This window comes from Scyliorhinus torazame, chromosome 5 (genome assembly GCF_047496885.1).
Source record: "Scyliorhinus torazame isolate Kashiwa2021f chromosome 5, sScyTor2.1, whole genome shotgun sequence".
Lineage (NCBI taxonomy): Eukaryota > Metazoa > Chordata > Chondrichthyes > Carcharhiniformes > Scyliorhinidae > Scyliorhinus > Scyliorhinus torazame.
In genome coordinates, this window is record NC_092711.1 from 165,011,806 (window position 1) to 165,075,948 (window position 64,143).

Genomic DNA, 64,143 nt, shown 5'->3' on the forward strand with positions numbered 1-64,143 from the left:
CTTTGGAAGAGTCGGTGCCGACTCGATGGGCTGAATGGCATCCTTCTGCACTCAAGGGATTCTATATCTATTTCTACAACACCTTTCATGACCACACAATCTTCTAAAGCTTTTTACAGCCTTTGAAGTAGTTTTGAAGTTTAGTCACTGTTGTAATGTCGGAAATTCTGGGTATGCCTCATTAATAATATTTTGTTTAAAAGATCAATCACTCGTCCAACTTCACTGTTATAAGTAACAAGGTTAAGGAAGCCATGTTAAATTCTGAAACTGGACCTTTATTTTAAAAATTCATTCTGTATAAACCAAACTGTTTCTAGAAACTGCTGAATGAGGCGAAACTGTTTAAAGTAACATTGTTCCAAAATTTTGTAAAGCTACAGGGTATCATCCTGCCAAAGTCTGGCTCAAGTCTAAGACTCATTGTTCAATCCAATCAAAGTTAGTAAGAAAGAAAGTGATTGTCTTCCATAAAAGTCTTTTTCAACCAGTGGATATTGTATTAACCAAATGTATTAATTAAAGATCACTGTATTAATTAGCTACCAGTCAGTAACAGATGACTGATTCAGTAATGAGCCTTAATTGAGTTACAATAAAATAATCAATAATGAATCAGTAGTTACAGTAAGAGATTGAGTTTTATTTGCTGTAAAAATGTAAAAGCTTAATTGCTGTGCATGTGAAGAATGTGCAATGAGGATAAATGTACTGGAAAGAGAGACCTTCAACCTCTGATTAGCCTCAACATTTGAAACTGTATGAATAAGGGATTGTATAGAATCAGATAAAGGGATATTATGAAACCGTTCTATTGTATTCCTGTCTGAGATAATGAGAGACGGTGGTGTCAGTAATTAGGATCCAATTAAATTAATCTAGTGACCAAATTGACCAATTGTCATGTTACAACAGGCCCAACTCTGACGTGAGGTAATGGTCACTTGGGGACAAAAGTAGAGGTTCTGAAGGTCTTCCTTACTGGCCAAGTACTGAAGACTCCCGAGGCCGAGTTCCAAGGAAATTACTGTCAAAGAAGGAGCCAGACTCCCGAGGCTGAATCCCACAAGAATTACTGTCAAAGAAGGAGCCAGAGTGGGTTACGCTTCTACAGACTGATCACCCACATGAAGTTGGAAAAGTCAATGTCTTAAAGTTGTTCAGTAAACCTTTTTCATTTAATAAACTTATTTTTAAATTTACTGTCCAGAGAATACTGCCTTTGTCTTAATTGGTTAAAGTCTTGTCTGAACCAAAGTGAATTTATTAAATGGTAAGTTGGGGGGTGGCTGAAATCAATAAAGTTCCGGATAACAACATCAGATAACAGAAACCTTCAATTTAAAAACTTGCATTTCTATAGCACCTTTCACACCCACGATGTCCCAAAGTGCTTTACAGCCAATGAAGTACTTTTGACGTGTAGTCACTGTTGTAATGTAGGAAACACAGCAGCTAATTTACATGCAGAAAAATCCCACACACAGCAATATGATAAGGAGCAGATGATCTGTTTTTAGTGATGTTGATTGAGGGATAAATATTGACCTGGACACCGGGGATAACTCCCCTGCTCTTCTTCAAAATAGTGGCTGTGGGAACATCCACCTGAGAGGGGCAGACAGGGCCTCAGTTTAACATCTTACTTGAAAGAAGGCTGTCCTGACAATGCAGCATTCCCTCAGTGCTGCGACGACGAATGTTGGAACTGGTTTTTGTCCACAGGTCCCTGACTGGGATTGTGATCCCACAACCTTCTGACTCAGAGGTGAGAGAGCTGCCCACTGAGCCATGGCTCACGCTATAGACAATACAGAGTTAGAAAGGGAAAGTTACCCTTTAAAACCCCTACCCTTTGCCTCCAGTGCCTAAATCTAATCATAAAAACCCCCAGTATAAATAACATATTTCACTGACAAATGTTGAAGTGTTGATTTAGAGTCACAAGTTTTAACTTCCCATTTGAGCCTCGGGCAATTGTCTGTGTATTGCTCATGTCAATGACAGGCAGGAGACGGAATTGTGGGCTGAATTGGATTGGATTGGATTTGTTTATTGTCACGTGTACCGAGGTACAGTGAAAAATATTTTTCTGCAAGCAGCTCAACAGATCATTAAGTACATGGGAAGAAAAGGGAAGAAAAGAAAATACATAATAGGGCAACACAAGGTATACAATGTAACTACATAAGCAGCGGCATCGGATGAAGCATACAGGGTGTAGTGTTAATAACTGGGGCTGATTAGCACAGGGCTAAATCGCTGGCTTTGAAAGCAGACCAAGGCAAGCCAGCAGCACGATCCGATTCCCGTATCATCCTCCCCGAACAGGAGCTGGAATGTGGCGACTAGGGGCTTTTCGCAGTAACTTCATTTGAAGCCTACTTGTGACAATAAGCGATTTTCATTTCATGAGGTTAGTCCATAAGAGGGTCAATTAGGAGTCTGGTAACAGCGGGAAAAAGCTGTTTTTGAGTCTGTTCGTGCGTGTTCTCAGACTTCTGTATCTCCTGCCCGATTTAGCTGAGAATAACGGGGCCTGTGCCCCAGTTGGGAAACTGCCATGGGCGTCGCACTAATAGAGAGACAGGAAGGTGCTGGAGGACTGACTGGGAAATGGGCCTCCAACCAATTGTTATAGTGGTCACTCAGAGCTAAAGATAAACTTGTCTCTTTAAATACATATACAAGGAAGAGGCTGCAATGAAATCTGTCCCTTTTAACCTGCACAAAAACAGGAGACTCAGATTCACAGGCTGCAGGAGGAGTCCAATCAGCCCATTGTGCCCCTGCTATCTCTTTGAAAGGTCTCTTCTGATTCATCCAACTGCTCTGCCCTTTCCCCACAGCCCTGCAAATTCTTCCCTTTCAAGTATTTACTCTTTGGAAAGATACCATTGAATCTGCTTTCAGGCCGATCAGAACAACTCGCTGTGTCAAAAAATAAAATAAAATCTCATTCCTCCCTCTGGCTCCTTTGCCAATTACCTCAGAGGGACTCGCTTTCTGTTAAAGAGCCTGTCAACCCCTCTCACCCACTTTCCCTAAAGTGCATCAATCTAATCATGAAAAGTCCAGAAAAATAAAATATTTTTCTTGATACAAGTTTATTAATGAAACCGAACATGGTTTAAAAAAGCAAAAATGACTTGAGGATCAAAGACAACCAGAGTAAAAGGATTTTCACAATGTTCTGGACCTAAATGGTTTCTCTTTGGCTCCTCTGTACCCTGTTCCTGTGACTCCCCACTTTGGGCACCGGGGCGCATTCAGCCTCTTTGAGGATCGATGAGTATGAAAGCTCTATGTGTTTAGGTTTGGTGATGTCAGTACATTGTAGTCACTAAAAAGAGCGGTGATTCCATGGAGAATAGCTGGAGTCAGCCATCAGGATCAGTTAGACATCACCTCATTAACACGTTTGTGTAATTTATAAATTATCCTGTACGTAAGCTCGGTGATGAAATGTCTTCAGTGGTTGTCTCTTTAAGTGTCAAATACTGTACTGTAGCTTTAAGAATAAAAAAAACTGGTGTTAAGGTCAGGAAGGGGTCAGAGTACCAGCTATTCCAGAACGCCCTGTTTGACACAAGTTTTAGTTCATCGTTAGAAGAGGCTCCAAGCTGATTGGCTCAATTTGTTGTGGGGAAGCTGGTAACACTTTTCTCATTGGTCAAGAGTCAGAAATATTTGGTGCATAGATTCGGGTTCAATGTCACAAAGTTACCTTCAACAAGGTCCATTCAGTAACTGGAGTCCATGCTGACTCTGTAGAACAATCCAGTCAGTCTCATTCCCCCTCGATGTCCCTGTTCCCCTGCAAGTTTACTTCCTTCCAGTGCCCATCAATTTCATTTTGAAATTGGTCGTTATCTCCAATTCCTCCACCCTCGTGGGCAGTGAGTTCCAGGTCATTACCACTTGCTGTGTAAAAATATTCTCCCTCACATCCCCCTGAAACACTTATCCAAAACCTGAAATCTGTGTCCCCCTCATCCTTGTCCCATCAGCTAATGGGAACAGCTTTTCTTTATCCACCTTACCTAACTCTATCATAACCTTGTCCGCCTCTATCAAATCTCCCCACAACCTCCTTTGCTCCAAGGTGAACAAACCCAGCCTGACATCGACAATAAAGGATAAACAAACAGAATATGTTAATACCTGGGATCAGATGGGAACGTTTGATTGTCCTGGACAGAAAGGAATTAGAATAACTCACCTTGGATGTAGTTAACTGGAATGTATCAATCTGGTGTCCACCTATATTCCAGTGAGATTCAGGAACGTGTAGATGAGATGAATAAGTTGCCTTTCTGTTGACAATATTTTGATCAATTACCTCTGAACCTTAAAAGGAAAACCATGGGTGGGATTCTCCGTCCCGCTGCACCAGTTGTATATGCGCCACCCCCTCCGGCAGCGGGATTCTCCGTCCTGCCAGCCGGCCAATGGGATTTCCCATTGTGGGCAGCTCCACGCCATTGGAAAATTCCCGGGTGTCAGTGCACTGCCGGTGCAACGGAAAATCCTGACAGTGGAGAATCCAGCTCTATGCTTAAAATCCGAGATGCTGTCTGACATATCATGTTCATAAAGAGAGACATAAGCTAAGCTTTTGGGACAACAGTCCTGTGAAGTTTTGATAAGATTGTGTGACATGTTGAGGGACAACGATCTCAACCAGTGGAGAGACATGGTCACTGAACAAAGACACAAATATGACTGAATCTATGTCTGTTTAAGAGTGATGCCCTCGGACAAAAGGAGCGATCTGGTAGTAGATAGAAAACCTGCACCTCGTTATCACTGAAGATCCACCGAAGACGCATTGTGGGCCATACAGACAAAATTCAAAGAGAGCTGTACAAAAGCCATCTGCATTTCACATCCCAGGCTGTCCAACAGGAGTCTGCTTGTCTGCTAAGACAAAGAGCCCCACAGCCTTCCTTTCAATTCTTAATGGCTGAGACATTCAACAATCTCAGGGATACCCGATGAGGGATACAGGTCCTTTGTCAAACGCAGTGTGGAGAGATGTGGGTGATGTGACATGGCCTCTGGTTTGTGAAACCAGTAATATTGCCTTGCTGTACTACACAGTCTCAGTCTGCCGTTTTAACATTGATCCAGCAGCATCACATACAAGGGGCTCTGGCCCAGATTGGACATCTGGCTCCATCTACACTGCCTCTGCTGGACATTCTGTACCATCGGCAACAAGACTGATTCATCTCCTATCTCATTGTGTGAATTCAACACCACTCTGCTGCCACCTCTGCTGAGTCTCCTTGAATTTGGTCTCCCTTCTGCCAGATAGCTCCTTTTGTTCAAGTTCAAAGTGATTAATGTGGGTTGTGGGGGACAGAGATTCGTAGTTGGAGAGGGAGAAGGATGTTGTCTGATGGCTATGCATCCAACCTGACCCAGACAGGGAGGGGCAACACTTGAGGGACTCTCGATTCTCCCCATTCCATAACTTCCTGATGGATCATGGAGATCCCACGATTTGCAGCATAGAATCACAGAATGCTCACAGCACAGGAGACCATTCGGCCCATTGTGTCTGTCACCTCTCAGTAAGAGCGGCTCAGCTAGTGCCACTCCCTTGCCTTTCCCCCATAACCCTGCAAATTCTTTCCCTTTATAGCATTTACCCAATTCCCTCTTGAAAACGGCGATTGAATCTGCCTCCACCACACTCTCACCAGAACCTTCCACATCCTCACCCATCGCTCTGTAAAAAAAGGTTTCCCCTCATGTCGCCTTTGGTTCCTTTATCAATTTGAGTGTCAATGTGTGCGTGACTTTAAGGAGAAGCTGGATACGTCCATGAAAGAGAAAGGAACAGAGGGATTTGCAGATAGAAAAAAAGACTTGTATTTATATAACACCTTTCAGGGCCACTGGAATTCTCGATGCATTTTGCTGCCAATGATGTACTTTCTGAGGTGTAGTCACTGTTGTGATGTAGGAAACATGGCAGCAAATTTAGGCACAACCGGATAGGGACATATGAACAGGAGTAGGCCATTCAGCCGTTCGAGCCTGCTGCCCCATTCTATAAGATCATGGCTCATCTGCTTGTAATCTCAACTCCACTTTCCTGTTTCACCCCCATAACCCTTGTCGCCTCTGTTAATAATATGTCCAACGCTGCCCTGAATATATTCAATGACCCAGCCCCATTGCTCTCTGGGGAAGAGAATTCCACAGACTGAAGACCCACTGAGAGAAAAACATTCTCCTCAATTTCCGTCTGAATGGTGGACCTCATATTGATAAACTGTGTCCCCTGGTTCTAGTCTCTCCCAAAATTGGAAACAGCCTCCTGATTTTTACCCTATCAAATCCCCTCAGGATTGTAAATGTTTCATTAAGATCAGCTCTCCTTCATCTAAACTCCAGTGGGTACGGACCCAACATGTTCAACCTTTCTTCATAAGAGAAGCCCCTCATCCCAGGAATGTGTCGAGTGAACTTTCTCTGAACTACAGCTAACACAATTATATCTTTGTTTTTCAAACAAGGTGAAGATGCAGTGTACAATATTCCAGATGTGGTCTAACTAAGGCCCTGCATAGCTGTAGCTTCCATTTCCCCTTGTGAGAAATGCTAATATTCCAGTTGCTTTCCTAATCACTTGCTGTACCTGCACACTAACTTTTTGTGATTCCTATACCAGGACACCCAGATCCCTCTGTAACACTGAGTATTGTAATCTCTCTCCATTTAATTAGGATACTGCTTCTCTATTCCTCCTGCCTTATACTCCACCTGCAAATTTTTCACACTCATTGTCTGTACCTATTTGTAGACTCCCTACAAACTATCGACAATTAACAAAACCCCAGAAAGAGCAGTGTGATAATGAGCAGAAGATCTGTTTTTGTGCTGTTGTTCGTGATTGAGGGATAAATATTGACCAGGACACCGGGACAACTCCCCTGCCCGTCTCAAACATAACAACTTTTAAATCTAACGAAGCAGGTAAACTGGGCCTCACTAACATCTCATCTGAAGGATGGTAACACCAACACAGCAGCACTACCTCAGTATTGCACTGCAGTGTCAGCCCTGAGTGTAGTCCTCCAGTCCTGAATGGGGGCATGAGCCCAGAACCTTGGAACTCAGAGGTAGGAGTGTAACCCACTGAGCCCTGACTGACAGTGAAGGTGAATAAGACTGGGAGGAACCATGTGTGAAGCATCAAAGCCATAACAAAGCCATCTTTAGGGCAGCACGGTAGCATTGTGGATAGCACAATTGCTTCACAGCTCCAGGGTCCCAGGTTCGATTCCGGCTTGGGTCACTGTCTGTGCGGAGTCTGCACATCCTCCCCGTGTGTGTGTGGGTTTCCACTGGGTGCTCCGGTTTCCTCCCACAGTCCAAAGATGTGCAGGTTAGGTGGATTGGCCATGATAAATTGCCCTTAGTGTCCAAAATTGCCCTTAGTGTTGGGTGAGGTTACTGGGTTATGGGGATAGGGTGGAGGTGTTGACCTTGGGTAGGGTGCTCTTTCCAAGAGCCGGTGCAGACTCGATGGGCCGAATGGCCGCCTTCTGCACTGTACATTCTAATTCTAAATAGACCAGGTGGCCTGAATGGCATGTTTCTTCAATATCTATTCTATGTCATTTCAATCAATGAAACATTTCAGACTTGGAATTGTCAAATCCACACCTGAGATTTGTTTGGGTGCGATGCTGAACGCGAACTGTTTTGTAAAATAATTTCAGCTGAGAATCCCTGAATGAATGAGGAGAGATCACAAACAGCAGTTCTTAAAGATACACTGATAACCCAGTAAATCAGAGTTCCAACTGATCCCACATCAAGGAGATGATACAGGGAGTTCAATGCAAATATGGTTCATTGTACTTAAACCCAGAGCATTAAACTACAGCCCAGTTACAGTGGTCTCTAACATCAGCAAAAAATGAGCCCCAACTTTTCAAATGAATAAGGTTTGGTCCTGAACAGCAGCAACAACAGCAGAAACCTTCTCCCTCTTAACCAATACATCTCTGTCACCCACACACTTCCTATTGATTGTGACACGAATTCATCCCACTATGTTATCTTGCTTTTCCCCAATTCTTCTCCCCTAAAGGTGCTGACTCTCGGGTTCAGTTTCACATTTACCGATCGCCCTTCCCAATATGTAATCTAGCTATCTAAATCTTTACACCTGAAGTTAAGAAACTGTTTTGCTAAGGGGGGCGTCACAATCAAATCCAGTGACCACCCATATGTACATTGTGTCAGAGTGACGCTTTTCATTCCAATCCCAGGAGACTGGGCTACGGGTGAGCAATGGCGGCCGGGCCTCCCACAATGCCCCACGCTGCGTAAACCTCTCTATCCGCCGCACGGGCGGGCAGCCCGGTACTGAACGTCCAAGGGAGAGGGGCAGCTGCGCATGTGCAGGATACTGCTAATCCTTTTGGCCAAATTGTCTGCGTTCCATGAGACAAAAGTTTTTCCAGTGCCACGTGACATTATTGCCCATTGTTTTCAGGCAGCCGGCAACCAATGGAAAATATTGGAGGCCGGAAGCACTCTGGTCCCCCAGCCAATTAGAGCGCGGGCTTTGTTTGAACGAAGTTTGACCTTCACACAGACTGAAACCTCCTTCTGTCTCCAACATCTGTGAGTCAAAGACTTTATTTTCTCCCCTTTCCATTCATTTTCTTATTCTGACCTTCAATTGGTGATTTGCAGCAATTGAAGGGAAAGAAAGGGAATCAAGTCTGTATGTTAAACACACTTTTAGGAGCAGAACACATTTTTTTAGGGGCAGCCTGATAGCATAGTGGTTAGCACAGTTGCTTCACCGCTCCATGGTCCCAGGTTCGATTCCCAGCTTGGGTTGCTGTCTGTGCGGAGTCTGCAGTTCTTCCCGTGTCTGCGTGGGTTTCCTCTGGGTGCTCCGGTTTCCTCCCACAGTCCAAAGATGTAGAATCATAGAATTTACAGTGCAGCGCAGAAGTAGGCTATTCGGCCCATCGAGCCTCCACCGGCCCTTAGAAAGGGCACCCTACCTAAGCCCACTCCTCCACCCTATCCCCGTAACCGCATCAACCCTTTTTGGACACTAAGGACAATTTATCATGGCCAATCCACCTAACCTGCATATCTTTGGACTGTGGGAGGAAACCGGAGCACCCGGAGGAAGCCCACACAGACACGGGGGGAACATGCAGACTCTGCACAGACAGTGACCTAAGCCGGGAATCGAACCTGGGACTCTGGAGCGGTGAAGCAATTGTGCTAACAACTGTGGTACCGTGCTGCCGTGTGGGTTAGGTGGATTGGCCATGCCAGATTGCCCTTAGTGTCCAAAAAGATTAAGTGGGGGTTACTGGGTGACAGTTACGGGGATAGGGTAGAGACGTAGGCTTGAGTAGGGTGCTCTCCGTAAGGGCCGGTGCAGACTCGATGGGCCGAATGGCCTCCTTCTGCACAGTAGATTCTATGATTTTTAGTCCAGTAATATAGACATATCTGTCTGGCAGCCTGCATTTAAATTTTCATGTTTCTGTGTCCAGGACAGGAAGCAGTGAGCATGGATCTGTCAATCAGCCTGAATCAGCACCTTCAGGAGAATTGGGAGGGTGAATATTAGATACAGCAGAGTGAGAATGGAGGGAGAGTGTGGGGGAGGGAGATTTACGGCTTTTGGGGAATGAGAGGGGAAAGAATGTTCCAGAGAAAATAGAATTGTTTGTTCTGAACAGATGGAGGAGGACTTTAAGAGATGGGACATGGTGTCCTTGTCACTGGCAGGGAGGGTGCAGGCGGTTAAAATGGTGGTCCTCCCGAGATTCCTTTTTGTGTTTCAGTGCCTCCCGGTGGTGGTCACGAAGGCTTTTTTCAAAAGAATTGAGAAGAGTATTATGAGTTTTGTGTGGGCCGGGTAGACCCCGAGAGTGAGGAGGGGATTTTTGCGGCGTAGTAGGGACGGGGGGGGGGGGGGGGGGGGGGGGTGGTGGCACTACCGAGCCTAAGTGAGTACTACTGGGCCGCCAATATTTCAATGGTGTGTAAGTGGATGGGAGAAGAGGAGGGAGCGGCATGGAAGAGATTGGAGAGGGCGTCCTGCAGTGGGACTAGCCTACAAGCTTTGGTGACGGCACCGCTGCCGTTCTCACCGAAGAAATACACCACAAGCCCGGTGGTGGTGGCTACATTGAAAATTTGGGGGCAGTGGAGACGGCATAGGGGGAAGACGGGAGCCTCGGTGCGGTCCCTGATAAGAAATAACCATAGGTTTGTTCCGGGGAGAATGGATGGAGGATTTGGAGCATGGCAAAGAGCAGGGGTAGCACAATTGAGAGATCTGTTCGTAGATGGGACGTTTGCGAGTCTGGGAGCGCTGACGGAAAAATATGGGTTGCCCCAAGGGAATGCATTTCGGTATATGCAACTGAGGGCTTTTGCGAGGCAACAGGTGAGGGAATTCCCGCAGCTCCCGACGCAGGAGGTGCAGGATAGAGTGATCTCAGAGACATGGGTGGGGGATGGTAAGGTGTCGGACATATATAGGGAAATGAGGGATGAGGGGGAGATCATGGTAGATGAGCTGAAAGGGAAATGGGAAGAAGAGCTGGGGGAGGAGCTGTGGGCTGATGCCCTACGTAGGGTAAACTCATCGTCCTCGTGTGCCAGGCTAAGCCTGATACAATTTAAGGTGTTACACAGGGTGCATATGACTGGAGCACGGCTCAGTAAATTTTTGGGGGTAGAGGATAGGTGTGCGAGATGCTCGAGAAGCCCAGCGAATCACACCCACATGTTCTGGTCATGCCCGGCACTACAGGGGTTTTGGGTGGGGGTGGCAAAGGTGCTTTCGAAGGTGGTGGGGGTCCAGGTCGAACCAAGCTGGGGGTTGGCTATATTTGGGGTTGCAGAAGAGCCGGGAGTGCAGGAGGCGAGAGAGGCTGATGTTTTGGCCTTTGCGTCCCTAGTAGCCCGGCGCAGGATATTGTTAATGTGGAAGGAAGCCAAACCCCCGGGTGTGGAGACCTGGATAAACAACATGGTAGGGTTTATAAAGTTAGAACGGATTAAGTTTGTATTAAGGGGTTCGGCTCAAGGGTTCACCAGGCGGTGGCAACCGTTCGTCGACTACCTCACAGAAAGATAGAGGGAATGGAAAAGAAGAAGACAACAGCAACAACCGGGGGGGGGGGGGGGGGGAGGAATCGGACGGACTCTCAGGGATGTTATTGTATATGTATAGGCATTTGTTATAGGTAATTGTACACTGGACTGTTGGATTGTATCTTTGGAGAGTATTAATTTTTGACAAGGCAGTTGCCAATTAGTTTTGTTTTTGTTTCTGTTTATATATTATTTATTTATTTGTTTAAAACTGGCCACTGTTATTTATATTGCTTTATTGTTGTGTAAAAGAAACACTACATATTGTTATGTTTGGCCAAAAAATCTTGAATAAAATATATTTAAAAAAAAAAGAATTGTTTGTTCTGGATCTCTATCCTGTACTGAAAGTGATAACTTTTGTGTATTGTTTTTCCAGGATATTAGAAGAGGAACAATTACAGACCAAAATCTCAAATGTGTCTCGATCTGATAGATTCACTCGTTTCCTTGAGACCGGAATATTATCGGCCTTTGAAGCTGGAAGGAGAAATGTTTTCTGTTCTGTCTGCTTCAAAAGATTTTAATCATTAGTGTGACTGGAAAAGCACCAAGACACACACACCCGAGTGAGAGTGTTCCAGAGCGCTGACTGTGGAAAGAGCTTTAACTAATTATAAAGCAGAAGAAATTTATCACATTCTTCACAGCGGGGAGAGACCGTACATGTGCTCTGTGTGTGGATGACGTTTGAACTGATTGTCCAATCTGCAGAGTCACAAATGCATCCACATCATGAAGAAACCCGTGCAAATGTGGTGGCTGGGAAGCGTTTCAGATCTGGGGCTGGTTTAGCACACTGGGCTAAATCGCTAGCTTTGAAAGCAGACCAGGCAGGCCAGCAGCACGGTTCAATTCCCGTACCAGCCCCCACCCCGAACAGGTGCCGGAATGTGGCGACTAGGGACTTTTCACAGTAACTTCATTTGAAGCCTACCTGTGACAATAAGCGGTTTTCATTCATTCATTTTCATTTCATCTCCATCTGTGCTGGAAACGCATCGTCGCATTCACACCGGAGAGAGGCCGTTCACCTGCTCCCTAGGTGGGAAGGGATTCACAGCCCCATCTAAGCTGGAGATTCTTTGCCGCAGTCACACTGGGGAAAGGCCGTTCATCTGTCCTGAATGTGGGAAGGGATCAGTCATTCATCCAACTTACCGACACACTGACGAGTTCATACTGGGGAGAGGCTCTTCACCTGCACTGAGTGTGGAAATGAATTCACTCGGTCAACTTATCTACAGATACACAAGCGAGTTCACACCGGTGAGAGGCCATTCACCTGCTCCAGTTGTGGGAAGAGATTTAGGAATTCTTCCAACTTAGTGAGACATCAGCGGGTACACAATGGGGGAGGCCATTCGTCTGCTCTGAGTGTGGGAAGTGATTCAGTGATGCACCGACCCTGCGGACACCATCGAGTTCACACTGGGGGGGGGGGGGGTGCAATAACCTGCTCCATGTGCAGGCAGTGATTCACTCAGTCATCCAGCCTGCTTGTACACCAGGTCACTCACACAAATGAACGACCCTTTAAATGCTCGGAATGTGGGAAGGGCTTCAAAAATGCTGCAGTTCTGAAGGTCCACCAGCGTATTCACACCGAGGACAAACCGTTTAGCTGCTCTCACTGCACAAAGAGATTTAAAATGTTGTCCGGCATTCTGAGACATCAGCGAGTTTACACCGGGGATAGCCTGTTCACCTGCACTGAGTGTGGGAAGGGATTCACTCACTCACGCCACCTGCTGGCACACCACGAGTTCACAAGTGATGACAATGGTTGGATTCAGATGCGTTTCTGCTTTCAATTGGAGAGACTGGAGCTGATGAAATTTCTCTCTTTAGTGTGTAGGTTTATGAGGGCAGACAGTGGAGCCACTCGGGACCAGGCCATGCTGGCTCTGTGTAGAGCAAACCAGTCAGTTCTATTTCCCCATTCTATCCCTATATCCCTGCAGGTTTATTTCCCTAAAGTATTGATCCAAATTCCATTTCTAACCATCCTGTCATCTAGGCTTCTCCCGGCCTCATAGGAAATGGGTTCCACCTCATTACCACTCGGTTTAAATGCAAACGAAGCTCAGAGTGCACAGGAGGCCATTCTGCCCAACCGGCTCTGGCCGAGCTATCCAATTAAAACCATCACCCTGCAATTTTCCTGTCCTTTCAAGAATCTGTCCAGTTCCCTTTTGAAAGACAACAGTTGAAACTGCTTCTTGCGCTGTTTTCAGGCGCACATTCCAAATCACAACAACTCGTTGTGTTTTTAATCAAATCATTCAGGACACAGTGTGTTTGGATTTTCACAAGAGTTTTCAAAATGGTGACAAATATATGGGTATCGCAGAAGTTGAAGATTGAATTTTTATTCATCATCATGATGAAGGAATTGAGTGTAATATGTCTAAATTCCTGGACAAGTTAAAATTTTGCACAGGACGTCCTAAAATGTTTCACATCCAATGTTTAAGGGCACCAGGGTAGCACTGTGGATAGCACAATTGCTTCACAGCTCCAGGATCCCAGGTTCGATTCCTGGCTTAGGTCACTGTCTGTGTGGAGTCTGCACGTTCTCCCCGTGTGTGCGTGGGTTTCCTCCGGGTGCTCCGCGGAGTTTCCTCTCACAGTCCAAAGATGTGCAGGTTAGGTGGATTGGCCATGCTAAATTGCCCTTAAGTGTCTAAAATTGCCCTTAGTGTTGGGTGGGGTTACTGGGTTCTGTGGATAGGGTGGAGGTGTGGACCTTGGGTTGGGTGCTCTTTCCCAGAGCCGGTGCAGACTCGATGGGCCAAATGGCCTCCTTCTGCACTGTAAATTCTATGTTCTATGTTCAATGAAGTGTAATCACCATTGTAATTTAGCAAACTGTATGTAGGCTTTGGTAATCAATTCTAGTTTTAAAATCAATCACTTTAATAACGTATTCGCTGTCATAAATAGGTCAAGGAAAATAACATAGATGAATGTGTATTTTTAAAAATAACATTGCACCTAAATGTTCCAAGAAACAGAAGAGCCACCAGATATTATTTGAACTAAGAGAATATTTCCTAATTTTAATAAACTGCATGACATCATATTCTGTCAAAGTCTGTCAAGAATAAGGCTCATTGCTGAATCCACTCAAGATTAGTAAGAAAGAAAGCTATTGTTTTCCACAAATTGTCTTTTTGAACCATCGGATCTTATATTAACCAAATGTGTCAATTGAAGATTAGTGTATTAATTAACGACTAGTCAACTCATCGCCGCTCGTGGCTGTGCAGCCTCTATTGTGCCTGTAATGAAGCAGGGCGGGACTATACGCATTTATGGAGATTTTAAAACAACCATCAATCTGGTTTTATGTGCGGATCAATACCTGCTGCTGTTGATTGAGGTTTTGTTCACCGGCCTAGCAGGAGGACAGAAATTCAGTAAAATCGACCTAACGCAGGCCTATCTGCATATGAACTTTGAGGCTGAATCTCCACATTTGCTCACCATTCTAACAGAAGGCAGCTAAGAAGATGGAGGCTCTCATGGAGGATCCATGACCAATGAATGTAACACAGTTAAGATCATTCCTCGGTTTAATTAACCAATATGAGAAATTTGATTCAAAGCGCGCAACCCTGCTTAAACCATGACCTAATTAGTTGTGCATAAAACAAGCATAGCAATGGACACCAGAGTGTGAAAAAGCACATCAGTCAGTTAAAGAAACACTGAAGAATTCAGGAGTGTTGGTCTATTTCAACCCAAAGTTACCACCACAACTTACCAATGATGTCTCGCCGTACGGTGTTGGGATGGTGGTGTCACACATACCACCTTCAGGGGAAGAAAGGCCAATAGCTTTTGTCACATACCTTAACAAGTGCTGAATCAGATTACGTCCAGTTGGAGAAGGAGGGACTGAGTATTATTTATGGTGCGAGAAGATTTCACCAATATCTCTGTGGTCGTCACTTCACATTGCTAACGGCCCACAGGCCCTTAACTATTTTGGGCCACAAAAGGTTTTCTTTCATTGGCAGCAGGGAGACTTCAACCATGGTGTTACACATTGACTTTGCAGGGCCATACGAGGGGCACATGTTGATGGTTGTCATAGATACACACTCCAAATGGCCTGAGGTGGTCCTAATGAAATCAACAACTGCGGAACAAATCATCGAAAATCCCGATGCAATTTTCCCACCAGATTTGGGAAACCAGAACAAATTGAGAGTGATAACGGTCCACAATTCACAGCTCAGGAGTTTGAGAACTATCTAATGATGAGTGGTATCCAACACATAAAATCAGCACCTTACCACCCATCCACAAATGGTTCAGCCGAAAGGTTTGTCCAGTCCTTGAAGATGCACTGAAAACCTTCAAGGACCAAGGTTCATTAAATTGCCGTCTAAACAGTTTCTTGGCGACATCTCGCAACACCACACACACGACAACTCAGAGTTCCCCAGCTTTACTACTAGGGCAGTGGATGTTGTCCATATGGACTTCAGTAAGGCCTTTGACAAGGTCCCTCATGGTAGACTAGTACAAAAGGTGAAGTCACACGGGATCAGGGGTGAGCTGGCAAGGTGAATACAGAACTGGCTAGGTCATAGAAGGCAGAGAGTAGCAATGGAAGGATGCTTTTCTAATTGGAGGGTTGTGGCCAGTGGTGTTCCACAGGGATCAGTGCTGGGACCTTTGCTGTTTGTCGTACATATAAATGATTTGGAGGAAAATGTAACTGGCCTGATTAGTAAGTTTGCAGACGACACAAAGGTTGGTGGAATTGCGGATAGCGATGAGGACTGTCAGAGGATACAGCAGGATTTAGATTGTTTGGAGACTTGGGCGGAGAGATGGCAGATGGAGTTTAATCCGGACAAATGAGGTAATGCATTTTGGAAGGTCTAATGCAGGTCGGGAATATACAGTGAATGGTAGAACCCTCAAGAGTATTGAAAGTCAAAGAGATCTAGGAGTACAGGTCCACAGGTCACTGAAAGGGGCAACACAGGTGGAGAAGGTAGTCAAGAAGGCATACGGCATGCTTGCCTTCATTGGCCGGGGCACTGAGTATAAGAATTGGCAAGTCATGTTGCAGCTGTATAGAACCTTAGTTAGGCCACACTTGGAGTATAGTGTTCAATTCTGGTCGCCACACTACCAGAAGGATGTGGAGGCTTTAGAGAGGGTGCAGAAGAGATTTACCAGAATGTTGCCTGGTATGGAGGGCATTAGCTATGAGGAGCGGTTGAATAAACTCGGTTTGTTCTCACTGGAACGAAGGAGGTTGAGGGGCGGCCTGATAGAGGTCTACAAAATTATGAGGGGCAGACAGAGTGGATAGTCAGAGGCTTTTCCCCGGGGTAGAGGGGTCAATTACTAGGGGGCATATGTTTAAGGTGAGAGGGGCAAGGTTTAGAGTCAATGTACGAGGCAAGTTTTTTACGCAGAGGGTAGTGGGTGCCTGGAACTCGCTACCGGAGGAGGTGGTGGAAGCAGGGACGATAGTGACATTTAAGGGGCATCTTGACAAATACATGAATAGGATGGGAATAGAGGGATACAGACCCAGGAAGTGTAGAAGATTGTAGTTCAGTCGGGCAGCATGGTCGGCGCGGGCTTGGAGGGCCGAAGACGAGAAGGGAATCCCAAAAGGTGCTTTTTTGGACAAGGAGAGCAGGTTTTGGTGTGCAGCTCCACCACCAGCGAGACGAGGGTCCCTGTAACTGTGTTGTCTGAAACTGGCCCTGTCTCCTACACTGTGCAAACTGAAGATGAGTGAGTGTGGAGACGACACAGATCAGTTGTTAGTGACACCCATCAATGTGCCAGTACCGTGTGTGCTAGGACTACCTCAGGATGAACCGCCATCCATACTATCTGATCATGTGACTGCGACTTCTGGTCAATCCGCAGAAACCGAGATTGCTGAAGAACCCCTTGCTGCTCCTAATCTTCTGTCTGCAAAAAAGACTATAACACCTTCCAGGGGAGAGACATCTTCTGAAGACCCGGGGAGGACATTCAAGGGTAAGAAGAACCAAATCCCTTCAGTGAGCAGGCAACCAGTGCAGAATAGACACTCGCCAGATCGTCTTTCCTATTGACTGTATAATTCTTTGCCTGCCCTTGTGTATATGTTTTGATGATGTAAATGTACTTTTTTTGATTTGATTTGATTTATTATTGTCACATGTATTAGTACACAGTGAAAAGTATTGTTTCTTGCATGCTGTACAAACAATGCATACCGTAAATAGGGAAGGAAGGAGAGACTGCAGAATATAATGTTACGTTGTAGCAAGGTGTAGAGAAAAGATCAACTTAATACAGTGATTGAGGCTTTCTTAACCGGCTGAATTTTAGGGGGGTCGGTTCTATTCAGTTTTGTCCTGGGTGCTCAGAGGTTCACTGAAGGGGCTGAATTTTAGGGCAGCCCGATTTCGTGTAGCAGCAAACACCAAAAGGCTCAGAATTGTAAATAGCATTTGGGATCAGCCAAACATGGGGCGAAATTCTCCCCCAACGGCGGGATGCCCGGCGACTGGCGCCAAAGCCGGCGCAAATCAGACGGGGATCGCGCCGGCAAAAAGGTGTGGAAGTCTCCGCATCTTTGGCGGCCTAGCCCCAACATTGAGGGGCTAGGCCGACGCCGGAGGGATTTCCGCCCCGCCAGCTGGCGGAAATGGCGTTTGTTACCCCGCCAGCTGGCGCGGAAATGCGGCGCATGCGCGGGAGCGTCAGCGGCCGCTGTCAGTTTCCCGCGCATGTGCAGTGGGGAGAGTCACTTCCGCCTCCGCCATGGTGGAGGCCGTGGCGGAGGCGGAAGGGAAAGAGTGCACCCACGGCACAGGCCCGCCCGCGGATCGGTGGGCCCCGATCGCGGGCCAGGCCACCGTGGGGGCACCCCCCGGGGTCAGATCGCCCCACGCCCCCCCCCCCAGGACCCCGGAGCCCGCCCACGCCGCCTGGTCCCGCCGGTAAATACCAGGTTTGATTTACGTCGGCGGGACAGGCAATTCCTGGGCGGGACTTCGGCCCATTCGGGCCGGAGAATCCAGCGGGGGGTCCCGCCAACCGGCGCGGCCGGATTCCCGCCCCCGCCCAATCTCCGGGAGCGGAGACTTCGGCGGGGGCGGGATTCACGGCGGCCAACGGCCATTCTCCGACCTGGCGGGGGGTCGGAGAATGACGCCCATGATCTCCGAAAAAGAGGAAAGAGAAAGGGAAGTGGAATGAGTCGGGTTTTGGGATAAATACATTCTGCATCCCACAACCAAACTGTGGAGCAGGCTCCCCTCAATAAGTTCACAGCTGATCTGATTGTAACCTCAACTCCACATTCCCACCGATCCCCCGATAACCTTTCACTCCCTTGCTTATTAAGAATCTATCCAGCACTGCCTTCAAAATAGTCAAATCTAGGATTTAGATTCTCACCAGCTGATTATGGGAGGAGGTGGTGCGGATTTCAATTGTGTAAGGGAGCGAAGGTTTGACAGGTTCAGCCTTAATTTTCACAGTAACTTCATTGCAGCGTTAATATAAGCCTACTTGTGACCCTAATAAGGCCAAGGAGCCGAATTAGGCCACACGGCCCATCGAGTCTGCTCCACCATTCAATCATGGCTGATATTTTCTCATCCCCATTCTCCAGCCTTCTCCCCATAACCCCCGATCCCCTTATTAATCAAGAACCTATCTATCTCTGTCTTAAAGACACTCAGTGATTTGGCCTTGATCGATAATGTCCAATTAAATCCGCTACGTTGATGGTGGGGCTTGTCCCTACCGGCCATGTCGTTAGTGTCCGAGGCACGTGGGCCTTCCCAAATGAGGAAAACTCAAACGCAGCAAAGAGTTCCACAGATTCACCATCCTCTGGCTGAAAGAATTCCGCCTCACATTTGTTTTAAAGGATCGTCCCTTTAGTCTGAGATTGTGTCCTCTGGTTCTAGTTTTTCCTCCAAGTGGAAACATCTTCTCCATGTCCACTCTATCCACGCCTCGCAGTATCCTGTAAGTTTCAATAAGATCCCCCCCCGATCCTTCTAAACTCCAACGAGTACAGACCCAGAGTCATCAACCGTTCCTCATACGACAAATAAAGGGTTGAGCAAGTTTAATGGGCCAAATGGCCGACTGCAGCTCCTATTTGTTATGATCTCGGTGTCCAGGACAGGAAGCAGTGAGCAGGGATCTGTCAATCAGCCTGAATCAGCACCTTCAGGAGAATTGGGAGGGTGAATATTAGATACAGTGAATGGAGGGAGAGTGTGTGGGATGGAAATTTACAGCTTTTGGGGAATGAGAGAGGAAAGACTGTTCCAGAGAAACTAGAACTGTCTGTTCGGAGTTTCTATCCTGTACTGACAGTGATGTATTTTGTAATTTGTTTTTCCAGGAATTATACAGTCAAAAGGAGGAATTACAGACAGAAATCCCAAACATCACATCTTGTTCTGACAGAGTCACTTGATTTTTTGGGAGACACACACCCGAGTGAGAGTGTTCCAGAGCACTGACTGTGGAAAGAGCTTTAACCAGTTACAGAGCTTCACAGAGGGGAGAGACTGTACACGTGTTCTCTGGATGAGTAAGGCTTCAATTGTCTAACCTGGAGAGACACAAGGAGACCCAAAGCATGGAGAAACAGTGGAAATGCCGGGACTGTGGGAAGGGATTCAAAGCCCCATCTGCACTGGAAGCTCATCGGCGCATTCTCACTGGGGAGAGGCCATTCAGCTGCTCTCAGTGTGGGAAAGGATTCAGTCAGTCATTCACCCTGTAACACACCAGAGGGTTCACACTGGGGAGAGGCCATTGAACTGCTCTCAGTGTGGGAAGAGATTCAATCAGCCAGCCTGACGTCCCACCGGCGAGTTCGCACGGAGGAGAAGCCGTTCACCTGCTCTCAGTGTGGGAAGGGATTCAGACATTTATCCACCCTGCGGAGACATCAGCCAGTTCACCCCGGGGAGTGAGCATTCACCTGCACTCAATGTGAGAAGGGATTCTGTGTTTCCTTGTACCTGCTGAGACACCAACAAGGTCACAAGTGATTACAGGGGTTGGATTCTGCTGTTATTGTTGCTATTCTCAATTACACCCAGAACAGCATTGTGTTCATTCTGTCAGTTGGTCAATGGGGAGGGTCGGAGGGTTTCTTTCTGCTGGACTGGCCGGTCTCACGACTTTGCCTCCAGTGGGCTGATGCTCTTGAGGCTTGTGGCAAATACTTGGCTTCAAATTTCACAAGGATCACAGAGTGAAAGGGTGTTTGGAAGGTAGATGACAGATAGTTCCTGTTTCTGTTTGAAACCCCTAAAGAATGCAGGTTTAGATGAAGATAGGCTTTGGTGGTTACATGGTTCTGTCTCAGAAGGAAACTGTCAAGCTATGAGGAACAAGTTGTCTGCAGTTGAATGGGAACTTACAATAAAATATGTAATGATACAATCGCAGTAAAGGAATCATCACATATTTACATAAAATATAGATTCCTTTAAGAAACAAAAATCCAACAGGAAAAGTGACCAACCGTGGCTAAAAAGAAAAATTAAAGATTCCATTAGGTCAAAGGAAGAGGCTCATTAATCGATTACAGATTTATTGCTTCACTGATTTATTGGTACCTTGAAGAATCGATGCAGTATAATTCTTAAATTCAGTATACATACAGACAGAAAATGGAACATCCACAAGGTTAAGTCATTGTTTCAGATAAAAATATGAGAATTGCTGTACAGCAACTTAATATGTGTAAGAATCTAACACTGTTTCAAGAAAAGTTGTATAAAAGCCCTCGTAATGAATAAACCATTGTTCTACAAATACATGTAGTAGTGAAAAAGTATTGCAGTCTTAGCAACACAAACATATACAAAATGTAGCAAAACCTCAGCAACAAGCAAGGTTAATGCAGAACATCTTGGGGGCGATTCTCCAATATTGGGCCCAAGAGTTTGCGCCATCGTGAACGCCGTTGCAAACCGGGCCCGGTTACATACGATTCTGGCCCCCATAGGGGCCAGCACGGCGCTGGAGCAGTTCACACCGCATGCACGCGCAGTTGGGCCAGCTGAATCCTGCGCATGCGCAGTTGGGCCGTGCCATACTGTGCATGCACGGGGCCTTCTTTAGCGCGCCGCCCTCGACTCAAGATGGAGTCGGTGTTCAGGGTCCGGCCACGCCAGAAAGTAGGCCCTGGGAGGGAGTTGAAGAGGAGGCAAACCCATCCACCCACTCCAGGTTCTGTCCTGGATGTGATTAACAGCAGGAATAGCAGCAGAATCTAACTTGTCATCACTTGTGAACCCTTTGGTGTCTCAGCCTGTTGAACGACTGAGTGAATCCCTCCCCACAGTGACAGCAGGTGATTGGCTTCTTTCCGGTGTGAACTCGCTGGTGTCTCCGCAGTGTGGCTGATGTTCTAAACCTCTTTGTGCAGTGAGAGCAGCTGAACGGTCTCTCCTCAGTGTGAATGCGCTGGTGGGACATCAATACCTGAGAGCTTTTAAACCCACTCCCACATTGGGAGCATTTAAAGGGTCTCTCATTGCTGTGAGTGACATTGTGGCTCAGCAAGTGATGACCGAGTGAATATTTTCCCTGTCGGAGAGGTGAACGGGCTCTCCCCGGTGTGACCTCGCTTGTGTTTCATCAGGTTGGATGAGGTTCTAAAGCTCTTTGTGCAGTGAGAGCAGCTGAACGGTCTCTCCTCAGAGTGAACGCGCTGGTGGGACATCAGTAGCTGAGAGCTTTTGAAACCCTTCCTGCAGTCAGAGCATTTAAAGGGCCTGCTCTTGGTATGAGTGACATTGTGTTTCAGCAGGGTGGATAATCGAGCAAATCCCATATCACACACAGTGCAGATGAACGGCTTCTCCCCGGTGTGAACTTGCTGGTGTCTCTGCAGGCTGGATAACCGAGTGAATCCCTTCCCACAGTCAGAGCAGGTGAAAGGCCTCTCTCCAGTGTGAACTCGCTGGTGTGTCTGCAGGTGGGATAACCGAGTGAATCCCTTCCCACAGTCAGAGCAGGTGAATGGCCTCTCTCCAGTGTGAACTCGTTCGTGTCTCCGCAGGTTGCCAATGTCAGTGAATCCCTTTTCACACTGAGAGCAGGTGAAAGGCCTCTCGCCAGTGTGAACTTGTTCGTGTCTCCGTAGGTTGCTAATGTTATTGAATCTCTTTTCACAATGAGAGCAGATGAAAGGCCTCTCTCCAGTGTGAACTTGTTCGTGTCTCCGTAGGTTGCTAATGTTAGTGAATCCCTTTTCACACTGAGAGCAGGCGAAAGGCCTCTCTCCAGCGTGAACTCGCTGGTGGATCTGCAGGCTGGACAACTGAGTGAATCCCTTCCCACAGTCAGAGCAGGTGAATGGCCTCTCCCCAGTGTGAACTCGTTCATGTCTCTGCATGCCGCCAATGTCAGTGAATCCCTTTTCACACTGAGAGCAGGTGAAAGGCCTCTCTCCAGTGTGAACTCGCTGGTGGATCTGCAGGCTGGAAAACTGAGAGAATCCCTTCCCACAGTCAGAGCAGGTGAACGGCCTCTCCCCAGTGTGAACTCGTTCATGTTTCCGCAGGCTGCCAATGTCAGCGAATCCCTTTTCACACTGAGAGCAGGTGAAAGGCCTCTCTCCAGTGTGACTGCGTTGATGCCTTTCCAGCTCGCACGGGGCTCTGAATCCCTTCCCACAATCCTCACATTTCCATGGTTTCCCCATGGTCCGGGTCATTTTGCGTCTCACCACGTTGGACAAGCAGTTGAAGCCTCGTCCACACACAGAACACCTGTACAGTCTCTCCCTGCTCTGAATGGTGAAGTGTTTTTTCAGGCTGTGTCACTGGTTAAAGCTCTTTGCACAGTCAGTGCTCTGTAACAGTCTCACATGGGTGTGTGTGTGTGTCCCTGTGCTTTTCCAGACACACTGATGTTTAAAATCTCTTGAAGCAGACAGAATAGACAAACATTTCTCCTTCTAGATTCAAAGGCCGATGATCCCAAGAATTGAGTGACTCAGTCAGTTCTTGACGTGATATTTAGTTTGAGATATTGGCCTCAAACTCCTCTCGTTCTAACTGCCTGCAAACGGATTTTACAAGAGTAATCATTGTCAGGACAGGATAGAACATAGAACAATACAGCGCAGTACAGGCCCTTCGGCCCACGATGTTGCACCAAAACAAAAGCCATCTAACCTACACTATACCATTATCATCCATATGTTTATCCAATAAACTTTTAAATGCCCTCAATGTTGGCGAGTTCACTACTGTAGCAGTGATAGAAACTCAGAACAGACAATTCTAGGTTCTATCGAACATTCTTTCCTCTCTCTTTCCCTGAAATGCTCTAAATCTCCATCCCACAAACTCTCCCTCCATTCTCACTCTGCTGCATCTAATATTCACCCTCCCAATTCTCCTGAAGGTGCTGATTCAGGCTGATTGACAGATCCATGCTCACTGCTTCCTGTCCTGGACACAGAGACCTGAAATGTCTATATTACTGGATGAAAAATGTGTGTAATATACAGATTGTATTCACTTACTTTTCCTCCCAATTTTCCTGAAGGTGCTGATCAACAAATCTAAACTCACTAAAACCTGTGCAACCGTAGAGAATCTCAATATAAGTACATTTACTGATTAGTGATCGGGAAATTCTGAGGAAGAATTTTATTTAGTCATGGAGTGGTCATGACAGGGAACTCACTGCCCACAAGGGTTGTAGAAGTCGAGATGATCAATAATTTAAAATAAAATAGGATGGTCACTTGAAGAAAATAAACTTGCAGGGGAACAGGGATATCGAGGGGGAATGGGACTGACTGGACTGCTGTACAGAGAGTCAGCATTGACTTGAGTTACCAAATGGATTCTGTCAGTGCTGCAATGACTGTATGACTGGAAATATATAATGTAGGTACAGTACTATTTACAAAACTAGAAATAATAATACATGTATTTTATTACAGAACCATCAACAATATATATAATACATATCATATAACAACACTAGACATATCTCTGTCCATTATTAAATTTTTTTAAATTAATTTACGGGATGTGGACAATGCTGGTCAGGCCAGCATTTATTGCCCATCCCCAGTTAGCCTTCCGAAGTAGTGGTGAGTTGCCTTCTTGAACTGCTGCAGTCCTTGAGGTGTAGGTACATCCCCTGTGCCGGTTTTTTTTCTTTATAATTTATTTTTTATAAATTTAAAGTACCCAATTCATTTTTTTCCAATTAAGGGGCAATGTAGCGTGGCCAGTCCACCTACCGTGCACATCTTTGGGTTGTGGGGGCGAAACCCACACAAACAAGGGGAAAGTGTTCAAACTGCACATGGACAATGACCCAGAGCCAGGATCGAACCTGGAACCTCGGGACCGTGAGGCAGCAGCGCTAACCACTGCTCCACCATGCTTCCCTACATCCCCTGTGCTGTTAGGGAGGGAATTCCAGGATGTTGCCCCAAGGACAGTGAAGGAACGGCAAAATATTTCCAAGTCAGGGTGGTGTATAACTTGGAAACGAACCTCCAGGTGGTGAGGTTCCCAGGTATCTGCTGCTCTTGTCCTTCTAGATGGTGGTGGTTGTGGGTTTGGAAGGTGCTGTCTGAGGAACCTTTATGATTTATTGCAGTATATCTTGTAGATGGTATACACAGCTGCTACTGTTTGTCGGTGGTGGACGGTTTGAATGTTTGTGGAAGGCGATGCAATCAATCAGGCTGCTTTGTCCTGGATAGTGTCGAGCATCTTCTTGTTGGAGCTGCACTCATCCAGCAAAGTGGATCGTATTCCATTACACTCCTGACTTGTGCTTGTAGATGTCTGGTGGACAGGCTTTGGGACATCAGGTGGTGTGTTACTCACCGTAGGATTCCCAGCCTTGGACCTGCCCTGGGAGCTACAGTATTAATATGGCTAGTCCAGTTCAGTTTTGATCAATGGTAACCCCCAGGATGTTGGTTGTGGGGGATTCAGTGATGAAAATGCCACTGAATGTCAAGGGGTGGTGGTTAGATCCTCTCTTGTCTGGAGATGCTCATTGTCTGGCACTTGTGACTCCAGTTTAGCTAGGGCTCCTTGTTGCCTAACACGGTCAAATGCTGCATTGATTTCAAGGGCAGTTACTCTCACCTCACTCCTGGCATTCAACTCTTTCGTCCAAGTTTCAACTAAGGCTGTAATGAGGTCAGGAGCTGAGTGACCCTGGCGGAACCCAAACTGAGCATCCAGGAGCAGGTTATTGCAGAATAAGTGCCACTTAATAGCAACTTTGATGACTCCTTCCATCACTTTGCTGATGATGGACAGTAGACCTACAGAGAAGTAATTGGCTGAGTTGGATTTGCCCTGTTTACTGTCCCCTTAAATGTCCGTCATCTCCTGGGGAAACCAGCCCTTTAATTGTGAACATGAGGAAAGAGACCATCCTTTTAGCCAGACAAATAAATGTGTCAAGCTGAGGGAGCAAAGGGTGTCAATGTCTTTCAGAGAGAGAGAGAGAGATCAGGGCCAAGCTTTCCAGAATCTGCACCCTCCCTGGATTCACTTCCTTTCCCTTCAGTTGCTGCAAATCACCAATTGAAAACAATAAATGGAATGAGGGAGAAAAGAAAGTGTTTTACTCACAGATGTTGGAGACAGGAGGAAGGTTCAGTCTGTGTGCAGCTCAAGCTCATTCAGGGTTGGAGGAACAACAGTTTTGCTCGGAAGAAACCGCCATGTCCAGCTTCCGCATTGGGACAATGGGGAGCTCTGATTGGCAGAGGAGCAGAGTCCTTCCGGTCCTCCAATCTCCCTATTGGTCAACACCTGAGCAGAAATGTCAGCGGAAGTGAGCTCCTCTACACATGCGCAGCTTCCCCTTCCCTTAGACATGCGCAGTCCCGTATCGGGGGTGGGGGAGGGCTTTCACCGACGGCCGGAAATGTCAGCCGGTTGCCTGAAAAACTTGTCTCGAGGATGTGTGGGGGAAGGAGAACAATGGGTGGGGGCGGGGCTCCCGCATCTTCGCGCTGGGCAGTGACGTCACCGCGGAGCGGGCTTATTCCTATTGGTTGATTAAGAGGACGAGCTCCTTTGTGATGTCACAATGTTGAGGTTGGACAATGAGTTTCAGACTAAAACTTCCTCCTCTGGGCAACATCTGGGAGCAAATCAATGTCTCCCCTTTTCATAAGGTCATAAGATATAGGAGCAGAATTAGGCCATTTGGCCCATGGAGAAGAACCCTTCAACCCGATTAAAAATCTGTCTAACTCCTCCCTAAATTTACTCACTGTCCCAGCTTCACCGCACTCTGGGGTAGTGAATTCCACAGATTCACAGCCCTTTGGGAGAAGCAGCTTCTCCTCAACTCTGTTTTGAATTTGCTGCCTTTTTTTTCAATAATCTTTATTGTCACAAGTAGGCTTACATTAACACTGCAACGAAGTTACTCTGAAAAGCCCCTACGCTACACATTTTGGCGCCTGTTCGGGCACACAGAGGGAGAATTCTGAATGTCCAAATTATCTAACAGCATGTCTTTCGGGGCTTGTGGGATAAACTGAAGCATCCAGTGGAATCATAGAATTTACAGTTCAGAAGGAGGGCATTCAGCCCATCGAGTCTGCACCAGCCCCTGGAAAGAGCACCCCACCCCAGCCCACGTCTCCACCCCATCCCCGTAACCCAGTGAACCCACCTAACCTTTTTGGATACTAAGGGCAATTTATCATGGCCAATCCACCTTTTATCATGGCCAATCCACCTAACCTCCACATATTTGGACTGTGGGAGGAAACCGGAGCTCCCGTACAAAACCTCCGAAGACACGGGCAGAACATGCAGACTCCACACAGCCAGTGACCAAAGCCGGAATCAAACCTGGAACCCTCGAGATGTGAAGCAACTGTGCTAAACACTGTGCTGCCATGCTGCCCATCTTATCCTGTGACGTGGAGATGCCGGCGTTGGACTGGGGTGAGCACAATAAGAAGTCTGATGACACCAGGTTAAAGTCCAACAGGTTTGTTTCAAACACTAGCTTTCGGAGCACTGCTCCTTCCTCAGTCTTATCCTAAGACTATTATCTCTCATACTAGAATGCCTGAAAGACGTGCTATTAGTGAATTGAACATTCTGGATTCTTCTTCTGTGTACCCTAACAGGCGCCGGAATATGGCGATGAGGGGAGATTCACAGTAACTTCATTGCCGTGTTTTTAAAAAAATTTAAAGTACCCAATTCATTTTTCCAATTAAGGGGCAATTTAGCATAGCCAATCCACCTAGGCTGCGCATCTTTGGGTTGTGGGGGTGAAACCCACTCAAACACGGTGAGACTGTGCGAACTCCGCATGGACAGTGACCCAGGTCTGGGATCGAACCTGGGACCTCTGCGCCATGAGGTGGCAGTGCTAATCACTGTGCCACCGTGCTGCCCCATTGCAGTGTTAATGTAAGCCTACTTGTGACAAAAATAAATATTATTATTAAGAGGGATAGCCGCTCCAAGGCAGCCTTCAGGACGCGCAACAATGCAGAATTGCTGAGCAGAAACCTATAGCCAAGTTCTGCACACATGAGTACGGCCTCAACCGGGACCTTGGATTCATGTTGCATTACATTCACCACCCCCTCCCCTCCCCTCCCCCCACCCCCACCATCTGGCCTGGGCTTGCAAAATCCTACCAACTGTCCAGTCACTCTGTCTGGACCTGTAAAGACTTAATTACCTGCAGACTGGCATTCAAAAGTCTCGTCTTGCATCATTGACTTTATCTATATATATGTTTCTGGAACCCACCTCTTCATTTGCCTGAGGAAAGAGCTGCGCTCCGAAAGCTAGTGATTCAAAACAAACCTGTTGGATTTTAACCTGGTGCTATAAGACTTTTTACTGTGCTCACCCCAGACCAATGCCGTCATTACCACATTAAAGGGCAAAGTGGCAGCACAGTGACGCAGTGGTTAGTGCTTCTGCCTCACGACGCCGAGGTCCCAGGTTCGATCCCGGCTCTGGGTCACTGTCCGTGTGGAGTTTGCGCATTCTCCCCGTGTTTGCGTGGGTTCCACCCCAATAACCCAAAGATGTGCACGGGTAAATTGGGTACGCTAAAATTTTAAAAAGTAAAAGGGCAAAGTCTATTGATAGTTTAAGAGATACATTCCTAATAAAAATAGTGTTTAGGCATTGTGGTTTCTAGTTTTCTGCAGTAGAATTCATAAAACTTGAAGTTTTTGCCTTATGACTCTTTCATTTGTTCACTGGGTTTAGAATTTATCTTTTAAAGTTACTGATCTTTTCAGAAATCTTACACAGTTGATTTAGAGCTACAAGTTTCAACTCCCCATTAAGCCTCAGGCAACATCTGCCTCTCTATTGCTCATGTCAATGACAGCCCAGCAACAGAGCTGTGCGCTGGAGATGTCGTCACTCCTTGTAGGAGCTGGAATCAGTAGAAAGAAGAACCATAGTTTCTGGTTGAGCTTCGTGTTAGCTGTCTGACCATGATGACCATATATAAATAGCTAACCAAGTAATATGTTGTGATGAGGGTTTAGAAACAGACCCTGGGTAGACAAGTTCATTGAAGCTGTGGGCTTGTCAGCTGGGCAGTGAAACCAGGCATCCAACAACCACAGAGACCTCTAATATTGGACACTGGGTTTAACCCTGTCCTGTATTAAACAGACCTATCTGATACTGGGGGTGATATAGTTAATCTGACCCTTAATTCATTCAATTCCAAAAGTGAATAACATTGTTTCAAGTACAGTGATTACTCTGTTAATCTGTGAATAAAGTGGTGTCAGTTCATGCAGATCTCTGTCGGAACACAATTTCATTACTTATTTTTGTTACTAACTAGGGTGCCTCTCTCTCTCTCTCTCTCTCTTTTCTCTCCTCTCTCTCCTGCCTCTCTCGGTCTCTGGTGCTCCCTCTCTCTCTGGTGCCTCTCTCTCCCTCTGCTGCCTCTCTCTCCCTCTGCTGCCTCTCTCTCCCTCTGTCACTCTCGGCTGCCTCTCACTCTCTGTTATCAGTGCTTAGGAAGGCAGGTGGGATAGTTTCCTTTGGTAACCGAGGGCCAAGAATGTAAGAACATGGAGATTGTGCTGGAATTGATCAAACACCAGTTAGACCACAGCCGGAGCACTGTGGACAGTTCTGATCACCACATTACAGGAAGGATGTGATCACACGAGAGAGGCTGCAGAGGGGATTTATGATGATGTTACCCAGGATGGAGAATTTTAATGATGAGGAACGATTGGAGAGACTGGGGTTGTTCTCATTGGAACAGAGGAGGCTGAGGGGAGATTGAATTGAGTTGTGTGTAATTCTGAGGGGCTCAGACAGAGTGAATATTTCACTCAGCAAAGTCCAACCCCTGCAGTCAAACATGAAGTCGCTGGTGTGTCAGGAAGTGGGATAAGTGAGTGACTCTCTATCCGCACAGAGAACATGTAAACAGCAGCTCCCCAGTTTGAACTCGCTGGTGTGTCAACAGGCTGGAGGATTGGCTGAATTCCATCCCACTCCTGGAACATTTTCCAATGTCCTCTCCCCAGTGCCAGCAGGCTGCCTGACTGAGAGAAGCTCTGTCCACAGACAGAGCAGATGAATGACCTGTCGTTAATATGTTGATGCTGGTGTCATATTGATATTGTTCATTCCGGGGACTTCCGGTGACAACACGTCGGTGGATGTCGCACGTTAGGTGGCTCCTGCGAGAGTCTCGGATTTTTGGACATTTATGCCTGGTTTTGGGGTAGTTTTTACATAGGTTGTTGTGGGACGTCATAAGGAGGTTGAGGAATGTCGAAGTCCCAGAGGAAAGGTGCTGGAAAGAAGGGGGCGAGTGAAGGTCCGCCGGCGAGTGCTGCTGTGAGTCCTGCAGGAAGGAAGGTGGCGGGGGCTGGGTCGTCGGGTGGGGCCGCTCCCCTCACCGGGGAAACTCTGACCAAGGTGATGTCAGAGCTTCAGACATAAGTAGATATTACCCCTTTGAACTGAATTGGCCACATTCCTCTCGGAGGTCTGTTCTATTCTCTGAGCCTCACCCATTTGTCCCGGTTGATCCTCGGTCGTCGCTGAAACGGAATCTTCGATGCTTGGTTCTTATTCTCCTTCTGACCAGTGTCCCAGACAGGTCAAATTTACTCTACTTTGAACTGTCTAATGACATTTTTCTTCTAACCCTAGATCCATTCTTCAGACATTGTGGTTAAAGGTGTCAACTCAGGTTCTGCTCGGCATTTCACAATCTTTTCCATCAGTGCATTGCAGATTCTAAATAGGTCACCAGTCAAAAGGTAACACGTCTCATTTCAAGTTGACCAAAACCTTCCCATCATGCCTGCAATCAGTCATTTTAGCACAAACAGGGTCTTATCGCTACAGTGGAGTTTGAAAGGCTGTTTGCCAAGTGTTTGGAGGTTCTTCGGAGGGAGATGCCTGCTTCACTTTCGAGTGGGTGAAGGAGACGATTGCCCTGGTAAAGGCGGCAGAGATGAAGACTTCGGTCGAAGTGTGGGAGCAAGGACAGAAGTTGAAGGGGGGGACTTCCGGGTGCGGCGATGACCAGCTGAGTCGCACGTTTCGGCAGCTCCCTGTGAAACGGACTTTTGGGCTCTTGATAGGAGCCCCAACGGCAATTTTAACGGCTAAAAACACCGTGCGGTAAACCAGGAGGGTGTTCCCCCTGGACACGGATGGAAAAAGGAGAGGAAAGTGGCCGGATTGCAGCGGATCCTTTGGAACAACGGCAAGGAAGGCAAGCAAAAACCAAGATGGCGTCGGAAGGTGGCAGTTTCATATGGGGCCCTGAACAACAAGAGTTCTTGAAATGCTGCGTGGAGGAGATAAAAAAGGAAATGAAGAAAGAGTTGTTGGCCCCGATACTACAGGCGATCGAAGGGCTAAAGGAGGAACAAAAGACCCAGGAGCAGGAGCTTCGGGTCGTGAAGGCGAAAGCAGCCGAGAATGAGAACGATATACAGGGCCTGGTGGTGAAGTCGGAGATACAGGAGGCACACCAGAAACGATGTGTGGAGAGGTTGGAGGCACTGGAAAACAACGCAAGGAGGAACAACCTGAGGATTCTTGGCCTTCCTGAAGGTGTGGAGGGGGCGGACGTCGGGGCATATGTGAGCACGATGCTGCATTCGTTAATGGGAGCGGAGGCCCCGACGGGTCCATTGGAGGTGGAGGGAGCATACCGAGTGATGGTGCGAGGACCGAGAGCAGGAGAAACTCCCAGAGCCATAGTGGTGAGATTCCTCCGTTTTAAGGATAGAGAAATGGTCCTTAGATGGGCGAAGAAAACTCGGTGCAGGAAATGGGAGAACGCGGTGATCCGCGTTTATCAAGACTGGAGTGCGGAGGTGGCGAGAAGGAGGGCGAGCTTTAATCGGGCCAAGGCGGTACTTCACAAAAGGAAGATAAAATTTGGAATGCTGCAACCGGCAAGACTGTGGGTCACACATCAAGGGAGGCACCACTACTTTGAGACGGCGGATGAAGCGTGGACTTTTATTGTAGAAGAAAAACTGGAATGAGTGGATTATGAAAAAGAACGTTTGGACAAAGTGGTGGGGCGAATGGGGGGGGCGAAGAGGGGGTTTATGTTCTAATCCTGCGGTATGGTAACTTTTCTTTCTCCCACAGGTGGTGATGGGGGGAGGTGGGGAGGGAGAGGAGATGGGGCGTTGGCCATGGGAGGCGGGGCTGAGGGAGAGGCGCGGGCTTGGCTCCCGCGCTATGATAATTATGGCGGGAATAGAGAAGCAGGAAGGAGGGGGTGTCGCACGGTGCGAGCCGTGGTCACGGGGGGAAGCCGAGGTCAGCCAGAGTTTGCTGACTTCTGGGAGCAACATGGGGGGAGTAATTACGCTAGCGGGGGGTCTAGCGGGGGGGGGGGGGGAGGGGGGAATTACTGGGTTGCTGCTGCTGGGGAAAGGGGGGAGTGGGTACGGGGGAGGATGGGCGGGGGGGCACCGCCTGGGGGAGATACAGCTGCGTGGGAACTGGGTGAGAAGCTGGAAAAAGATGATGGCTAACCGGCAAGGGGGGGGCGTGGGAAGCCCCCCAACTCGGCTGATCACGTGGAACGTGAGAGGGCTCAACGGGCCGATAAAGAGGGCACGAGTACTCGCACACCTTAAGAAACTTAAAGCAGATGTGGTTATGTTACAGGAAACGCACCTGAAACTGATAGACCAGGTTAGGCTGCGTAAAGGATGGGTGGGGCAGGTGGTCCATTCGGGGCTGGATGCGAAAAACAGGGGGGTGGCTATATTAGTGGGGAAGCGGGTAATGTTCGAGGCAAAGACTATAGTGGTGGATAACGGGGGCAGATACGTGATGGTGAGTGGCAAATTACAGGGAGAGATGGTGGTTTTGGTAAACGTGTATGCCCCAAACTGGGATGATGCCAACTTTATGAGGCGAATGCTAGGACGCATCCCGGACCTAGAGACGGGAAAGCTGATAATGGGGGGAGACTTTAACACGGTGTTGGAACCAAGGCTGGATAGGTCGAAGTCCAGGACTGGTAGGAGGCCGGCAGCAGCCAAGGTGCTTAAGGATTTTATGGAGCAGATGGGAGGTGTGGACCCGTGGAGATTCAGTAGACCTAGGAGTAAGGAGTTCTCGTTTTTCTCCTATGTCCATAAAGTCTATTCGCGCATAGACTTTTTTGTGTTGGGTAGGGCATTGATCCCGAAGGTGAGGGGAACGGAATATACGGCTATAGCCATTTCGGATCATGCCCCACACTGGGTAGACTTGGAGATAGGGGAGGAAACAGGAGGGCGCCCACCCTGGAGAATGGACATGGGACTAATGGCGGATGAGGGGGTGTGCCTAAGGGTGAGGGGATGTATTGAAAAGTACTTGGAACTCAATGACAATGGGGAGGTTCAGGTGGGAGTGGTCTGGGAGGCGTTGAAGGCGGTGGTTAGGGGGGAGCTGATATCAATAAGGGCACATAAAGGGAAGCAGGAGAGTAAGGAACGGGAGCGGTTGCTGCAAGAACTTTTGAGGGTGGACAGACAATATGCGGAAGCACCGGAGGAGGGACTGTACAGGGAAAGGCAAAGGCTGCATGTGGAATTTGATTTGCTGACTACAGGCACTGCAGAGGCACAATGGAGGAAGGCGCAGGGTGTACAGTATGAATATGGGGAGAAGGCGAGCAGATTGCTGGCACACCAATTGAGGAAAAGGGGAGCAGCGAGGGAAATAGGGGGAGTGAGGGATGAGGAAGGAGAGATGGAGCGGGGGGCGGAGAGAGTGAATGAAGTGTTCAAGACATTTTATAAAAAATTGTATGAAGCTCAACCCCCGGATGGGAGGGAGAGAATGATGGATTTTTTGGATCGGCTGGAAATTCCCAAGGTGGAAGAGCAGGAAAGGGTGGGACTGGGAGCACAGATCACGGTAGAAGAAGTGGGGAAAGGAATTAGGAACATGCAGACGGGAAAGGCCCCGGGACCGGACGGTTTCCCAGTTGAATTTTACAGAAAGTATTTGGACTTGCTCGCCCCGGTACTGACGAGGACCCTTAACGAGGCAAAGGAAAGGGGACAACTGCCCCCGACTATGTCTGAAGCAACAATATCGTTTCTCTTAAAGAAGGAAAAGGATCCGCTACAATGCGGGTCCTACAGACCAATTTCCCTCCTAAATGTGGATGCCAAGGTCCTGGCCAAGGTAATGGCAATGAGAATAGAGGAATGTGTCCCGGGGGTGGTTCACGAGGACCAAACTGGGTTTGTGCAGGGGAGACAGTTGAACACGAATATACGGAGGCTGTTAGGGGTAATGATGATGGCCCCACCAGAGGGTGAAACGGAGATAGTAGTGGCGATGGATGCCGAGAAAGCATTTGATAGAGTGGAATGGGATTATCTGTGGGAGGTGTTGAGGAGATTTGGTTTTGGAGAGGGGTATGTTAGATGGGTGCAGCTGTTGTATAGGGCCCCAGTGGCGAGTGTGGTCACGAATGGACGGGGATCGGCATATTTTCGGCTCCATAGAGGGACAAGGCAGGGATGTCCTCTGTCCCCATTACTGTTTGCACTGGCGATTGAGCCCCTGGCGATAGCGCTGAGAGGTTCCAAGAGATGGAGGGGAATACTTAGGGGAGGAGAAGAACACCGGGTATCTTTATATGCGGATGATCTGCTACTATATGTGGCGGATCCGGCGGAGGGGATGCCAGAAATAATGCGGATACTTGGGGAGTTTGGGGATTTTTCAGGGTATAAATTGAACATGGGGAAGAGCGAGCTGTTTGTGGTGCATCCAGGGGAGCAGAGTAGAGAAATAGAAGACCTACCGTTGAGGAAGGTAACAAGAGACTTTCGTTACCTGGGGATCCAGATAGCTAAGAATTGGGGCACATTGCACAGGCTAAATTTAATGCGGTTGGTGGAACAGATGGAGGAAGATTTCAAGAGATGGGATATGGTAGCACTGTCAATGGCAGGGAGGGTGCAGGCGGTTAAGATGGTGGTCCTCCCGAGATTCCTCTTTGTGTTTCAGTGCCTCCCGGTGGTGATCACGAAGGCTTTTTTTAAAAGGATAGAAAAGAGCATCATGGGTTTTGTTTGGGCCGGGAAGACTCCGAGAGTGAGGAAGGGATTCTTACAGCGTAGTAGGGATAGGGGGGGGGCTGGCATTACCGAGCCTAAGTGAGTATTATTGGGCCGCTAATATTTCAATGGTGAGTAAGTGGATGGGAGAGGAGGAGGGAGCGGCATGGAAGAGATTAGAGAGGGCGTCCTATAGGGGGACCAGCCTGCAGGCTATGGTGACAGCCCCATTGCCGTTCTCACCGAGGAACTACACCACGAGCCCGGTGGTGGTAGCTACACTGAAGATTTGGGGACAGTGGAGACGACATAGGGGAAAGACCGGAGCATTGGGGGGGTCCCCGATAAGAAACAACCATAGGTTTGCCCCGGGGGGAATGGATGGGGGATATGGAATGTGGCAAAGAGCAGGAATAACGCAACTGAAAGATCTATTTATGGACGGGAAGTTCGCAAGTCTGGGAGCGCTGACCGAGAAATATGGGTTGCCCCAAGGGAATGCATTCAGGTACATGCAATTGAGGGCTTTTGCGAGGCAACAGGTGAGGGAATTCCCGCAGCTCCCGACACAAGAGGTGCAGGACAGAGTCATCTCAAAGAAATGGGTGGGGGATGGTAAGGTGTCGGATATATATAGGGAAATGAGGGACGAAGGGGAGACTATGGTGGACGAACTAAAAGGGAAATGGGAAGAAGAGCTAGGGGAGGAGATCGAGGAGGGGCTGTGGGCAGATGCCCTAAACAGGGTAAACTCGTCGTCCTCGTGCGCCAGGCTAAGCCTGATTCAGTTTAAGGTATTACACAGGGCACATATGACTGGAACACGGCTCAGTAAATTTTTGGGGGTGGAGGATAGGTGTGCGAGGTGCTCGAGAAGCCCAGCGAATCATACCCATATGTTTTGGTCATGCCCGGCACTACAGGGGTTTTGGGTGGGGGTGACAAAGGCGCTTTCAAAAGTAGTAGGAGTCCGGGTCGAACCAAGCTGGGGGTTGGCTATATTTGGGGTTACACAAGAGCCGGGAGTACAGGAGGCGAGAGAGGCCGATGTTTTGGCCTTTGCGTCCCTAGTAGCCCGGCGCAGGATATTGCTAATGTGGAAAGAAGCCAAGCCCCCGGGGGTGGAGACCTGGATAAATGATATGGCGGGGTTCATAAAGCTAGAGCGGATTAAGTTCGTCCTAAGGGGGTCGGCTCAAGGGTTCACCAGGCGGTGGCAACCGTTCGTCGAATATCTTGCGGAAAGATAGATGGGGGAAAAAAGAAGGCAGCAGCAGCAGCCCAGGACTGGGGGGGGGGGGGGGGGTGGGTGGGGGGGGGGGGTATAGCCTGTGACAAGGCAGTTGCCAATTAGGGCTAGTTTTCATTTTTGTTATTTAATATTTATTTATTTGTTGTTTTTTGTTTATATTAAAAAAAAAGTCATTATTATCTGTATTGTTATAATGTTGTGTAAAGGATGCACAATGTACTGTGTTGGTTGACCAAAAATTTTCAATAAAATATTTATTTAAAAAAAAAAGAAGTTGAAGGGGGGGGGAGGAGACACTGTCACAACACAGTGACCAGTTCGCCTCGATGGGTGAGGAGCTGTGGAGAGTAACAGGAGTCAACAAAGGCTCAGAGCTAAGGTAGGAGACCTGGAGAACTGGTCAAGGAGGGAAAATTTGAAAATCGTGGGCTGCCTTGAGGAGTGGAGGGCCTGAGGCCGACCGAGTACTTTGCAAAGATTTTTGCTGTGTTGATGGAGGAGGAGGAACAACATTCCCGCTCTGAGTTGGACAGGCCACATCGGTCACTCAGGCCGAAGTCTGGAGTGAATGAGCCACCAAGGGCGTATTAGTCTGCTTCCACGGCTACCACGTAAATGAGAAGGTTTTGAGCTAGGCACCTTTCATGCCACCCAGGTGCCAGTCTGGTACTTCTGGGGTGCCCAGGTAGCACTGTCAAGCTGGCAGGGGTACTGCCAGGGTACCACACGGGCAGTGCCATGGTGTCAGGCTGGCATTTTGCTCGCACCGGGTTTGAAGCCCGGGGGTGCACTGCCCATGTGAGGTGGGGTGGGGAGACCCGAGGACTCTCTTATAGGTGAGTTGGGACATTGGAGAGTCAGGGGGTCAAGGCGGCTTCACTTAGCATTATTCCTGCATTGAGCAGCTTTCCTTTTGGAGATCCTCAGTGCAGGAATAATGCTAAGTGCAGCCTTGGGTGGCATTCCCCACCAGGGCAGTAATAAAAGAGCAGAATGCCATTAGTTAGCGGATGTGAAGTGGGAAGGTGTTGGTAGATGCAGATACCAAGAACTGATGGAGGATTGGTGAGAAGGCGGGCGTCCTTTGGACGGGTGAAGGGGGCATTGTATGGCAGCAGAGTGAGATTTAGAGTGGTCTACCCAGCAAAGCTGAGAGTCACTCATAACTCAAAGGACTTTTATTTGGAGGCGGCTGAGGCGTTCGTTCAGGCTGAAGGACTGAGACTGAGATGAGAGTTGGGATTTGGGCTTGGTTGGTGGGGACGGGGATTGCGTTCTATTATTGAGGGTTTTCTATTTGATTGGGGTTTTGTTTCTGTCTCTTAAATGGGGGGAGTTTATCTACGAATGTTGTGTTTTTTTCCTTATGGTGCGGTTCTGTATTGTTTCTTGGTTTCAGGGACGTGGGGCTCAGTTACTGAGGAGGGGGTGGAGAGGATGGGGGACTCTAGCAGGGGTCACCACACGAGGAAACGTAGGTTGCTTAGTGAACGGGAGTGTGGTGGGGGAGGGGTCACGGTCATTGGAACCTGGTCAAACAGGTTTCAATGGCCCTGGGAGGTATGAATGGTGGGGGGAGGGGCTCGATACTGGGTGAGGTGTTTGCAAGAGGAAGTGGATGGGGCAATTCTGGCAGGAACAGGAGGTGATCCCGTTTAAGGTCAAAGTGGTCGGAAGGAGAGTGAGGAACGCCAAATACTGCTAGAAGAGATTTTGGGATGGATGGGTGATGAGCGGGGAACGCGGACCCAGGGTTCCTGGTAAAGAGGAAGGAGTTGGAGGCGAGGTTGGACCTATTGTCCACAGGCAAAGATGTGCATCAGTTGAGAAGAGCAAGGGGGACTGTCTATGAGTATGGGGAGAAGGCAGGGTGTATATTGGCAGGTCAGCTCCGTAGGGAGGCCGCAACAAGGGAGATAGTTCGGGTGCAGGACAGGATGGAGGAGCTGGTGGTGGCTCCAGAACAGATTAATAAGGTGTTTGAGGAGTTCTATCGGGACTTGTATAAATCGGAGCCACCAGAGGAGGAGCGAGAGATGAGGGAGTTTCTGGGTGGGTTAGAGTGCCCGAGGTTGGGGAGGTGGAGAGGGCAGGGTTGGAGGAGGGGGTGGAGGAGGTGAAGGTGGCGATTGGGAGGATGCAGGCAGGGAAGGCAGCGGGGCCAGATGGGTTCCCAGTCGCTGCTGGTGAGAAAGGGGGAGGGTCATGTAGAACAAAGGGGAAAGTCAGGGATTGGTTAGAGTGTGGGTGAGATTAAATGTCAAAAATGTCCTGGAACAAAAGGCAAAGGGAGAGGTAATGGTTGTGGTAAAGAAACAAAGTATTGGTCCAGAGGAATGGCAGAATAAAGGACAGCTCTGGCTGGAAGCAAAATAACATGAAAACAAGATGCAGACTGGCACTCGGCAAAAAAACAAATCAAAATGGAGGAGAGAGTTCAGGGTGTGAAGTTGTTGAACTCAATGTTGAGTCCAGAAGGCTGTAAAGTGCCTCTTGGGAAGATGAGGGGCTGTTGGTCCAGCTTGTGTTGGGCTTCTCCGGAACATTGCAGCAGGCCGAGGACTGAAATGTGAGCATGGGTCCGAGTACAGAAGCTGGGACATGTTGCTGTATTTATACAGGGCCTTGGTGAGGCCACACCGAGAATATTGTGTGCAGTTTTGGTCTCTTTTTCTGAGGAAGGATGTTCTTGCTCTCGAGGGAGTGCAGCGAAGGTTTACCAGACTGATTCCAGGGATGGCGGGACTGTCATAAGAGGAGAGATTGACGAGGTTGAGATTGTTCTCGCTGGAGTTCAGAAGAATGACGGGGGGATCTCATAGAGACGTATAAAATTCTAACAGGACTAGACAGGACTAGGGTAGATGCAGGGAGGATGTTCCGAATGGTGGGTGTGGCCAGAACCAGCGGTCACAGTCTGAGGATCCATTTCGGACAGAGATGAGGAGACATTTCTTCACCCAAAGAGTGGTGAGCCTGTGGAATTCATTACCACAGGAAGTAGTTGATGCTAAAACATTGAATATATTCAAGAGGCGGCTAGATATAGCACTTGGGGCTTATGGGTTTGAAGGCTATGGGGACAAAGCAGAATTAGGCTCTTGAGTTGGATGATCAGCCATGATCGTAATGAATGATGGAGCAGGCTCAAAGGGCCAAAAGGTCTCCTCCTGCTCCCATCTTCTATGTATGAGAGCAAGGTGGTGAATTCTAATGACAGCAAGCGGAAGGTCAGGGTCATGCTTGTGGACTGAGCGGAGGTTTCCACAAAGAGGGCAGGGAACAGGCTACAGATGAATTAAAGACAAACCGTTTGGGTTCATAACATTGTGAACATCCTTTTACTCTGGTTGTCTTTGATCCTCAAGTCATTTTCTGTTTTTTAACCATGTTCTGTTTCATTAATAAACGATCATCAGTAAAAATATTTGATTTTTCTAGACTTTGCATTAGGTTGATGTACTTTAGGGAAAGTGGGTGAGAGGGGTTGACAGGCTCTTTAACGGAAAGTGAGTCCCTCTGAGGTAATTGGCAAAGGAGCCAGAGGGGAGATGAGATTTTATTTTATTTTTTGACACAGCGAGTTGTTCTGATCTGCCTGAAAGCAGATTCAATTGTATCTTTCCAAAGAGTAAAATCTTGAATGGGAAGAATTTGCAGGGCTGTGGGGAAAGGGCAGAGCAGTTGGATGAATGGGAGAGTCCTTTCAAAGAGATAGCAGGGGCACGATGGGCTGAATGGTCTCCTCCTGCAGGCTGTGAATCGGAGCCTCCTGCTTTTGTGCAGGTTAAAAGGGACAGATTTCATTGCAGCCTCTTTCCTGTCTATGTATTTAAAGAGACGGGTTTCTCTTTAGCTCCGAGTGACCGATATAATTGGTTGGAGGCCCATTTCCCAGTCAGTCCTCCAGCACCTTCCTGTCTCTCTATTAGTGCGACGCCCATGGCAGTTTCCCAACTGGTGCGCAAGCCCTGTTATTCTCAGCCAAATTCAGCCTCAGCTCCGTCTCCTGGCTGTCATTGACAAGAGCAATGGAGACAGAATGTGCCCGAGGCTCAAATGGGAAGTTAAAACTTGTGGCTCTAAACCGAGACTTCAACATTTGCCAATCAAATCCATGTTATCTATACTGGGGTTTCTATTATTACCGTGCCACCCCTTTTCATGTCACATTGATGTACTTTAGGGAAAGTGGGTGAGAGGGGAGGCAAAGGGTGGGAGTTTTAAAAGATAACTTTCCCTTTCTAACTTTGCATTGTCTATAGTGTCAGCCGTGGGTTCAGAAGATTGTGGGTTCAAATCCCAGTCCAGGGACCCGAGGACAAAAATCACATCCAACATTCCTCGTCCCAGCACAGAGGGAGGCTGAAAGAACAGCCTTCTTTCAAATAAGATGTTAAACTGAGGCCCTGTCTGCCCCTCTCAGGTGGGTGTAATAGTTCCCACAGCCACTATTTTGAAGAAGAGCAGAGGAGTTATCCCCAGTGTCCTGGTCAATATTTATCCCTCATTCAACATCACTAAAAACACATCATCTGCTCATTATCACATTGGTGTGTGTAGGATCTTGCTGTGTGTAAATTGGCTGCTGTGTTTCCTACATTACAACAATGACTATACTTCAAAAGGCACTTCATTGGCTGGAAAGCACTTTGCGACGTCCTATGGTTGTGAAAGGTGCTATAGAAATGCAAGTTTTTTAATTGAAGGTTTATGCTTTCTGATCTTGTTATCTGGAACTTTATTGATTTCAGCCACCCCCAACCTACCATTTAATAAATTCACTTTGGTTCTGACAAGGCAATTAAGGCAAAGACAGAATTCGCTTTATATTAAATTTAAAAAGTTTATTCAAAGAAACTTTAAGACATTGACTTTTACAACTTCATGTGGGTGATCAGTCTGTAGAAGCATAACCCTCTCTGGCTCCTTCTTTGACAGTAATTCTTGTGGAATTCAGCCTCGGGAGTCTGGCTCCTTCTTTGACAGTAATTTCCTTGGAACCCGGCCTTGGGAGTCTTCAGTACTTGGCCAGCAAGGAAGACCTTCAGAACCTCTACTTTTATCCCCAAAGTGACCATTACTTCCCGTCAGGGTTGGGCCTGTTGTAACATGACCATTGGTCAATTTGGTCACTGGATTAATTTAATTGGATCCCCAATTACTAACACCTTCTCTCATTATCTTAGACAAGAATACAATAGAACTGTTTCATACTATCCCTTTATCTGATTCTATACAATCCCTTATTCATACAGTTTCAAATGTTGAGGCTAATCAGAGCTTGAAGGTCTCTCTTGCCAGTATATTTATCCTCATTGCACATATTTTACATACACAGCAATTAAGCTTTTACATTTTTTACAGGAAATAAAACTCTTACTATAACTTACTGATTCATTATTGATTATTTAATTGTCACTCAATTAATGCTCATTACTTAATCAGTCATCGGTTACTGGTAGCTAATTAATACAGTAATCTTTAATTAATACATTTGGTTAATACAATATCCACTGGTTGAAATGAAAATCACTTATTGTTACAAGTAGGCTTCAAATGAAGTTACTGTGAAAAGCCCCTAATCGCCACATTCCAGCACCTGCTCAGGGAGGCTGGTATGGGAATTGAACCGTGCTGCTGGCCTGCCTTGGTCTGCTTTCAAAGCCAGCGATTTAGCCCTGTGCTAAACCAGCTCTGTTGAAAAAGACTGTTTTATGGAAGACAATCACTTTCTTTCTTACTAACTTTGATTGGATTGAACAACGAGTCTTAGACTTGAGCCAGACTTTGGCAGGATATGATACCCTGTAGCTTTACAAAATTCTGGAACAATTTGTTACTTTAAATAATTTCGTCTCATTCAGCAGTTTCGAGAAACAGTTTGGTTTATACAGAATGAATTTTTAAAATAAAGGTCCAGTCACGTTTCCAAGTTTAACTTGGCTTCCTTAACTTTGTTACTTACAACAGTGAAGTTGGACGAGTGATTGATTTTTAAAACAAAATATTATTAATGAGGCATACCCAGAATTTCCGACGTTACAACAGTGACTAAACTTCAAAAGTACTTCAAAGGCTGTAAAAAGCTTTAGGGGATTGTGTGGTCATGAAAGGTGTTATAGAAATAGATATAGAATCCCTTGAGTGCAGGAGGCCTTCGAGTCGGCACCGACTCTTCCAAAGAGCACTCTACCCATATCCACTCACCCGTAACGAAAGAGAAAATGCTGGAAAATCTCAGCAAGTCTGGCAGCATCTGTCGGGAGAGAAAAGAGCTAACGTTTCGAGTCCAATGATTCTTTGTCAAAGTTAACAATCAGAGAATGTGGGGAATATTTATACGGTGGAGTGAGAATGAAAGGTGAGTCATAGCCACAGAAACCCAGGGAAACGGGGTAATACTCCCCACATTCTCTGACTGTTAGCTTTGACAAAGAGTCATTGGACTCGAAACATTAGCTCTTTTCTCTCCCTACAGATGCTGCCAGACCTGCTGAGATTGTCCAGCATTTTCTCTTTCGTTTCAGATCCCAGTATCCACAGTAATTAGCTTTTATCCACTCATCCGTAACCCCATAACCTAACGTGCACATCCCTGGACAGTGAGGGGCAATTTATCAAGGCCAATCTCCCTAACCCATACATCAGGACTGTGGGAAGAAACCAGAGCACTCAGTGGAAACCCACAGACATGGGAGAACGTACAAACCCCACACACACAGTGACCTTGGCCAGAATTGAACATGGGTCCCTGGTGCTGTGAGGCAACAATGCTAACTACTGTGCCATTGTGACGCTCAAATAAATGTAATTTATTTTTACAACTTGTCAAACTTGGATATATCACACTCGGTCCACACACAAAGATCACTCATAAAGACTGAGGCTTGATTTTATGTAACAACCATGTCTTTCACTTCATTTCAAATACCCTGTGAAAATCCAAACACAGTATCTCATGAAAGTATTTGATTTCAAACAGAATGACGTGTTGTGATTTGGGATTCACTGCCTGACAATGGTGCAGGAAGTAAATTCTGCTGTAACTTTCAAAAGGGAACTGGATAGATTCTGCAGGAAAATAAACTTGCAGGGTGATGGGACCAATCAGACTGTTCATTCAAAGAGCTAGCATGGGAATGGTGGGCTTAATGGCCTCCTTCTTTGGCCTTTGATTCTCGTTTACATTTGAAGAAAATCTTAGACTTGAACCAGAGTTTGGCAGTATTTGGGAAATATCTGAAATCCACTTCCTACGAGGGGGGTAGAAGCGGAGATGATGAAATGTTTCCAGAAGGAAATTGTATGGGCTTTTGAGGGAAATAAACCGATAGGGATACGGGAATAGAACAAAGTTGTGAATCTTTGGAATTCTCTACCCCAGAGGGCTGTGGGAGCTCAGTCATTGAGTGTGTTTCAAGCAGAGACTGACAGATTTCTAAATCCCAATAACACAAAGGGATATGGGGACAGTGTGGGGAAAAAGGCATTGAAGTGGATGATCAGCCATGATCGTATTGAATGGTGGAGCAGGCTCGACGGGCTGAATGGCCAACTCCGGCTCCGATGTTCCAATGATACAAAGATATTGTGAAGAGGACATCAGGAGGTTACAAAAGGATATAGATAGGTTACGTGAGTGGGAAAAGATCTGTAAAATCTAGTATTTTGTGGGAGAATGTGACATTGTCCATTTTTGGCAGGAAGAATAAAAAAGCTTATTATCTAAATGGTGATAGATTGCAGAGCTCTGAGATTCAGAGGGATCTGGGTGTCCAAGAGCATGAATCACAAAAGGTGAGTATACAGGTACAGCAAGTAATTAGGAAAGCTAATAAAATGTTATTGTTTGTGAGGGGAATTGAATACAAAAGTAGGGAGGTTATGCTTCAGTTATACAGGACATCAGTGAGACCACATCTGGAGCACTGTGTACAGTATTGCTCTCATTTAAGGAATGATGTCAATGTGTTGGAAGCAGTTCAGAGAAGGTTTACTGGACTCATACCTGGAACTGGAGGCTGGGCTTACGTGAATGATTGGCTTGTGACTGATGAAGTTCAGGTGACTTGATTGGACCGTATAAGATCCTGAAGGGCCTTGACAGAGTGGATGTGGAAAGGATGTTTCCTCTGGTGAGAGAATGTAGAAATTGAAGTCACTTTAAAAGTAATAACTTGCCCACTAAAGGCAGAGGAGAACCTTTTCTCTCCGAGGGTCGCGAGTCTTTGGAACTCTCTTCCTCAAAGGGCAATGGAAACAGAGTCTGTGAATATTTTCAAGGTAGAGCTGGATAGATTCTTGCCAAGAAGGTGAAAGGTTATCGGTGGGTCAGCGGGAATGTGGTTTTGAGGTTTCAATCAGATCAGCCGGGAACTTATTGAATGGTGGAGCAGGCTCGAGGGGCCGAGTGGCCTACTCCTGCTCCTAATCCGTATGTTATCACATCCTTTATAATAGATTGTAGCATTTTCCGTCCTACTGATGTCAGGCTAATGGGTCTGTGGTTCCCCGTTTTCTCTCTCCCCTCCTTAAATATTGGGGTTATATTTACCACCTTCCAATCTGCAGGAACCATTCCAGAATCTATAGAATTTTGAAAGATGACCACCAATGTATCCACTATCTCTACAGCCGCCTCTTTCAACACTCTGGGATGTAGAGCATCAGCTTTGTGGATTTATTAACTTTCAACCACATTATTTTCTCCAGTACTGCTTTTTCACTAATACTAATCTCTTTCAGTTCCTCGTGCTCACTAGTCCCTTGGTTCCCTTGCGTTTTTAGAACAATTTCTGTATCTTCCTCCATGAAGACAAACACACATCGTTTAGTTTCTCTGCCATTTCCTTATTCCCCATTATAAACTCTCCTGTCTCTGCCTGGAATGGACCCACATTGGTCTTTGCTGATCTTTTCCTTTTCACATTCATATAGGAGCTTTTCCAGTCGGTTTTTATGTTTCTCGCCAGTTTACCCTCATATTCTATTTTCTCTCGATCAGTTTATTGATCCTCCTTTGCTGAATTCTAAAACAAGTTCCCAATCCTTAAGCTTACACTTATTTTGTCCACTTTATGAGCCTCTTCCTTTGATTTAATGGGTTTTGAATATTTCCTGTTCACCACGGTTGCATCAATTTTCCTGTCTCAGATTCCGAGAGAAAGAGAAGAGAGAACGAAATGCAGCCCTGGATGTAATTGAAGCAGAAACAATAACAGCAGAATCCATCACTGTAATCAATTGTGAACTTGTTGGTGTCTCAGCAGGGACGAGGAAACACAGAATCCCTTTCCACACTGAGAGCAGGTGAACGGCCTCTCCCCAGTGTGAACAAACTGGTGTCGCCGCAGGTTGGATAAGTGAGTGAATCCCTTCTCACACTGAGAGCAAGTGAACGACTTCTCCCCAGTGTGAACTCTCTGGTGTGTCTGCAGGTTGATTAACTGACTGAATCCCTTCCCACACTGAGAGCAGGTGAACGGCCTCTCCCCAGTGTGAACTCGCTGATGTATCCGCAGGTTGATTAATTGAGTGAATCCCTTCCCACACTGAGAGCAGGTGAACGGCCTCTCCCCAGTGTGAATTCGCTGATGTAAATTCAGGCGAGATAACTGAGTGAATCCCTTCTCACACTGAGAGCAGGTGAATGGCCTCTCCCCAGTGTGAATGCGTCGATGAATCTCCAGCTCTGATGGGGCTCTGTATCCCTTCCCACAGTCCCCACATTTCCACCGTTTCTCCATATTTTGGGTCTCCTCGAGTCTCTCCAGGTTGGACTATCAGTTGAAGCTTTGACCACACACAGAACACGTGTACGGTCTCTCCCCGCTGTGAATGGTGTGATGTTGTTTTCAGGCTGTATGACTTGTTAAAGCTCTTTCCACAGTCAGTGCGTGTGACTCGGTGCTTTTCCAGTCACAATGATGTTTAAATTTTTTTGAAGCCAACAGGTTGGGCAAACATTACTCCTTCTAGATAATGGCCAATGAATCGAGTGACTGTCAGATCTAGACGTAATGTTTGAGATTTCAGTCTGTAAATCCTATCCTTTTAACATCCTGTGAAAGGAGTTTACAAAAGACATCACTGTCAGTACTGGGTAGAAATTCAGAACAGACAATTGTAGTTTCTCTGGAACATTCTTTCCTCTCTCATTCCCCAAAAGCTGTAAATCTCCGTCCCACACACACTCCCTCCATTCTCACTCTGCTGTGCCTAATATTCACCCTCCCAATTCTCCTGAAGGTGCTGATTCAGGCTGATTGACAGACCCATGCTCACTGCTTCCTGTCCAGGACACAGAGATCATAACAAACAGGAGCTGCAGTCAGCCATTTGGCCATTCGAACCTGCTCAACCATTCAATGGATCATTGGCCGATCTACCTCAGCACCATTTTCCAACACTATCCCCCATATCCCTCAATATGTTCAATATTGAGAAACATGTCAATCTCGGTCTTGAAAATACTTCTCGACTGAGGCTCCACAGTCCTCTGGGTTAGAGAATTCCAAAGCTTCACTACATTGTCTTTAAATTCATTGACAATCCCGGCCCCGGGTCACTGTCCGTGTGGAGTCTACACATTCTCCCCGTGTCTACATGGGTCTCACCCCCACAATGTAAAACGATGTGCAGGGTCGGTGAATTGGCTATGCTGAATTGCCACTTATTTGGGAAAAAAAGAACTGGGTACTCTGAATTTTTTTTTAAAATAAATGAATTTATGGGATTTGGGCGTCACTGGTTAGGCCAGTATTTGTTGCCCATCCCTAGTTGCCCTTCAGAAAGTGGTGGTGAGTTGCCTCCTTGCACACCCACTGTGCTGTTAGGGAGGAAGTTCCAGGATGTTGCCCCAGCGACAGTGAAGAAACGGCGATATATTCCCAAGTCGGTCTGGTGAGTGACTTGGAGGGGAACCTCCAGGTTGTGGGGTTCCCAGGTATCTGCTGCTCTTGTCCTTCTAGATAATAGTGGTCACTTTGCTGAGCACCTTACGTCTGTGCACATTCAGGACCCTGACCTTCCCGTTGCTTGCCATTTTATTTATTTATATAAATTTGGAGTACCCAATTCATTTTTTCCAATTAAGGGACAATTTTACGGTGCCAATCCTCCTACACTGCACATCTTTGGGTTGTAGGGGCAAACGCCAAGCAGACACGGAGAAAATGTGCATACTCCACGCGGACAGTGACCCAGAGCTGGGATCGAACGTGGGATCTCGGTGCCGTGAGGCAGCAGTGATTAACCATTGTGCCATCGTGCTGTCCCTGCTCGCCATTTTAACACAAGACCCTGCTCCCATGCCTGCCCTTGGCTTGTTTCAATGTTCCAGTGACGCTCAACACAAACTGGAGGAACAGCATATCATCTTCCGGTTAGGCACGCTACAGCCTTTCAGTCTCAACATCAAATTCAACAACTTCACCCCCACCTCAACCCATTTGTTTTCTTTCCATTTCATTTGAACTGTCTATTACCTTTTATTTCTTTCTTGTCTTTCTTCATATATATATATATGCCCCTCACTCTTTCCCTCAATCTTATCCCCCCTTTCTTTACCTTTTGTCCTCTTTGCTTCCCCCTTCACCCCTTCTTCTCATTTTACCTCTCTCCCAACCATGCCCCCCACATCTACATCTGTCACAGCTTACCCTCTGACTTTAGTTTCTCTGCTGTTTGGTCTTTCACACCTTTTATTCTCTCTGGGGACTGCCATTATAATCTTTATTTTATTAATAACCTTTATTGTCACAAGTAGAATTACATTAACACTGCAATTAAGTTGCTGTGAAAAACCACTAGTCGCCACATTCCAGCACGTGTTCGGGTACACAGAGGGAGAATTCAGAATGTCCAAATTACCTAATAGCACATCTTTTGGGAATTTTGGGAAGGAACCGGAGCACCCGGAGACAATCCACACAGACACAGGGAGAACGTGCAGACTCCGCACACCGACCCAAGCCAGGAATTGAACCTGGGACCCTGGCGCTGTGAAACCACAGTGCTAACAACTGTGCTACTGTGCTGCCCATTAGCACTCTTTTTCCTTTGTTTCTGTGGTTCCGACTCATCTTTCTGTCCCTCGCCCGACAGTATAAATATCTCCCACTTTCTATCCTTTTTACCTTTGACAAAGGGTCACCTGGACTGGAAAATAGTCGCTCTTTTCTCTCCTTACAGATGCTGCCAGACTGGCTGAGATTTTCCAGCATTTTCTCTTCTGGAAATATATAACGTAGGTACAGTACTATATTACACAACTAGAAATAATAATAAATGTGCTTTATTACAGAACCAATAATATATCTAATCTGTACGATATAACAACACTACACATATTACAATCCAACATTAATTTACTGTCCCCTTAAATGTCAGCCATCTCCTGGGGAAACCAGCCCATTAATTGTGAACACTAGGAAAGTGACCATCAGGGGCAGCAAGGTAGCACAGTGGTTAGGCCAGTTGGTTCACAGCTCCAGGGCACCAGGTTCGATTCCTGTCTGTGCAGAGTCAGCACGTTCTCCCCGTGTCTGCGTGGGATTCCTCCGGGTGTTCCGGTTTCCTCCTACAGTGCAAAGATGTGCAAGTTAGGTGGATTGGCCCTTAGTGTGCAAAAAGTTTAGGTGAGGTTACTGGGTTTCGGGGATGGGGTGGGCTAAAGTGGGATGGTCTTTCCAAGGGCCGGTGCAGACTCAATGGGACAATTGGCCTCCTTCTGCACTGGAAATTCTATGAATCCTTTTAGCCAGACAAATAAATGTGTCAAGCTGAGGGAGCAAGGGATGACAATGTCTTTAAGAGAGAGAGAGACCTGGGCCAAGCTTTCCAGAGTCTGCACCCTCCCTGGATTCACTTCCTTTCCCTTCAGTTGCTGCAAGTGATCAATTGAAGATCAGAATTAGAAAAGAAATGGAAAGGGTGGGGGGGGGGGACAAAAGAAAGTGTTTTACTCACATATGTTGGAGACAGGAGGAGGTTTCCGTCTGTGTGAAGCCCAATCTCCTTTCACATAAAGCCCGCGCTAATTGGAAGACCAGCGTCCTTCCGGTCCTAACTCTATCCATTAGCCAACACCTCACAGGAAGGTCAGGGGCTGGGCTTTCCTCCACACATGCGCAGCTTCCCCTCACCCTTGGACATGCGCAGTACCTGATCACCCGCCCGTGCGGCGGATAGAGCGGGTTCCCCAGCGTGGGGGATTGTGGGAGCTACGGCCGACACTGTCCAAACTCCTGGGGTGAAAAGTGGAGGAGGCTTGGGCGGTTGTGTGCGAGCTTGGTGTCCGCCCCCGGGCCGATTCGAAAGGCAGGCCGCCTCTGGGAGCTTCCTGGATGGGGTGAAACAGCAACTCGGCGCCCATTGCTCCTGGTCCCCGAGGGAAGGGGAGAAGACCGGTTTCGGAGTACTGCGACCAGTCGTGTTTCAAGTCAGCGGTTGAGCTGCGGAGACGCTGCTTCGGACTGCGAGGTTTGCTGTCGGCGGTTTTGAGTTCGCCCACTGGAGGACGAAGGAATGGAGGAAGGATGGCAGCTGGATAGGCTGCTGGAAGCAGCGGGTCGGAACCGGGAGTGGATACCCGATGGGCGGCCTGCGGCCTGCAGCCCGGGGTGGGTTGCTGCCGTTCCTGGGGTCTCCGGGGGTTCGGCCCCCCTGGACGCCCTGTGGGCGGTTGGGACTGACTCTGGGACTTTCTTCCCCGTTGTCGACTGTTGCCAACATTGGAGTGACTCTGGCCGCTGCCATTGGAGGACTTTGAGGACATGTTGTTCCTCGTGAAATTTCGGCAAGAGCGCCGGTGCTGTGTTATGGAACTTGCAAAATTAATGGACTTTTTCTATAGACTTTTTCTATGTATAATGAGGGATTTGCTTTCTTGTTTTCCTTGCTTTTGTTTTATTTAGTAGCCTATAACATTTAACACATTTCGGTCCTCCGGAATGGTATTTAGTAATTGTGGTGGAACACTAGTTAGTGCGGAACTGCTCTCCCTCCGAATGGTCCTGTGCCCTCAGGCGGGTCCAGGAGGGGGAACTCTCTCTCCCCCGCCGCGCTCGGGTCTGGCTCTCCGGGGGTCTGTGCTCTCAGCCAAGGGGGGGCCTTTCCCCCGGGGTGTCAGCGGCAGGGTGGGGCGAACGGGGGTGGGTGAGCAGGGATTAGTGTTCGGTGATGGATTCTCTCCTGTTAAACTTTTTCTGGGGTAATTTAAGGCCTGGTGCCTGGTGATTGGGTTTTGATATGATACTGTTAAAAAGAATTGAGGCGACTTCCGGGTGCGGCGATGACCAGCTGAGTCGCACGTTTCGGCAGCTCCCTGTGAAACGGACTTTTGGGCTCTTGATAGGAGCCCCAACGGCAATTTTAACGGCTGAAAACACCGTGCGGTAAACCAGATGGGTGTTCCCCCTGGACACGGATGGAAAAAGGAGAGGAAAGTGGCCGGATTGCAGCGGATCCTTTGGAACAACGGCAAGGAAGGCAAGCAGAAACCAAGATGGCGTCGGAAGGTGGCAGTTTCATATGGGGCCCTGAACAACAAGAGTTTTTGAAACGCTGCGTGGAGGAGATAAAAAAGGAAATGAAGAAAGAGTTGTTGGCCCCGATATTACAGGCGATTGAAGGGCTGAAAGAGGAACAAAAGACCCAGGAGCAGGAGCTTCGGGTCGTGAAGGCGAAAGCAGCAGAGAATGAAAACGACATACAGGGCCTGGTGGTGAAGTCGGAGATACAGGAGGCACACCAGAAACGATCTGTGGAGAGGTTGGAGGCACTGGAAAATAACGCAAGGAGGAACAACTTGAGGATTCTAGGTTTCCTGAAGGTGTGGAGGGGGCGGACGTCGGGGCATATGTGAGCACGATGCTGCACTCGTTAATGGGAGTGGAGGCCCCGACGGGTCCGTTGGAGGTGGAGGGAGCATACCGAGTTATGGTGCGAGGACCGAGAGCAGGAGAAGCTCCCAGAGCCATAGTGGTGAGATTTCTCCGTTTTAAGGATAGAGAAATGGTCCTTAGATGGGCGAAGAAAACTCGGTGTAGTAAATGGGAGAACGCGGTGATCCGCGTCTATCAAGATTGGAGTGCGGAGGTGGCGAGAAGGAGGGCGAGCTTTAATCGGGCCAAAGCGGTACTTCACAAAAAAAAGATAAAGTTTGGAATGCTGCAACCGGCAAGACTGTGGGTCACATATCAAGGGAGGCACCACTACTTTGAGACGGCGGATGAAGCATGGACTTTTATTGTAGAAGAAAAATTGGAATGATTGGACTACGAAAATGAACGTTTGGACAAAGTGGTGGGACGGGGGGGGGGGGGGGGGGGGGGCGAAGAGGGATTGTATGATTAATCCTGCGGTATGGTAACTTTTCTTTCTCCCACAGGTGGTGATGGGGGGAGGTGGGGAGGGAGAGGAGATGGGGCGTTGGCCATGGGAGGCGGGGCCGAGGGAGAGGCGCGGGCTTGGTTCCCGCGCTATGATAATTATGGCGGGAATAGAGAAGCAGGAAGGAGGGGGCGCCGCACGGGGCGAGCCGTGATCACGGGGGGAAGCCGAGGTCAGCCAGAGTTTGCTGACTTCTGGGAGCAACATGGGGGGAGTAATTACGCTAGCGGGGGGTCTAGCGGGGGGGGGGGGAGGGGGGAATTACTGGGTTGCTGCTGCTGGGGAAAGGGGGGAGTGGGTGCGGGAAAGGATGGGCGGGGGGGCACCGTCTGGGAGAAATACAGCCGCGTGGGAACTGGGCGAGAAGCTGGAAAAAGATGATGGCTAACCGGCAAGGGGGGGGGGGTGGGAAGCCCCCCAACTCGGCTGATCACGTGGAACGTGAGGGGGCTTAACGGGCCGATAAAGAGGGCACGAGTACTCGCACACCTTAAGAAACTTAAAGCAGATGTGGTCATGTTACAGGAAACGCACCTGAAACTGATAGATCAGGTTAGGTTGCGCAAAGGATGGGTAGGGCAGGTGTTCCATTCGGGGCTGGATGCGAAAAACAGGGGGGTGGCTATATTAGTGGGGAAGCGGGTAATGTTCGAGGCAAAGACTATAGTGGCGGATAATGGGGGCAGATACGTGATGGTGAGTGGCAAATTACAGGGAGAGATGGTGGTGTTGGTAAACGTGTATGCCCCGAATTGGGACGATGCCAATTTTATGAGGCGAATGCTAGGACGCATCCCAGACCTAGAGACCGGAAAGCTGATAATGGGGGGAGACTTTAACACGGTGTTGGAACCAAGGCTGGATAGGTCGAAGTCCAGGACTGGTAGGAGGCCGGCAGCAGCCAAGGTGCTTAAGGATTTTATGGAGCAGATGTGAGGGGTGGACCCGTGGAGATTCAGTAGACCTAGGAGTAAGGAGTTCTCGTTTTTCTCCTATGTCCATAAAGTCTATTCACGCATAGACTTTTTTGTGTTGGGTAGGGCATTGATCCCGAGGGTGAGGGGAACGGAATATACGGCTATAGCCATTTCGGATCATGCCCCACACTGGGTGGACTTGGAGATAGGGGAGGAAACAAGAGGGCGTCCACCCTGGAGAATGGATATGGGACTAATGGCGGATGAGGGGGTGTGCTTAAGGGTGAGGGGATGCATTGAAAAGTACTTGGAACTCAATGACAATGGGGAGGTTCAGGTGGGAGTGGTCTGGGAGGCGTTGAAGGCGGTGGTTAGGGGGGAGCTGATATCAATAAGGACACATAAAGGGAAGCAGGAGAGTAAGGAACGGGAGCGGTTGTTGCAAGAACTTTTGAGGGTGGACAGACAGTATGCGGAAGCACCGGAGGAGGGACTGTATAGGGAAAGGCAAAGGCTGCATGTGGAATTTGACTTGCTGACCACAGGCACTGCAGAGGCACAATGGAGGAAGGCGCAGGGTGTACAGTATGAATATGGAGAGAAGGCGAGCAGATTGCTGGCACACCAATTGAGGAAAAGGGGAGCAGCGAGGGAAATAGGGGGGGTGAGAGACGAAGATGGAGAGACGGAGCGGGGAGCGGAGAGAGTGAATGAAGTGTTTAAGACATTTTATAAAAAATTGTATGAAGCTCAACCCCCGGATGGGAGGGAGAGAATGATGGAGTTTTTGGATCGGCTGGAAATTCCCAAGGTGGAAGAGCAGGAAAGGATGGGATTGGGAGCACAGATCACGGTAGAAGAAGTGGTGAAAGGAATTAGGAACATGCAGACGGGAAAGGCCCCGGGACCGGACGGATTCCCAGTTGAATTTTACAGAAAATATTTGGACTTGCTCGCCCCGCTACTGACGAGGGCCTTCAACGAGGCAAAGGAAAGGGGACAACTGCCCCGACTATGTCAGAAGCAACGATATCGCTTCTTTTAAAGAAGGAAAAGGATCCGCTACAATGCGGGTCCTACAGACCAATCTCCCTCCTCAATGTAGATGCCAAGGTCTTGGCCAAGGTAATGGCAATGAGAATAGAGGAATGTGTCCCGGGGGTGGTTCATGAGGACCAAACTGGGTTTGTGAAGGGGAGACAGCTGAACACGAACATACGGAGGTTGTTAGGGGTAATGATGATGGCCCCACCAGAGGGTGAAACGGAGATAGTAGTGGCGATGGATGCCGAGAAAGCATTTGATAGAGTGGAGTGGGATTATCTGTGGGAGGTGTTGAGGAGATTTGGGTTCGGAGAGGGGTATGTTAGATGGGTGCAGCTGTTGTATAGGGCCCCAGTGGCGAGTGTGGTCACGAATGGACGGGGATCGGCATATTTTCGGCTCCATAGAGGGACAAGGCAGGGATGTCCTCTGTCCCCATTACTGTTTGCACTGGCGATTGAGCCCCTGGCGATAGCGCTGAGAGGTTCCAAGGGATGGAGGGGAATACTTAGGGGAGGAGAAGAACACCGGGTATCTTTATATGCGGATGATCTGCTACTATATGTGGCGGATCCAGCGGAGGGGATGCCAGAAATAATTCGGATACTTGGGGAGTTTGGGGATTTTTCAGGGTATAAATTGAACATGGGAAAGAGTGAGCTGTTTGTGGTGCATCCAGGGGAGCAGAGTAGAGAAATAGAAGACCTACCGTTGAGGAAGGTAACAAGAGACTTTCGTTACCTGGGGATCCAGATAGCTAAGAATTGGGGCACATTGCACAGGCTAAATTTGACGCGGTTGGTGGAACAGATGGAGGAAGATTTCAAGAGATGGGACATGGTAGCATTGTCAATGGCAGGGAGGGTGCAGGCAGTTAAGATGGTGGTCCTCCCGAGATTCCTTTTTGTGTTTCAGTGTCTCCCGGTGGTGATCACGAAGGCTTTTTTCAAAAGGATAGAAAAGAGTATTATGGGTTTTGTTTGGGCCGGGAAGACTCCGAGAGTGAGGAAGGGATTCTTACAGCGTAGTAGGGATAGGGGGGGGCTGGCACTACCGAGCCTAAGTGAGTATTATTGGGCCGCTAATATTTCAATGGTGAGTAAGTGGATGGGAGAGGAGGAAGGAGCGGCGTGGAAGAGATTAGAGAGGGCGTCCTGTAGGGGGACCAGCCTGCAGGCTATGGTGACAGCCCCATTGCCGTTCTCACCAAGGAACTATACCACGAGTCCGGTGGTGGTAGCTACACTGAAGATTTGGGGACAGTGGAGACGACATAGGGGAAAGACCGGAGCACTGGGGGGGGTCCCCGATAAGAAACAACCATAGGTTTGCCCCGGGGGGAATGGATGGGGGATATGGAATGTGGCAAAGAGCAGGTATAACGCAATTGAAAGATCTATTTGTGGATGGGAAGTTTGCGAGTCTGGGAGCGCTGACCGAGAAATATGGGTTGCCCCAAGGGAATGCATTCAGGTACATGCAATTGAGGGCTTTTGCGAGGCAGCAGGTGAGGGAATTCCCGCAGCTCCCGACACAAGAGGTGCAGGACAGAGTCATCTCAAAGAAATGGGTGGGGGACGGTAAGGTGTCGGATATATATAGGGAAATGAGAGACGAAGGGGAGACTATGATGGACGAACTAAAAGGGAAATGGGAAGAAGAGCTAGGGGAGGAGATTGAGGAGGGGATGTGGGCAGATGCCCTAAACAGGGTAAACTCGTCGTCCTCGTGCGCCAGGCTAAGCCTGATTCAGTTTAAGGTATTACACAGGGCACATATGACTGGAACACGGCTCAGTAAATTTTTTGGGGTGGAGGATAGGTGTGCGAGGTGCTCGAGAAGCCCAGCGAATCATACCCATATGTTTTGGTCATGCCCGGCACTACAGGGGTTTTGGATGGGGGTGACAAAGGTGCTTTCGAAAGTAGTAGGAGTCCGGGTCGAACCAAGCTGGGGGTTGGCTATATTTGGGGTTGCACAAGAGCCGGGAGTGCAGGAGGCGAAAGAGGCCGATGTTTTGGCCTTTGCGTCCCTAGTAGCCCGGCGCAGAATATTGCTAATGTGGAAAGAAGCCAAGCCCCCGGGGGTGGAGACCTGGATAAATGATATGGCGGGGTTCATAAAGTTAGAGCGGATTAAGTTCGTCCTAAGGGGGTCGGCTCAAGGGTTTACTAGGCGGTGGCAACCGTTCGTCGAATATCTTGCGGAAAGATAGATAGGGGAGAACAAAGAAGGCAGCAGCAGCAGCCCAGGACTTGGGGGGTGTGGGGTGGGGGGGGGGGGGTGGCCTGAGACAAGGCAGTTGCCAATTAGGGCTAGTTTTTATTTATTTATTTATTTATTTTTGTTGTTATTTAATATTTATTTATTTGTTGTTGTTTTCTTTTCTTGTTTAAATAAAAAAGGTCATTATTATCTGTATTGTTATAATGTTGTGTAAAGGATGCACAATGTACTGTGTTGGTTGACCAAAAATTTTCAATAAAATATTATTTAAAAAAAAAAAAATTGAGGCCTTGTGGGTCATATTTGTAACTGGAGCGGCCGTATTGTATCGGGGCCTTGTGCCTCGCGACTGCTTGTCTTTTGTGTTTAGAGTTGTTACTTTGAAACGTGCCTGTGTCGTGTGTTGTACTTATGGGTTTTATTTCTCTTTTCTTTACTTTATTTTGGAGTGGTCGTATGGTTTCGGGGCCTTGTGCCTCGCGACTGCTTGTGTATGTGTTTAGAGGTTGATGCCTCGATGTAATTGTGCTTTGTGTCTCCTTGTTTCTTTTTACTTTTAAAACAGTCGTTTGGTTTCGTGGCCTTGTGCCTTACGACTGTTCGAGTTATGAACCTGTTTGATTGTTACCTGAACTACACGTGGGGCCTGTGCCTTGTGGCTGGTTGTGATAAGTGACTGGTTAATTGGTATCTGGAAACGTATTTCGGCCCTGCGCTTTGCAGCTGTTTGTGTTCAATGACTGTTACAACGTTGTCGTGAAATGTAATTGGGCCTGGCGCCTCGCAGCTGTTTTGTGCTCTGTGATCGTTTAATCGTTAATGTGAAGTGTAATTGGGCCTTGTGCCCTGTAAATGAGTCTGTGTTGAAAATTGTGACGACATTAAAAGAGGTACTCCCAGATGTTGCGCACAGCAGGACTTTTCAGTCGGAATGAAGCTGGAACGTCATTAACACAACGCCCGCACTCTGATTGGTTGGAGGACCAGAGTCCTTCTGGTCCTCCAACACTTCCCATTGGTTTCTGGCCAACTGAAAACATAAGCACCGGATGTCACGTGATCATTGATGCCCTTTTGACCCCAATTGGAATAACCGTCACTACGCATGCGCAGCACCTCCTCTCCTTTGGACGTGCGCAGCTCCTGTCTGTCCTCTTCCCCCCCCCACCCCCCGGTGGATAGAGCGGTTTTCCCGGCGCGGGGGACTATGGGAGATTCAGTCGCCAGTACCCATCCGGAGCCCAATCTCCAAACCCCTGGGACTGGGATGAAAGTGGGAGTGGAGGGCAGGGACCCCATTCCGGACACAAAGTACATGTAACTGGGTTCGATTGGGTTTGAATCTGACGTCCCCCTTAGAAAACAGTTTGTTAACTTCAGACATCTGGGTGACATATTGGGGAGGGCAATAGGTGAGAGTGAAATTGAACCCGAGAGTCAGCATCGTCAGGGGAGGAGAATTGGGGAAAAGCAGGAGGAGGATAGTGGGATGAATTAGTGTTACAGTCAATAGGGAGGGAGTGTGTGGAGGCAGAGACAGAGAGAAGCAGTATTTTCTGTCACATGATCATGAGCTTGGACAATTTTAACAAATCATCTGTGAAACCTGGATTTACAATGTCCCTGTGAATCACCTTGGGATATTTAATTACATTAAATGTGCTGTATAAATGCAAATTAATCTGGTTATTGAAGATTGACACTTGAGCTCCTCCACTACCCAGACCACAAAGTCACCGATCATGGACAGTCTGATTAACCAGCTTATTCGCACAGATTAGACCAACCCAGCCCGCCCATTCTCAGTGCATCTGCTTTGCTCAGGCTCCTTGTAACTCCATCTCTGCTCTCACTGCGCTGAGCTCAAGTGCGAACAAAGTATTTATGTCTTCAGATTTTTAGCGTGAGAGGTTAAACCTATCAGGAGACGATGAATAGGCCGGGTCACTGCTCTCTTCACAATACAAAGCTTTGGGGCTAATGGAGGGCTGTAAATTATGAAAGATTTTGATACACATGCAGAATGTTTTCACTTGTAAGGGTAAGAGCAAAACTAGAGGCTATCAATGTGATAATCTAATCAGGAATTCAAGAGAAATTTCTTCCCCAGAGAGTGGTGGGAATGTGGAACTCGCTACCACAGGGATTGGTGGAGGTGAATAACATTGATATATTTATGGGGAAGCTGGATGAACACATGAAGGAGAAATGAACAGACGGATACACTGATCGAGTCAGATGGGAAAGCATGAGAGGAGGCTCAGGTGAAGTCTAAACACTGGCATGGATTGGTTGGGCTGTTTCTATGTTGTGTATTCAATGTAATTTAGCCTGGTATTGCCTTTAACTCTCACATAGTCGATTCCGGGTGAAAGAGAAACAATTTAATTCCCAGAAAAACATTTCAGCTCTTGTCCAATTAATGCCTCTTGTCAGCCAGGTGTCCGTGTAAGGAGTCAAGGTATTCAATGCAACTACAAAGATCTCATGTAATTTGTACCAATATATCTTTGAAGAGACAATCTTTTTTTCAAATGGACTGGATTATTTAAATTTATTAGGTTTTAATCAATTCTTTAAAGTGATTGATTATCAGACAGTCTTATTCAAATCGGAGAGTTTGTTTTATACAAGACAAAGTAGGCACATGATCAGCACCCCATTCACCATATATATATATATATATATATATATATATATAAAACTTTTTTTACCAGCACAATTTTTTCCCCTTACAAACAACAACCCCCCTCCCCCCCCCTCCCCCGGTAACAAAATAACACGAAATCGCACTGAGCAAGAAATATACATGGCAAAATGGTATATTTACATAGCTTTATACAGTGGCTCTCTCCCGCACGTGCCAGTTTCCCCCACCCTTCATGTTATCTCCTGCTCATCCATCCCCCCAAGCAATCCCCCATTCTCCCCCCCCCCCGGTTGCTGCTGCTGCTGACCGACCTTCCTCTAACGCTCCGCGAGATAGTCTAGGAACGGTTGCCACCGCCTGTAGAACCCCTGCGCAGACCCTCTCAAGGCAAACTTAATCCTCTCCAGCTTTATGAACCCAGCCATGTCGTTTATCCAGGCCTCCACGCTAGGGGGCTTCGCCTCCTTCCACATTAGCAAGATCCTTCGCTGGGCTACTAGGGACGCAAAGGCCAGAATGCCGGCCTCTTTCGCCTCCTGCACTCCCGGCTTGTCCACTACTCCAAATATTGCTAGCCCCCAGCTTGGCATGACCCGGACTTTCACCACCTGAGATATTGCTCCTGCCACTCCTCTCCAGAACCCCTCCAGCGCCGGGCATGACCAAAACATATGGACATGGTTCGCCGGACTCCCTGAACACCGTCCACATCTGTCCTCAACCCCAAAGAACCTACTCAACCTCGCCCCCGTCAAGTGCGCTCTGTGAACCACCTTAAATTGTATCAGGCTGAGCCTGGCACATGAGGAGGAGGAGGAATTAACCCTACCCAGGGCATCAGCCCACAAACCTTCCTCGATCTCCTCCCCCAGCTCCTCCTCCCATTTACCCTTCAACTCTTCTGGTAGCGCTTCCCCGTCTTCTTTCATCTCTTGGTGTATTGCCGAAACCTTGCACTCCCCGGCCCATACACCAGAGATCACCCTGGACCATCTCCACCATTGATACCCAGTGGCAGCAGTGTGTAGCATCTACAAGTGGCACAGTAGCACAGTGGTTAGCACCGTTGCTCACATCACCAGGAACCGACTTTGATTGTCATTGGGTCATTGTCTGTGAGTAGCCTGCACATTCTCGTTGTGTCTGCGTGGGTTTCCTCCGGTTTCCTCCCACAAGTCCTGAAAGATGTGCTGTTAGGTGAATTGGACATTCTGAATTCTCCCAGTGTAACTGAACAGGCGCCGGTGTGTGGCAACAAGGGGATTTTCACAGTAACTTCATTGCAGTGTTATTGTAAGCCTACTTGTGACAATAATAATAAGATTATTAGAATAAAGAATATTATTACCATCTCCCAACATTTATTTTCTAAGGGGCTCTGTGGAGTTGAGGTTTGAATCAGATCAGCCGTGAACTTATTGAATGGTGGAGCAGGCTCGAGGGGCCAAGTGGCCTACTCCTGCTCCTAATTCGTATGTTATCACATCATTTATAATAGATTGTAGCATTTTCCCAACGACTGATGTCAGGCTGATAGGTCTGTGGTTCCCCGTTTTCTCTCTCCCTCTTTAAATATTGGGGTTACATTTACCACCTTCCAATCTGCAGGAACCATTCCAGAATCTATAGAATTTTGAAAGATGATCACCAATGTATCCACTATCTCTAGTCACCTCTTTCAACACTCTGGGATGTAGAGCAGCAGCTTTTGGGGATTTATTAACTTTCAACCACGCTAATTTCTCCAGTACTACTTTTTCATTAAGACTAATCTCTTTCAGTTCCTAGTGCTCACTGGTCCCTTGGTTCTCTAGTGTTTTTGGGACAATTTCTGTATCTTCCTCTGTGAAGACAGTCACACATTGTTTAGTTTCTCTGCCATTTCCTTATTCCCCATTATAAACTCTCTTGTCTCTGCCTGGAATGGACCCACATTGGTCTTTGCTAATCTTTTCCTTTTCACATTCCTATCGGAACTTTTCCAGTCGGTTTTCATGTTTTTCCCCAGTTTGCTCTCATATTCTATTTTCTCTTTATCAGTTTCTTGGTCCTCCTTTGCTGAATTCTAAAACAAGTTCCCAATCCTCAGGCTCACTACTATTTTGGCCACTTTATGAGCCTCTTCCTTTGATCTAATGGAATCTTTAACTTTTCTTGTTCGCCACGGTTGCATCACTTTTCCTGTCTCAGATTCCCTGAGAGAGAAAGAGAAGAGAGAACGAAATGCAGTCCTGGATGTAATTGAAGCAGAAACAATAACAGCAGAATCCATCACTGTAAACAATTGTGAACTTGTTGATGTCTCAGCAGGGACGAGGAAACACCGAATCCCTTCCCACACTGAGAGCAGGTGAACGGCCTCTCCCCAGTGTGAATTCGCTGGTGTGTCTGCAGGCAATTTGACTGAGTGAATCCTTTCCCACAATGTGAGCATGTAAATGGCTTCTCCCCAGTGTGAATTCGTTGGCGTGACTGCAGGTTCTCTAACCAAGTGAATCCCTTTCCACACTGAGAGCAGGTGAATAGCCTCACCCCAGTGTGAACTCGCTGGTGTCTCCTCAGGTTGGATAACTCACTGAATCCCTTCCCACACTGAAAGCAGGTGAATGGCCTCTCCCCGGTGTGAACTCGCTGGTGTTTTTTCAAGCTGGATAACTGAGTGAATCCCTTCTCACACTGAGAGCAGGTGTACGGCCTCTCCCCAGTGTGACTGCGTCGGTGAACTTCCAGCTCTGATGGGACTCTGTATCCCTTCCCACAGTCCCCACATTTCCACCGTTTCTCCATGTTTTGGGTCTCCTCCTGTCTCTCCAGGTTGGACAATCTGTTGAGGCCTCGTCGACACACAGAACACGTGTACGGTCTCTCCCCGCTGCGAATGGTGCAATGTTTTTTCAGGCTGTGTAACTAGTTAAGGCTTTTTCCACAGTCAGTGCTGGAACACTCTCACTCGGGTGTGTGTGTCTTGGTGCTTTTCCAGTCACACTGATGGTTAAAATCTTTTGAAGCCATCAGAGCAAACATTTCTCCTTCCAGATTTAATGGCCGATGAACCGAGTGAGTCTGTCAGATCTAGACGTGATGTTTGAGATTTCTGTCTGTAAATTCTGTCCTTTTAACATCCTGTAAAAGGAGTTTACAAAAGACATCACAATCAGTACAGGATAGAAATTCAGAACAGATTATTTTAATTTCTATGGAACATTCTTTCCTCTCTTGTTCCCCAAAAGCTGTAAATCTCCATCCCACACACTCTCCCTCCATTCTCACTCTGCTGTATCTAATATTCACCCTCCCAATTCTCCTGAAGGTGCTGATTCAGGCTGATTGACAGATCCATGCTCACTGCTTCCTGTCCAGGACACACAGATCATAACAAATAGGAGCTACAGTCGGCCATTCAGCCCATCGAGCCTACTCGACCATTCAATGAGATAATTGGCTGATCTACCTCAGCACCGTTTTCCCAAACTATTCCCCAGTTCCCTCGATCTCTTCAATATCGAGAAACCTATCGGTGTCTGTCTTGAAAATACTTGATGACTGAGGCTCCACGGTCTCTGGTGGAGAGAATTCCAAAGTTTCACCACATCCTCAAGTGAAGAAATCCCTCCTCATCTCAGCTTTCTCTCCATTTTCCTGCCTTTTCCCCATAACCCTCGACTCCCTCGTAGGATTCGATGGGGAAGCAGTGATGGTGAGCGTGCCTTTTGTTTCTCTTTGTTTGTGGCTGAGAGGATGGGGGAGGGGTGGACTTTAAGGGCGGAGGGAAGTCAGCGGCCTTGGCCGGGGGCCACCATGCTAGCTGGGTGGGCTAGTTATCGGGAGTGAAGTGGGCGGTTGCCAGGAGGAAGGGGGGGTGGTGATTGGGTTATGGCGGAAGATATCGGAAGGCAGGCCTGGTGACCCGGGCTGGGGGCTGGCTTAAAATGGAATCTGGCTGATTGGCAGGGGAGCTCCCTCTCTCTCTCTCTGCCTCTCTCTCTTCTTCCTCCCCCCCCCCCCCCAAGGCCGGGTTGAATGGGCCGGTTAAACGGTCACATGTTTTTGCGCGTTAGAGGAGCCTGAAGGCGGATGTGGTGTTCTTGTAGGAGACGATCCTGGAGTTGGGGGATCAGACGAGGCTGAGGAAGGGGATGGTGGGGCAGGGGCTCCACTCGGGGTTCGACATGAAGACGAGGGGGTGGCGCTGTTGGTTAATAAGAGATTGTTTTTTGGGGTGGGGGAGCATTGTGGCCGATCCGGTATGTGACGGTCAGTGGGTAGTTGGAGGGATGCCGGTATACCTGATTTATGTCCAGAATTGGGACGAGGTGGACTTTTATGAGGCGGGTGTTAGGAAATATCCCAGACCTGGACAATGCACCGGATGATTATGGAGGGGCACCGGATGACTATGGAGGGTGATGTCGATACGATCCTGGATCCGAATTTAGATCGGTCGAGTTTTAAGTTGGGTGGAGGAGGGTCATGAAGCACATCAGGGGGCGGAACCACAGAGGTTTGGGAAGCCGAGGGCGAAGGAGTTTTCGTATTTCTCCCGTATGCTCCGGGTGTATTCCCGGATCAACAGTTTGTTATGGACAAGGTGCTGTGGGCCGGGGTGGCCGACTCGGAGATTGTGGTTTCCGGCCACGCGCCGCACTGGGTGGATGTGCGGGAGGTGCAGGGGAAGGGGGGGGGGGGGGGCAATGGCCGCAGTGGAGGTTAGATGTGGGGCTGTTGGCGAATGAGGGAGTGTGTGAGCAAGTGAGGGCTGCCACACTGGGCTATGTGCAGTTGAATGACACGGGGGAGGTCACAGCCACCACGCTGGGGGAGGCACTTAAGGCAGTAGTTAGGGGGAGTTTATTTCGATCGATGTGCATAGGGAGAGGATGGAGCGTGAAATGAAATGAAAAATGAAAATCGCTTATTGTCACAAGTAGACTTCAAATGAAGTTACTTTGAAAAGCCCCTAGTCGCCATATTCCGGCGCCTGTTTGGAGAGACTGGTAAGGGACGAGGGCGAGGCTGGTAGGGGATACTCTGAGGGTGGATCACAGGGACTCGGTGGCCCCGGAGGAGAGGTTGTTAAAGAAGAGGCAGAGGCTCCAGATGGAGTTTGGGTTGGTGTCCACGGGGCAGTTGCGGAGGGCCAGAGGGGCAGTGGATGAGTGGGGAAAAGGCGAGCAGGCTGCTGGCCCATCAGCTGAGGAAGCAGGCAGCGGCGAGGGAGATTGGTACAGTGAGGAATGAGAGGGGCAAGGTGGTAACGGATCTGGAGGGGATGAATGGGGCATTTGAGGCCTTCTATAGGTGGCTGTACAAGACGGAGCCCCCGACCAGGGAGGAGGGGTCGAGACGGTTCCTGGATGGGTTGGAGTTCCTTAAGGTGGAGAGGGGAGAGGGTGCATGGGCTGAGGGAGGTGTGTGTGTGTATGTGTGTGTATGGGGCGGGGAGACCCCATGGGTGAAGGTGTTCCTGGAGAGGGGATGGGAGGGGGCAGGGCGTTGCTGAAGGGGTTCTGGCAGGGGTTCTCGGATGTTATGGGTGTGGGGGTGGCCCCGGAGGTGGCGATATTCGGTGTGTCGGAGGATGCGGGAGTCCAGGTGGGGAAAGAGGCCGATGTTTTGGCCTCTGCCTCCCTGATAGCCCGGAGACGGATTTTGTTGTGCTGGCGGGACTCGGAGCAGCCGGAAGCGGGAATGTGGGTGAGCGACCTGGCAGAATCCCTGCGGCTGGAGAAGGTCACGTTCGCTTTGTGGGGGACGGCAGAGGGGCTCACCCGGAGGTGGAAACCTTTCAATGATCATTCGGTGCTCACAAATGGTTTAAGGGTGTTGAATTTTGAGCTTGAGAGCGGGACTAGACAGGGCTGCTCTCTGTCTCCCTTGCTGTTTGCGTTGGCCA

General features: G+C 48.0%; 1 protein-coding gene and 2 long non-coding RNA genes across 3 annotated transcripts in view; 1 reads left to right on the forward strand and 2 right to left on the reverse strand.

Moving 5' to 3' along the window:
• LOC140420438 (uncharacterized) overlaps positions 1-1,202 on the forward strand; it is an 8,538-nt gene extending 7,336 nt beyond the window's left edge. The window contains exon 2 of the long non-coding RNA XR_011946373.1: positions 916-1,202. This is a non-coding gene — a long non-coding RNA (uncharacterized lncRNA). The remainder of the gene's footprint in view (positions 1-915) is intronic.
• Positions 1,203-20,761: 19,559 nt separating this feature from the next.
• On the reverse strand, positions 20,762-25,919 carry LOC140420439 (uncharacterized). Its single transcript, XM_072504438.1, has 2 exons — positions 25,812-25,919; positions 20,762-23,250 (listed from the first exon to the last, which is right to left on the reverse strand). The coding sequence occupies exon 2, from the start codon at positions 22,901-22,903 to the stop codon at positions 21,716-21,718; it is 1,188 nt and encodes a 395-aa protein (XP_072360539.1). The 5' UTR covers positions 22,904-23,250; positions 25,812-25,919; the 3' UTR covers positions 20,762-21,715.
• A 19,185-nt stretch (positions 25,920-45,104) lies between these two features.
• Positions 45,105-48,730, reverse strand: LOC140420442 (uncharacterized). Its single transcript, XR_011946374.1, has 2 exons — positions 48,158-48,730; positions 45,105-46,081 (listed from the first exon to the last, which is right to left on the reverse strand). It is a non-coding gene; the product is annotated as an uncharacterized lncRNA (long non-coding RNA).
• Between the last annotated feature and the right edge of the window lie 15,413 nt (positions 48,731-64,143).

What these genes read in the sequence shown, in the direction of transcription:
- LOC140420439 (XM_072504438.1), bottom strand. Translation starts at nt 22,903, where the DNA reads ATGACCCGGACCATGGGGAAACCATGGAAATGTGAGGATTGTGGGAAG.